Raw genomic sequence first — 72,089 nt, forward strand, 5'->3', positions numbered from 1 at the left:
AGTATGAACAAGATCATCACAGAGAATTTTACCTATTGGAAGAGAGAAAACAGGCCATAATACAACAATTACTATGGTAAATCCAATACCCCATTTCATTATCCAGGCTTTTGCTTTAATCAATTTTGCTTCCGTGTACTCTTCGGTTGGAATATCACCTTTGTCCTTTTCAACTGTCGAAATCGCCCTTGTGGTCTCCCAGTCATAGTTTTGAGGTGACAATAGGCTAGATATGGCATGAATAACTCCACCTGAAAGTATAGAGACAAGATTTCCAGCAAGCATAGGTGCATTTTTACCCGTAGTATCCAAGTTAACCTTGCCATATTCGATCTTTGCGACCGAGACCCATGTAACAACTCCAAGAACACATCCAATGGTAGTTCCGAGAATAGCTCCTTTCGAATTTGCTTTACTCCACAAGAGCATGAAAGCAATGGGAATAACTGCTGAGCCAATCAACACTCCCATGGCAAGATACATCCATCCCAATGACACTCCTGCCTTGTTAAGAACTATTGCCAGCAACCCCATGAAACATCCAAACACTAGAATAACAGCTCTTGATACTTTTAGGATGCTCTTTCCACTCGCATTAGGATTTACATAAGTTCGGTAGATATCGTACGTGCACAAGGATGATACACTTATTAACTCAGATGAACCAGCAGATGTTACCGCCCTGTTCATAATCAAAGGACTCATAGTTAGTTTAATGAGATAAGTTTTTGGTTTTCCGTCCGTGTTTGTTTGAATTGATTCTCTTCCTCTTTAACTTACATAAAAAGCATGACAAGGAGAAGAACAGATCCTCCTTTTCCCATCAAAGCTATAGCAGTGGCAGGTGGCACGAGCCCACGACTAGCCTCGTCTGCCGTTATTGGTAGATCAAGGGCAAGTGCCCCAAGGCCAAGTGAGGTTGCTAAAGAGAATGGAACTGCAAACCAGACCAACCCTCCCACCAAATATCCCTTATGAGTTGATGAAGGCCTTGCAGCAATTGCACTCATCCAATATCCCTGAAATTTGCACCATGACCAAAATTACACCTCTTAAAAGTTGGAACCCGAAGGAGATAACTTAACACCGTCAAACGAAAAAAACTCACGTTGTCGACAAAAACAGTACCGAAGTTTCCTACGATATTAATAATCCCAAAAACGAGCCCTCCTGAACTCAACATTGTTGCATAGGAGCCTTTGAAGTTCCCAGAAACAGGGCCACAAGATTGTCCATCATGGGAAATTGGTTCCTGGCATATTCTGGACTTGCTTGCTACCTCCATTAAACGATCAAATACAACACTCGGGCTACCAAGTTGGCTACTTGATACATAAACAAGGAACACGAATATGACTAGAATCACATGAACTGCAACATAAAAGAAAACATTCCAACATCAATAGGGAGAAGAACATTAGGGAGTCTTCACAAGAAATTACAATGGATTACGATTACCTATTACAGAATGTATATAGCTAGCCAAGAAAGTGGCCTTTAATCCTCCAGCCAATGTATATACAATAACTCCGAGCGGTATCAAAAAGCTTGCGGCAAAAATGTTCACTCCAGTGAGCGCGTTAACCACGGCTGAACCGCCGAGGAGCAACATGGCTGTTACTATGATGTTTGTCATGAAGCAGAAAATGAGGAAGACTATATGTGCAGGAGTTCCCCAACTGATAAAATAGCACACGGAGTTGCTGGTAAATAAGAGCTGTGACCAAAGGAGCTGAATAAAAGCTTTATAAAACAACATGTTGATGAAACTTCCCAACTTACCGAGCTCTTACAATTTCACAAACGGTGTGGGCATTTGGGGCCTTTCTTTTGATCTCTATAGCCATTATTCCAAATAGAAGAACCTGAATCATTTGTAGATGTACTCATTTTCCCAGTAAACTTTGAAACATAACGTTGACTGATAATCATTTTGTCTTGTTTTATTATTTATTTATTTATTTATTATTATTATTTCTTTTAATATCATCGAAACTTGAGATTGGTCTTTTGTGGAGTGAAAAACCAGATATAGAAATAGGTAGAAATCAAATTTAGGCCTCAAGATCTTATTTGGTAACGATTTAAATTTTGAAAATTAAGCTTATAAAGTCGATTAATTTATAAGTTTTTTTGATTTGTTATACACTTTCTACTATTGTTTTTAAGACATCAAGTTAAGTTTTAAAAACTGGACAAATAGCTTTTAAAATTTTGGTTTTGTTTTTAGAATTTGATAAGGAAATAAAATGTTTTTTCAAATAAAGGTGAAAATAACAATTGAAAAACTAAGAGAAAACAAACATAAATTTTAAAACAGAAAATTAAAAACAAAATGGTCATCAATGGATTCCTAAGGCCCCGTTTGGACAAGGCGGAGGAACTTTGCAACCCATATAGGGAAAGAAGCAAAGCCAAAATGCCAAAGTGAGCAAAGCAACGAGACTGATAGGGAGAGCAGGAGGAGCTATTTCATCCCCATTTTTTTTCCAAAATTTACATCTTTCTTAAGTACAATGGTTGAATTCTAGTCAAATTTCAAAAATAAAAATAAGTTTTTAAAAGCTACTTTTTTTTAATGAAGAAATTTGTAGGTGGAAATAGTGTTTATGAGTTTAGTTTTCAAAAACAAAAACAAAAAACCAAATGTTTACCAAACGGAGCCTAAATAATTGTGTTTTTTTTTAATATTTTAAACTTTAGATAATTTTAATTATGTCTCAACCTTTCGCTTTGTTAGTTAATCCTTGGTGTGAGCTTTAATAATTAAATATTGAATCGACGTATTCGCTTGGATTGATGCATGATGGTTTGACAAAATATGGTATAAAGATGAATCACAATAAAATAAGAATACGTCGTAAAAATCGGCAGACAATTGAAATCATCAAATGGAACTTTTTAGTTTGTCCACCTATATTTTTATTCAACTAGTTACACTATTATATCATTTAATGTGTCATATCAAAATCTCTTGACAAAGTTTAGAGACATAATTAAATTTAAATAATTTTTTATTCTAAAGTTGAAATATTAAATAGACACAATTGTGGTTTATAAGTTAGAAATTGGGTGGTAAACTTGCCTGAATTGTAGCCCCACTGGCATACCAAAATGGCCCACTAACCCCATACTCCCAAGCAACATTGGAGCTTTGTAAAATGGTAGCAGCCCATGTCCACTCCAAAAGCAAACAAACAAACCATTCATTGTCAGCCAAGCCAAACCACCCCAAAATTCAAACCACAAACTTTAGGAATCTACAGAGTTATTTACCTGAGACACAATCACACTAGCAATTAGCCCTGTTTTCACACTCCTCCCTGCTGTGTTGAACCATTCCGACGTCTGCCGACTTCCTATGTACCGATTCTCCAGCCATACCTAAACCATCCCACAACAAAAGTTATGAAAACAAACATCTCTTAACTTTAATATATAACAATTTAGTTTCAATTGTTTTTTATATCATAATCAAAATGTTTAGATCGAAAGTACCGGATCCGAATATATTTTTTAACCGAACAATTAGAATTCTAAGAAGAAGAGTGAGGAGGCTAACCAGGAAAGATGTGAAGACAGCAAAAAAGGCACCAAAACCAAGAATAACAGAATAACCTATGCCTTGATCAAGAACAGCCTTGTCGTTAAAGAAGCTGCTCTGTCGAACGCAGCCACCCACTGCCTCCCGGTAGTACTCGGCCGCGAAGTCAAACGGAGGGCACTTGAGGGCAGAAGAAGCCATGGCTGGAAAAAGCTTGACAACTACTGCTAATTAATGGCTTTAAACTCTCTAGCAGCTGAAGTGGACCAAACCTTGAAAGAAAAAGGAAGAGAAGTGAGAAAAGTCTTTGGACAATGTACTATTGAGATTTTGAAATATCTCTTTTTCTTTTTTCTTTTTCATTTATTTTTATAACGTGTTCGTGTTCAGATTAAAAGATTCTAAAATTGAACAGTTTTTTTTCTTACTCGAATTCAGAATAAACGTTCTGAATTCGAAACATGGATTCAGAGTAGAAGATCATGTATTCGAAACAATTTTCCTGGATCTGATGAATTTACAATTGGCTAATGATTTTTTTTATCTGAGTTGACGTACTTGATGCAGATTCTTTTGGACTACTTGCAAGATGCAGCTTCGTCAAACATTGCAGAGAATCTTTTACAAGTGGGACAAATCATAATAGGGATCTTTTCTCTACACCAATTGAATATTATACTTTATAAGGGAAATTTTGCATTTAAATCTTGAATTTTTTTGGAGGAAATTAATCATAATAATGGTATTTTTTTTTTCTTTTAACAATATATGAACTGACTAACAATTAACAAAGCTTCTAACTATTGGAATTTGGTGCAAATTTGAATCGCAAAAGGATCCAATAAATGATAAACCAAGCTGGCTGCCAATCAAATATGTAATGAAATTTAATTGTTTCATTTCTAAATTTAGTGGCAACAGATCATAAGATTCATAACTAGATGAATCTGGTTGTTGTACAATCATTGATTTTTTTTAAGGAAAAAAAAATACATTTTAGATTAATGTCAGCTTTATTTTATGTTTAAATTAGAAAAACTAGTTACAATTATAGTATTAAATTTTCGTTGACATGTCGATATTTCTATCGATATTTTCACATTCCTATAGGTTCGATCTGTAAATTGATATTTTCATTATATCGTAAAAACATCCATGAAACATAAAGTAAAATATTATTAATGTAAATATAATACAAATAATAAACATTTTAACTTGTTTAAAAGTCATAAAAGGTTCATTTATTAATTTGTATATTTTTATAGTTTTATAACTTTTTTCAGAAATGTCGATCGAAATTCAAATTTTACTAATAGTTCTATCGAAATTTCTATAAAATTAAGACCTCGATTTTTTTGTCAACGTTCATATTTTAAATATTGATTATCGTATTAGATAAATTAATATTAAGTAATTTAATTATATGAACCAAAATAGATTTATCATTCTAATTATTTTGGGTTGACGTGCAAGATTTTGCACTTAAATTTAAATTAAATTAAGCAGGTGGGGGTGATTAGTATCTTTTCTGACGTCAATTGAATGTTTTAAGTGAAAAGTTTACTTTTGATTTATAACCAAAAAATCTTTGGAGGTTAAATTACAATTTGGTGGGTTTAATCTGAAGTTTTGTGCTAAACGTGTCTAATAAGTCTTTAAATTTTCAATTTCATGATAAAAAAGGTCTCTGAATGTTTAATAGGTTCTTAAACTTTCAATTTTATATCCAATAAACTTTCGTATTTTCAATTTTGTGTTTAATAGGTCGTTGACCAATTTGATATTTAGATCAATTAAATTTTAAAAATTTTGAAGAAATCAAGGATTTATAAGACACAAAATTGAAAGTTCAAAAACCTATCAGAAAATTTTAGAAGTTTAGAAATTTATTAGTTATTAGATACAAAATAAAAAATTTAGAGAAATAAGACTTAGTTTGGGATTGTCATAACTTTTTAAATAATTGTTGGCAATTGTATTTCTAGAAAAATCAGATGTTAAATGAACTAAATTGGTGTTTGATAAATTTCAACTTAAACTTGAAAGGATAGGTTATAGTGTTTGGTAAATAAATAAAAAAAATTTGTTTTAGATATAATAACTAAAATAGATTTCTAAATAACTTTTTTTTATTTTTGAAAAATTATTTTAAATAATAAAATTGCTAAAAATATTTACAACTAATACTCAAGAACATAAAAGACTATCACTATTACAGTAGTGTTAGGTCATTGCATTAAAACTAGGATATGGAAAGTAGAAAATGTTAATTAGCTATGGAAGGAAATTTGGATGTCAAGAGAATAAGATTATAGAAGATTCAAATTAATAATAATTTTTTTTTAGTCATGCATTGCATGTAGCTCTTGATTCATGTTCTCTCACAAAAACTTCTTATATTGAGATCAAATCATATCAATTGAATATGGTTTTGGTTGTCAATTTTTGCAATAGAAAACCTAAGTATGAGGATACAGGTATGCTAACAGTTACTTGATATAGCAATTGCCTTTATCTTCAGCTTGGCTTGCTTGAGAATTATTCTTTCTTCCATACTTACATATAGACTAAACAAAATTCAGTTAAGATTTAAAAGAACTTGATAAATTTGGCAAGAAATTATGCATCATTCCATTAATTGAGGTGTTAATTATTTTTTGTGAACTGCAACATATTTGTTGATATATTGGGCTGAGTTTGCTCTTAATTGATTCGATGGTGATTGATGTGGTATGTGTTGAAAGAGCTAGCTCATGTAATTTATCAGTTTATTCCACAAATTCAATTTTTACATTTGGTATGAGAATTGGACAATTTTATTTAATTGTTATACTTAACCATGATATTCAATATATATTTGAATATTTCATGAGTAACAAATTATTTATGACAAGTGCGATAAGAAATAATAATATTATTGTTAACTATTGTTAATGAGATACTATTTTGATCAATTTTGAGTAAGTCTAATTATCATGTTAGCATGGATGAAATAATGTTCCATGTGTTATATTTGACAAAGTTTATGTGTGATAATGTCATAAATTGTCATATGTTATGTTTGGCCATTAATTCCATGAAATAGAAAAGTGTTGTTATTACTTTTAATTGAGTATGATCCCATATCACCTAGCTTGTTCGTAGTATGACAATATGCAAAATTTATTATTTAAGATATTGTCTAAACTATAAAATATGAGATATTTTGTAAGGATTTTATACGAGTATATAAGTGAGAACAATTATCTTCATTAATACGAGACCTTTTGGAATCAAATCAATAAACAAAACCACGAGGGCTATATCAAAAGTAAACAAAATATCATACTATTGTGAAAATATTTTGAGAGTTGTTGTCCCAAATAAGTGGTATTAGAGTCATACCTCTAGTTTAGTCGTGTTGATATAATCCGTAAGTGTCGAACAAAGATGTAGTGGAACCTCGAAAGCAGTCGTGGTGTGATCCTGAAGGAACTCGTTTTGAAGAGATTCTTGAGTGGAAGCGGATCTTCCAAATTTCATTAATTATAGAAAACATAATTTACAGTATACATACAATAGATATGCATTTACAATAAACTACATTATGCCTTTTACAAGAAAAAGGGTTCAAGATACATTACCCTTAAAAGAACCTTTCTTCGTGAAACTCCCTCGAACAATCATGAGCCTCAAACAGAAACAACAACTGTTGAAGACCTTCTTCAAGATATCTCAAACAGTAATAGGGACACTACCACAAAGGGCCTTTGGTGTTATCGGGATGAGAACCCAGGAGTGGTGGGCTCTGACTATTTTGGTTAGGAGAGAGAGTTTGGGTGTGAAGGAAGAATATTGAGGAAGCTCTCAAGAAATCAGAGAACTTTTCTGTAGAACTCTCGATCATTTAACAAATCATCAATCGTAGAGGAAGAAGAAGAGAACCACTTTTCTTTTATTTCTCTTGCCATAAAATCAATAACCACCCACTAAGGTGGTTGAAGATAAAAGGTGGGAAGTTATTATTCAAACAATAATAACATAATATAAATATCATATTATATTCATATTAAATTATATGTTATATCAAATATAATATATAACCTACAGTCTTAATATTGTATCACATACAATATAAACTATAGTTTCTTTTGTCTATTTTATGGCATTTAATATAAATCATATTTATATTAAATTTAACAACTATGAATCATATTCATAGAAAATATATTTGAATCTCATTCAAATATTTATTTCCTCCCATTAAACTATAATATATCAAATACATTATGACAATTATATAATATATAATTGAAACAATTTAATTATATCATATATAATTAAATCCATCTTATTAATTTGAACAATTCAAATTAACCCAAAAATTGATTCTCAGGTAAATCCTTTTGAGCTACCAAGGGGACCTTATAGACTTGTAACTTGAAGCTCCAACGGTATATGCATAATTAATTAAACTCTTTAATTACATTATCCATCATCTGTTAACTATCAGACACTCCACTAAAAACCGACAGCTGCACTCTCGTACTACAGATATATTTCTATGTTTATTGGATATAACCAATCAACAGTATGATGACCTTTCATAAATTGCTCATAAGTACAATTGAGCCAAATTACCATTTTGCTCCTGTAATTATATCTAACTCTTTAAGTACCACTGATTCCTCTAATGAACAATAGATTATAATCATACTATGACTAAACCCCTCTCGAGCCAAGAGAGAGTGTGGCACCACATTGTTCAAGACTTGAAATCAACCCTTAAAGGAGCAATTTATCTGTTTACCCCTACTTCGAGGAAGGAGTGAATTCCTTCTTGTGTAGTTGTATTCCCAGCTCCTCAATCAGACGAATTCCCAAAATGATAGGCTTATTGAGTCGGCGATCTGGTCATTCTCACCCATACAAATTAAAGAACTGCCTTCATTGGTAGGATTTCACAACTCATTCAGGATTCAGGTCATGTTACCTATGATCATTCTGGTGAAATGTAAGTCTCTATTATGAATGACGTTATATAATGAGACTAAACATTTCATGGTCCGATCTTATACAAATTCCTTTGTATAGAATATCCCCGTTCGCATGTCTAATACATAATGATCAGGATCAGATCATTTGTAACACTTTACAACAATTGTAACACCTACAAAGCGGGCCATACTCGTAGTGTCACCAGGATAAGGTATCCAGCCTTATCCATATACTACAACCCATTTAGGTTATCACTTAATCATGATCCATCTGTATGTCTCCACATACATGTTTAAGTTACAATGATAACCTTGGATGTTAGTTTATTGGTTTGTGGTTAATGCAACTAAAATATCACATATTTTATAGATAAAGTGAATAAAATATCATATATTATTAATCACATAAAGAGTTTGTTCATATAATGTTTACAAACTATAGAACCTTATGAGATTTAAGGCATTAACCAACAAATCCATGGTTGAACTATATCAGATAGGCAGTATGTTCTAGTGAAAAGAAGTTAACTTAGATAAGAGTTAGATGGATGGATGGCTACTTTAAGGGAGGCTTAGTTGGTCATTTGTTCAAGGAGAAGATTGTTAGGAATACGACCAAAGTCCCACATTGGATAAATAAGATTGTGAGTACATAGGTGTACATATATATATAATTTCAATTGGTTGAAAGTCTTTATTGAGCATGTCTATGATCTTGAAAAGACAAAATAAAGATTGATGATTTATGATTGTCATATGATTTAGCAACTTATGAAGAGACATTGTGAATTAAACATAGAGGATCTTCAATTTATGAAAGGAAACAAACTAGTTAGGTTTAAATGAATCTTCAAATATTTTGATGCATATTCTCATATGACTAAAATATTCGAAATAGCCACTATAAACCCTTGATAGCATTTGTATAATACATTGCATGGATGTAAATAAATATTTACTCAAGTTGTTTTAGCTGATATGTGAATATTTGTTAATATCCTTTAATATTATGTTTATTCAAATTTATTTGAGTTGATTGTGTGATTATCCATTTGTATGTTGATGATATACTGATCTTTGATACAAACATAGATGTAAGTAATAATACTAAGTTATTTATGTCCTCACAATTTGAAATGAAATATTTAGGTAAGGATGAAGTGATACTTGATGTTAAGGTAAGGAAAACTAGAGGATTTTCTTTATATCAATCATACATTGAAAAATGAAATTTGATTGCTTTGATCATGCTCCTGTAAGAACACCTTATGATCCTAGTGTGAATCTTACGGAAGATAGTCTTTCTCGATCTGAATATGCAAAGATTATAGGAAGTGTTATGTTTTTTTGAACTATAATAGACCTATGATTAAAGATCATTTGATTGCTCTTCGTCGTTTATTAAGGTATCTTAATGGCACAACAGATTATTATTTGCATTTTAATATTTTCCGATCCTGTCATATTAGAAGGTTAGTGCATGCAAATTGGGTAACTTAGAATGACGAAGTAAGCTTTACTAGTGAATGTGTTCTTATTTGGTAGAGGGGCTATTTCATGGAAGTCTACAAAACAAACTTGTATAGTAAGGTCCGCCATGGAGTTGTGAAATAATTACTGAAAGGAGGATTATTTCATTGTAAGGTTTGAAAGAAATTTTGTAGATCCTAAGTATGGGACTCAAACCATTATAATGGTCCATAGCCTTTTATCTGGGTGGTCTATTACGATAGACTTAATGGTCTATAGGCTTCATTGGGTGGTCCTAGTACGAACTTGATGGACAAAACTAAAACCTTTAAAAATTTCATAACCCTTCCTTTAGGTGGTTCTGGTATGGACTTGATGGATAATTGTAAGATCTCCATAGCTCAAATTTTGAGTGGTTTGTCTTTGACAGACTTGATGATGTTGGTCCTCGTATGGACTACATGTGAAGTCTTCATAGCTCAGTTTTTGAGTGGTCTATTGTGATAGACTTGATGAAACAATTAACGCGATTGTAAATGTGTGACTGCCTTCTATGAAAAAGTTTAAAGGTATTTTTCTAGAGCTTTCACGTTGATTATGTGTATGACCTTAAATAGCACACTTTTATCCCAGAATCGATGGAAATTTAAGGAGTAAAACGTGTTGTGGAGGTCTCAACCATAGTTATTGAAAGTTTAAGAGGCAACCCACTCTCTCTAACAAAGTTGTTGCCCTACTTCACTATGCATCAATTCAAATCATTAAGATATTGATGTTTAAGTTTATCCTTCTATCTTTACTCATAAAATAGGTTTTATAAAATGTCCTTTTGTCTTGTTTGTCATATTAGTCATTCGTGTGAGATTGTTGGGAATGACTTTTTGGGACTTTGGCCTATAGCAAAAGATCAATAGTCTTGTAACCGTTTATTTAAATTAATTCTAAGAATTAATTAGTGAAAAATTAATTCTTCAATTACTTCTAAAAAGTTTTTTTATTTAATTCTTCAATTAATTCTAAAAACGATTTTTATTCTTCAATTATTTTTCCTTTAACAAGGGTTCTTAGTTTTTTAAAAAAGAGGCTTCCTCATACCTGGAGTAGTATGTTATAAAGCTATTATTGTTGCTTATTGCTCTCGAGCCTACTACAATCTTTCTCTTCTCTATTCTTACAATCAATCTGTTTGCGAAAACCTTTTCTCCAAACCTGTTTTCCAAAAACCATTTTCTCTAAAACAGGGGTAGAGGTTGCGAGAGGTATCCAGTGTGCCATCAGCGTTTTGTATTTGAATTGGCTGACTTATTCGTGAGCGGGAATAAATGTCGCACAATCGCTAAGGGAAGCTTCAGAAAGTACGATTGTGACAAAAGATTTCACTTTTTCTTTTTCCTCATGTTTTCCTCTCTAGATCTATTATTTTTCGAGCAATTTTTCATCGATTCTACTCGTTCTCCGACGAGTGCACGTTAAAGATCGGAAGTTGTGTTAACTTTGGAGAGCAATCGACTTTGGCGATTTATCACCGAGGCTACGTTGATCTTGCTTTCAAGGCAGTGGGTTTATCCACGACACAACGATTGACATTCAGTTCCAACATTTTGTAGTCTTTTTTGACAACATCATTTAAAATTTACAACTAAGAAAATTGGCTTCATTTGATAACTATTTTGTTTTTAGTTTTCTTATTTTGAAAATTGTGCTTGTTTCCTCACAATTATTATTATTATTTTCTTTAATGAATTTGCCCCTTCTAAAATAACATTTGAATTTTTAGCTAAATTGTTAATTTTAAAAAATATGTTTAAAAGTAGATAATAAAACAAATCTAGAGAGGAAATAATATTTATAAACTTAATTAAAAGCTTGAACTTTTCTGAAAATCTCTACATCCATCGGTTATTTGTGAAAAAAAAAACACAAATAACTAAGTACAGAAACTAATAACAAATGAGCTTAATTTAAAAGTTACCTATATAGTTTTTTTTTTCTTTTTAGAAAATACATTTTTGGTCTCTAGGTTTTGGGTCTAATTTCTATTTAGTTCTTAGGTTTCAAAATGTTACATATTTAATCCTTAAGTTTTAAATTTAGTTTCAATTTAGTCTCTAGGTTTCAAAGTGTTACAATTTTACCTTTGAAATTTGAGTTTTGCTTCAAATTAGTTTTATTTTTCAATATTTACATTTTTAACCTCGATTATCCACTAAATATTCATTTTTCGTGTTAGTATTAATTTATGCTAATAAATTAAAAATCATTAAAAGAATTATAATTAATTAAGTTTCGCTGTATTTTTTTTTTATCATTTTTAGAATTAAATTTAAAATTTCACTTCAAAATAATCAATAGAAATTAACATCAATAATTGAAAGTGAGTATTCAATGAAAAATGGGATTAAAAATGTAAAATCTTGAAATCTAAGACCAAATTAAAACAAAACTCAAAACTTTAAGGATCAAATGTGCAACATTTTAAAATCGACCATATCGAAACTAAAATCAAAACTAAATATAAAAAAAAGTATCTTTTGTTGTGAAATTGAAGAGCACAATGGGAACACGGATATAGAGAAAATATAATATAAAATAAATAACTAAAAACATAAAATAACTAAAATTATAAAATTGGATAATATGTAAATTAGTAGAATTTTAAAGTGGAATTCCACTAAATGCCACTATTTATAGGCAAAGTGGCAAGTAGGATGTGGACTTATATGGTCACCAAGCATGAATAATTACAAGGCACATGGACAACATGAAGGGTGACACATGGCTTTAGGACACTAAGCAATGAACACCTATTTATTATTATAATATTCATAATACTCCCCCTTAGATGTCCATATATATATATATATGAAATATGTCTCATTACAACCTTACTAGGAAAAACCCAATGGGAAAAACCCTAGTGAAGGAAAAAAAAGTACATATTTCATATAATACATATTCCTATATTTACTTCCCCTCACGAAAACATCACTTAAGATCTTTGAGTCGCTGCATTCCAATGTTGTGCACCATTTTTTCAAAAGTTACGGTTGGTAATGCCTTTGTAAATAAGTCTGCCAGGTTATCTTTCGAACAAATTTGTTGACTGTTGTACAATGATGTCGCCAGTTTCTTTAAGATCATGAGTGTAGAAAAGTTTCGGGGAAATATGCTTTGTTCTATCTCTTTTAATATATGCTCCCTTGATTTGGGCTATGCAAGCTGTTTGTATTCATATAATATTGTTGGAATATTTTTTTTAGAAGACGAGCCACATGTTTCACGAATGTGCCGAGTCATTGACCTTAACCATACACATTCTCGACCAGCCTCGTGAATTGCAAGAATTTCAGCATGATTTGATGAAGTGGTCGTTATAGTTTATTTCACCGATCGCTATGATATAGCAATTCCTCCATATATGAACAGATAACCTGTTTGAGATCTAGCTTTGTATGAACTAGATAAATATCCCGAATCTGCATAACCAACTAGATCAAAATTTTATTTATTTGAATAAAATAGACCCATATCAATTGTTCATCAGAGATAACATAGTATATGCTTAATTCCGTTCCAATGTCTTTTTGTAGGAGAAAAACTATATCTAGCTAATAAATTTACTGAAAATGCAATATTTAGTCTTGTATTATTAGCAAGATACATAAGTGCACCAATTGCACTAAGATATGGTACTTTAGGACCAAGAAGTTCTTCATTATCTTCTCGAGGTCGAAATATATCTTTCTTTATATCCAATGAACGAACTTCTATTGGAATATTTAATGGATGTGCTTTGTCCATATAAAATCTTTTCAAAATTTTTCTTGTATAAGTTAACTGATGAATAAATATTTCATCTGCTAATTGCTCAATTTGCAAACCAAGACAAAATTTTGTTTTTTTTTGAGATCTTTTATCTCAAATTCTTTCTTAAGATATTTTATTGTCTTTAAAAACTTTTCAGGAGATCTAATTATATTCAAGTCATCAACATATACAGTTATAATAGCAAATCATGATTGTCATTTCTTTATAAAAACACACGGACATATTGGATTATTTTGATATCCTTATTTTTATAAATATCCACTCAGGCGATTGTACAACATTCGTCCTGATTGTTTCAATCCATATAGTAATCTCTGTAATTTCATTGAATACCATTCCCGAGAATTTGATGTATATGTTTCAGGTACCTTAAATCCTTATGAGATTCTCATATAAATATCATTATCAAGAGATCCATATAAATATGTTGTGACTATATGCATAAGATGCATATCCAGACTTTTATACACAGTCAAGCCAATTAAATATCTTAGTGTAATTGCACCCACCATCGGAGAATATGTCTCCTCATAATAAATACTAAGTCTTTGTGAAAAAACTTGTGCAACTAGTCTTGCTTTATATCTTATGACCTTGTTATTTTCATTTTTTTCCTTACAAATACTCATTTGTATTTGTTACGCAAATTTTGTTACTACTATGCATGTCCATGCAATCAACTTATTGTGACATAGATTTTATGTGATGATATAAATATGGATATGCATAGCGATATATGATGGTATGTGATACTACTTCTAGATATGCGTTAATTAACAATGTTCTTGTAGTATGTTGTGCGTTGTCACAAGTTTCCTTGCATTGAAACCAAGTATAAGTTCACTGCAAGTTTCTCGGTGTGATCCGAGGTCGAACACATGGACTGTTTGAGATTATTGCATTATGCTTGTGATACATACGACCAGAGGTTTTCAATTAATAAAAGTTATTGTGTACAAGAATATAAACATGCAATAAAGTAAAGTAAAGCGGTAAAGATGCGATAATAAAATAAATTGCGTTAAAGTAAATCTAATCTAAGATGATACAAAATACAGGTTTCATGATACAAGATACTGAGGTCAAGGCTGACTGTGAAGATATAAAAAAATCGTGTTATGTGGTGGCAAGTCTTATGTGTGAAACAGAATAAGAAAAGATAATTAATATAAACATTGCAAGTTCCTTAATTGCGTTAAAGGTATAAATACGGTTCCGTTTTTCCTTGACGTACACCTCTTGGTGATCGGTTGCACTCCCACATCTCTGTGGCGAAACAGGGACAAACGTAATGAACGCAAGGTTGCTTCCATCTCTGGAAGTACTTCTTGCTTTAGTTAACACATTCTTCTAACATTCTCTCGACAGATCAGAATGGCATCTTCACTTCTGCTCTCACAGGTGAAGATGTCGTCTAGCATGCTTTAGCTAAACGTTCTTATTTCTTTAGCACAGAGTAAGTTACTTGTTTAATTCATATTAATTACCAAAGGATTAAGAAGACTTTATGAAGAAAGCGATAAATGGAGGAACGGAAATAGACAGAGAAGGGGATATGAAATCGATCGAGACATTCAATATTTCTATTCAGCGTCTAATACATGATTTGTGAATGAAGAGATTAAGAAGATGAAATACAGTGATGAATAGAGTTAGAAACAAATACAAATAAACGTCAACGTCTTGGCACCGATCTGGATGGAGATTTGCTTGGCAATGTGGATGGATCGTGCGGACGATTGAGCTTCCCTCTCAGGCTTGCTCAACCGGTAACAGGGATATGAGTATAGAGTTTCGCGGCAGGGATCTGGCAGAATAGCACTGAGACTCACCTCTCGGCCTTGTCTCTTTTCTTCTTGGATTTCTTCCGATCAGTACTCAGCTCAACCTCTCTTTCAGTAATTCGGCATCAATTAGCCCCCGTATCAATTATACCCGTATCAAATATATCTTCTCTGAATTCTATGGGGGTATTTATAGGTGAAAAGCTTTGACTCTTGACTTATGGACCCCACTTCTTGTTATGGAAATTCCAAAGATGGAGGAATAAATATTCCTTCTGTTATGCAATCAGACCATCAAATATGCACAACGGTTAGTTGTACACGTGTCACAATCCTCCGCCTTTGCATTGCTCGGTTGCATCTTTTGATCGGTTGCTTGCATGCGGTGTTGGTTTTATTACCACATGCAGTTGAAATTCAGCTCGGGATCGACTGTCGCATTGCACCGTCATTGCATTAATCATCTCTTCATTGTTGATTGACAGGCGCAATGTAACAGAGATGCGTTATTCAGTTTCTCGTTGAGTCTTGATCGCAAGCGGTGACTTGGTTTCCTGCAAAATAGAGTAAAAATATCCTCTTCTACCATCTTGACGATGTTAGTGGGTGTAATTGTGTTAATTCATAATTATTGTATTTCTGAGCTAATTTTCATACAATCAACGTATATTACTTCTCTTTTGACCACAATATCTAGATAAGGCAGCATAAATAACTTGTATTTCTACAAGTTATCAGTATCCCACTGGTTTAACACCTTCTGGTGTTCGAACTACTGGTCCAAAAACCTGACTTTTTGAAAGTGAGTTTAATTCTGCCTCGATTGTTTCTTTCCACTGAAGTCAATTTTTTCTATGTCGACATTCTTTAACAGATTTCGATTCAAGATCCTCAATTTTAGATATAATATCAAGAGCAATATTATACGCAAAAATGTTGTCAATAATTATATTAGTACGATTCTATCTTTTTCCTAACATGACATAGTTTATCGAAATCTCATTATTATCTTTAGGTATTTTACCTTCCTCACTAGTCATGTCGAGGATTTTTTCATGGGTATTTACATCCTCAACCAAGTCTTTTTCACTATTAATTCTTTTTCGTCTTTGAAGATTTTTATCTTTGGAACCCACTGATCTACCACGTTTCTGGCTGAAGGAACTCGTTTACAAGAGATCCATGAGCGGAAGCGGATCGTCCAAATTCCATTATGATTGAAAAAGTAATTTACAGCATGAAGGAAATCTAAACATAGAGATCCAGTGAGCGGAAATGGATCGTTCCAAATTTCATTGTTAAAAACCTCAAACAATTATAGTCTAAACGAAAACGATTATGCATCAATTATAAATTACAGCATGCTTCTTTAAAAGAATGAACAAGGGATAGAGTATGCAAACCTTTGAAGAACCTTTCTTCAAGTATCCCTCCATCGTTTAGCAACTTGTTCAATAGCACGAACTTGAACGCAACGATCAGAACTCGACCCCAACAAACGACTAGATGAACCTCAATCACAATCGAGTTCAACTCGATCCTCGAACCTCGAACGGAACTAGAACACCACCATAAGAGTTACCTTGGTATTCTCAATGTGAGAATCCAGGAGTTGTGGACTCTGTGTGATTTTGGATAGAGGAATGAATGTGGTAGACGATCGAGTAAGTGAGAGATGGATGAAGTCTATCGTACAGACTAGATACTCGATCGTTTAGTAAGAAGCCTATCGTATAGACTTACTACTTGATCGTGTAGTTTCGAGTAACTATCATATAGTAAACTCGATACTTGACCGTTTAGGCCATGAGACACTATCGTTTAGTAAGACACTTTTACTCGATAGTTAATTCTTTTGTCAAATGACACAAAATGAATCATCATTTGATTTTGGAAAATCATTTTCCTTTTATCTCATAGTTACCGTGTATAACCTCCCACTCAAGTTGGTTATTAAAGAAAAATATTAATTAATTATCACATAATTAATATATTATAAATAAATATGATAACCAATTTATCATATTATATTTATAACCTATAGTTTTAATATTTCATCATATGAAACATATAAACCATAGTTCTTTTTCTATGTTATGGTATTTAATGTAAATCCTATTTATATTAATTCCTCCAATTAATGTATCTAATACATAAAACCAATTATTTCACATATAATTAAATTAGTTTAATTATATCACATATAATCAAATTTCCTCTTGTTAATTTGAACACTTCAAACTAACCCAAAATATGATTCTCAACTTGAACCCATTAAGCTATCAAAAGGACCTTATGGACTTGTAGCTTGAAGCTCCAACAGTACGTGAATAATTGACTAAACTCTTTAATCACGAGATCCACCATCCCCATCCGTTAACTGTTGGTCACTCCACTAAAGACCGACAGCTGCATTCTTCGCACTACAAATATATTTTTGTGTCCATTGGATATAACCAGTTAACAGTGCGATGACTCTTCACAAATCGCTCGTAAGTACAATTGGACCAATTTACCGTTTTGCCCCTATAATTACATCTAACTCATTAAATGCCATAGATTCTTTTAATGAACAATAAGTCATAGTCCTATTATGACCGAGTCCTCTCTTCCCAAGAGAGGGTGTAGCTGAAGGAACTCTTATACAAGAGTACCTCTAAGTGGAAGCAAATCTTTCCAAAAACATTGTAACAGAATTACCACATTTACATTCAAACAAACAAATATGCATCCAACTACTAAATTACCGGCGTGCTTAGAGATAAACCAACACGAGAACATGAGAACTTACCAGTTGAAGACTCTCTTTAACAGAAATCTCACTCTCTCCATGAACGGACCCTCTCGTTCTCGCTGGAACGACAAGCTATTGTTCAACAATACTCCGGTCGTCTACCACACGAACAGACGAAGAATGGGGACGACACCAACACTTGGAACCCTTAATTTTCTCGAAGTGAGAATCCAAAGAGTGGGCTCTGTTCGGATTCGGTAGAGGGGAGGAGGAAAAGAGATCGTATACAACGATTAAGCAAGTGGGAGAAAGGTGAAGTCTATCGTATAGACAAAGTGCTTAATCGTTTAGGTGAGGTACATGATCGTGTAGGAAAAGGTAAGCGACCGTTTATACGATTATTTAGTAAAATCTCGGCGCTAAGCGATCGTTTAGTAAAACATAGATGATCGTTCAGTAGATGTGTGCACGCGTGTAAGCGATCATCTAGTAAAAGTGAGCTATCGTATAGTCTCTCAATTCATTAAGCGATAGAATGTAAACACACTGTGAGCTATTAACCGTGTTATTTGCAAAATGAAAACAATTTTCATTTTATTCTTTAGTTACGAAAACTGAATGGAACTTCCCACTAACGCATGGTTACGGAGAAAACAACGGCCAATTATCCAATAATTGTCCAATTAAAAAATAATAAATATAATCATATTATATTCATTAACCTATACTTTAATGTCATATATCAACCATAGTGTTTTCTCCTCCACTAGATATAAATCATATTTATATCCAATTTCCTCCAATTAATGTATCTCATACATAAAGTCAATCATATCATATATAATTAACCAGTTCAATCATATCATATATAATCGAACTCCCTCTTGTCAATCTATTTACTTACCCTGCTTTGGGGAAGGAGTGAATTCCATCTTGTGTAATTGAGTTACCAGCTCCCAAATCAGACGAATCCCCAAAATGGTAGGTTTGAGTCGGCGACTGGCCACTCGCACCCATGCAAATCAAAAGACCACCCTCAAAGGCAAGGAGTTCCCAATTTACTTAGGATTGAGGTCATATTACTTATGGTCATCCTAGTGAAGTGAAGTCTTTGTCATGAACTTCGTTATATAACGATACGTTAACACTTCGTGGTCAGGTCTTATACAAACTCTTTGTATAGAACGCCCCTACTCACATGTCCCTACACAAACGACCAGGATCAGACCATCTGTAGCAAAAGTCACAACATTTGTAACTATTCTACAAAGCGGGCCGCATCGTATCATTACCAGAATAAGGTTTCCCTCCTATATTTATATACTACAGACCATTTTGGTTATCACTTAAGACATGATTCACTTGTATGTCACCACATACATGCTTAAGTTACATAATGAAAACCACGGATTTTATTGGTTTGTGGTAAAGCAAATAAAACATCAAATGTGCAAAGTCAAGTAGTGAAGAAAATATCATATATTATACATCATAAGCATTCGTACAAAATGTGTTTACAAACTATAGGACACGAGACTTTAGGGCATCATCCCTAATAGTGGCCATTATGTTCAAGACCCGGAATCAGCCCTTAAGGGAGCAATTTATCCCCTACTTCGGGGAAGGAGTGAATTCCGTCTTGTGTAGCTGAGCTTCCAGCTCCCCAATCAGACGAATTCCCAAAATGGTATGCTTGTTGAGTTGGCAATTGGCCGCTCTCACCCATACAAATCAAAGGACCACCCTCATGAGCAGGAGTTCTCAACTCACTTAGGAATAAAGTCATGTCACCTATAGTCATCCTAGTGAAATGTAAGTTTCAATTATCAACGGTGTTATATAAAGAGACTAATCATCTTGTGGTCCGGTCTTATACAAACTCTTTGTATAGGATACCTCACCGTATGCCTCCACATGAATAGTCAGGATCAGACCATTTGTAGCACTTTACAACACTTGTAACATCTATAAATTGGGCTGTATCCATAGTGTCACAAGGATAAGGTTTCCTCCTTTATCCTTATACTACAAACCATTTAGGTTATTACTTAGGACATGATCCACTTGTATGTCTCCACATACATGCTTAAGTTACATAAAATAACGTCGGATCTTAATTTATTGGATTGAGTAAATGCTTATAAAATAACACTTATTTTATTAATAATAATATGTTTACAAAGTTTTTACAAACTACAAGACCACTAGGAGAATTAGGACACCAATCCCAACAATCTCCCACTTGTCCTAATGCCTCGAAAAACTAATGTACAATACAAAACAGTACAATATACAATAAACTAGGGCATACTCTATACCCCGGTATCATCTCCCACTTGCCCTAGACAAGGTGTCACATATCCTGTAGACTCAGACTCTCCAAATGACCCTCGAACACTTTAGCTGTGAGAGCTTTTGTAAATGGATCAACGACGTTGTGCTCCAATGCGATCTTGATAATGATCACATCTCCTTCTGTCTCTTATACACATCTAGATGTGTATAAGAGACAGGGCCCACACCCACACTCAGGCAATTCACGAAGGATTCCCCATTGGCCACTAGTGATTCTCTTTCACTCACAATGACGTGAACTAAAAAAAGAGTATATTATATTTCAAACTTTTATTGGCAGGTCGATATTTCTGTATATTCATAGTTTCTATATTAATATAAAGATTAAATTGATATTTTAATAAGAAAATGAGTATAGCTTAACTAACATAAAACTCTCGACTTCGATAATGAAAGTTCGTTTCTATCACTTCACAAATTGTTAAGAAAAAAAAATATTTCTATTATATCATGTAAAAATTTATTAAACATACGAATTAAGCAATAAATGTCATTGAATATTATATAAATTATAGACATTTTAATCTTGCTAAAAATGTGTATAATATTTATTTATTAATCTAAATATTTATTATTATTTTTTGTTTTTATATTTTTTTTTCCAAAATTTTTGTCCGTATCGACATTTTATTGATAATTCTATGAAGTTGAGAACTTGGCATTTTCGTTGACAATGACGCTTTAAATTTTGTCCCTATCAAGAAATTATTCATTTTTTATTTAAGTAATGCATATATGTGACAATCGAATAAGCAAAAATTATCCTATTTCTTTTTTAGTTCAATAATGGCATGAATAGAAGTTTGAGTCATTAACTAACCTTTAAAATGATAATTAGTACGATTGCTTATATAATCATAGAATTTTCATATATATAAATACATAAATATATAAATATACTAAGAAAATCGGAATATGAATGAGTAATCTCTATCACCATTCTACTAATAAGGAAAATTTTAATCTCACAAATTCTCTGTTTTCTGTCTACATGAAATTTTTTTACTAGTTATGGTTAAGGGCGAGTTCCATAAAAGAATAACAATATTAATAATTAATGTCTTATTTATTAATTTAGTTCAAACTCTAATTGGTAAATTATCGAAGTGAACGAGGATCGAAAGTGTCTTATCTATTCGGCTACTCGAATTAGCAGAGTATCTCATCTCATTAGTACCATAGAACTCGTGTAAAATATTCCGTTTTGATAAAATTTCAATCTTTATGATGAACAAGACAACCAACCTCTGGGATTTCTCACCTTTAGGCCACTATCGTAGCTGAAGCAAAGACATGGCGACGAGCTAAATTAACTGAAAAGACACAGATTTATATTTATTTTCATTTTCTTAAAAACCCATTTTAATTATTTATCCTAAAAGAATAATTATGATGGCTCATGTCTATGCATACTTTGAACATATAATATAAAAAGGTGGAATTGGAAAATGATTGAAGAAGCATCAGTGTTGAGTGGGTTAGTGGTTCCAAGTGGTGGATCATCGGGATATATTCCTTGGCTTAGTCGGACTCCCAATCTTATCTTTCGCATTTCTTCAACAACAATTTCTGGTGCTTGTTCTTGGGATTCGAAGAAGCTTGATTTTCCCAGGTTTTTGCTTCTTATTTTAACCTTTATGTTCTCTATAGTTAGGATTTTGATGGGTTTCATTTTCATTGAGCAACCTGAATTTGTTTTTAGATGTTGTTTAAGATAGTGGTATCGATCAATTCATATAAACTTTCGTCAATTTGATTACGTTTTTGGTACTTCATGAACATATTCGACTCAGAATCAGTGGTAATTTAGAACCCATGGGAGGAGAAGTTCCAATTATTTGAGATTGAATGATTGTATATGTAACCTTTTGGACTCTCGTTCCTTGAGCTACTACATTAGAAGTTCAGCTTATAATGTAAATAATGATCAGTCTCTCATTGCAAGACCCAATTGTATGTGACAGAGTGCAAATCTATTCTCTGTTTACTTTTCTTTTTGTACGGTGTATCCGATCTTGGTCTACAAAAGTTTAGCTGTTTTGTTTTCTGAAAACTATGCACTTAATCATGAGCAATGAAGGATTTGATATAACTGAAGAAGTTAGGATCGTTTTATTCTCAAATCTTAATTGTCCCATGGTGGTATTGTAATATCAAATTGTGGGTATTTTATCAACTAGGCTTAACTATCTGAATGTTTTTTTTTTGCCCAATTGATTTTTTGGGGTACAGGAGAAAGAGGACAAACAAGAAGTTGATTTCAGAAAACTTTACATGTAAAATGGGGAACGTCAAAGAGAAAGGAACCACAAAAGATACTACTATCTCAGGGAATATGATTTTTGAGCCTATACTAGAAGATGGTGTTTTTCGATTTGATTGTTCTGCAAATGATAGAGCTGCGGCTTATCCAAGTTTTTCTTTTCTAAAATCCAAGGACAGAGACACACCAATTTCTAGCCAGAAGCTTCCGACATATATTCCTGTTTTTGAGTGTCTCCTTGGTCAGCAGATTGTTAAACTTGAGGTCCGTTTTGTATTAATATTGTTGTTTGTCTTTTGGTGTATCGCAGTTATGGTTTATATTCATGAAAGGTTGCTGCATTGTTATTGTAGTTGTTATGTTTATATTGTCATCTAGCATACACATCGAGTCTTGAAATCCATCGAGAGTAATTTGGCAAATTTGACTTCTACAGCTTCCTGCTGGTACCTCCCTTTATGGAACTGGGGAAGTTAGTGGACAACTCGAGCGGACGGGGAAAAGAGTAGGTTAAGAATTGGGTATACTTGATATTAGTTGGTTAATTCTTCTTGATTTTGGCAGTTCCCTCCTTTGTAGATTTTCACATGGAATACAGATGCTTATGGATATGGTTCTGGAACTACATCCTTGTACCAATCACATCCGTGGGTGTTAGCAATTCTTCCAAATGGAGAGGCACTTGGTGTTCTTGCTGACACATCCCTGCGTTGTGAGGTGGTTTAAAAACTGGTCTTGTTGTATATGGAAGTTGCAATTTTTGGATATCTCACTTGTTGTTGCCATTATAAAAGCTTATAGTTTTGTATTTTTGCAGATTGATCTGAGGGAAGATTCAGTAATACAATTTATTGCTCCTTCCTCATATCCTGTCATTACATTCGGTCCATTTTCCTCACCAGCAGCTGCTTTAAAGTCCTTCTCCAGGGCAGTTGGTAACCTTCTTTTCAAGTTTGAAGTTTTCTGTATTTTTGGATTACTTTAACTCATCAAACTAATATAGGATGTAAGAGATCTTTTAGGGGTTGCCCCCTCAAACTATAAATAAATAAAAGAAAATAAAATGAAAATTTACATATGAGTTTCCATTTCTACTTTATTTGTCGGGAGGAGTGAGTTCTTGATCAACGGAAATCAGTCTTTTTCCTTTAACAATTATAGCCTAACAAATGGAAATTAATATTAATTAGAGAGAAAATGATATTATAGGGGTTCAAACGTAGGACCTCTTGCTTGATAGCATGTTAGATCACCAATCAATAAAAAAAAAAAGGTGATGATTATGGTAAATTTAATGATATCCGTACTTCAACAGTGATCTACCTTTTTTTTTTTTTTTTTTTTTAGATTTTGTGAAAACATCCAGCCTTACTTAATGACTGCACATTGATCTGATCTGATTACTTACTGAGAGCCTACCCTTCTCTAAAATAGATACATTATATAAATCTAATGTTTAAGTATGGTCGTATAGGCATCTGGATTCAACCAGTAACTCCTTGTACTTCCGACGTTAATGATTACTAGGAATTGGAAGCATTAAAATCTAATATTTAATATCTTGCGATTTATGGTAACCTAACAAGTCTGTACTACTTGAATCAGTACCATATTTATGCCTTCAAGAACACTACCTTTTCTGTTAGAAAACTAATGACATAAGGCTTGGATTCCTGCGGGATCCTTAGTCCTATGTCTGTTTCATAATTAAAGAAATCGAAATGAAATTAAGGGTAGATTCTTGTCCTCCTAACCAAAAAAAAAAAAAAAAAGAAAACAAAACAAATAAAAATAAAAATAATAATAATAATAATAATAATTGCTATTATTATGTATAATTTTTGTTCAAAGAAGTTATTGCTCATTAGTTTGATTTTGATATTGAGTCATCATTATCTATAACTGGGATTTTAACTGTGCGGACGTGTGTGTTTAAAAACCCTCAGCTTCTGCTTTATGCCTTAACTGGTTACTTTCCCACTAGGCACTGTGTTTTTGCCCCCAAAATGGGCCTTAGGCTACCACCAATGCCGTTGGAGCTATGATTCTGCAGATAGAGTACTTGAGGTAGGGAGTAATTTTTATCTTGCACTGAGATTTGCCTGTTCAGGGACAATTGGTCTGAAAGACTCATTCTGAAAAACTAGATCTTCTATGGTTTTGTGCAGGACTAGTATCTATGTCAGCCCAACTACTGTTATATTTTAAGCAAATGTTCATGCCTTTTCCATTCTTGACTATGAAAAAAAGCAATATGCATAAGATTTATAGTTATAATTTAGTCTACTCCAGATCCTATAAGGAATAGTTCAGCTGAAAATTCGTTTCTTTTTCTTTAAACTACTTTTGCAGGTTTCAAGAACATTTCGAAAGAAAGATATACCCTGCGATGTTATATGGATGGATATAGACTACATGGATGGTTTCCGTTGTTTCACTTTTGACCCTGTATGTCATGATCTCCAACAAAGGCCACTGCATTTTACTTCTTATTTGAATCATCTTCAATGAGATTATACATCTAAATGGTTCTTCACATGCATCTCTTCCTTTTGGTGTTTTAACTTAATTATCATATGAATATCTTCTCTATACCCTCAGATGGAGGGTGTTTATGTCACTCTTTGGAATCTTTTGTATATTTGTATTTCATTTATTCAATCAAGTCTCTTATAAGAAAAAAAAAAAAAAAAAAAAAAAAAAAACGAAAAGAAAAGAACAATTGCAATGATCATAGATCTCTCATCATGTTTTCTAATTCCTTTATTCTTTTTTTCCCCTTAATTCTGGTGCTTTTACTGTGTCAAGAAAAGGAATGCACATATGCTTAGGGCAAATCATAGTCATTTGAAACTGTATGAAACATCTTCTTTTTGCTATTTCTTATCTGTATCTCTGTAGTACGTGTCTAGTAAAATAAACAGTTTGAAGCAAAGCCATGAAGTATTGTAGTGACATTATCTCAGGAGCGTTTTGCTGATCCAAAAACTCTGGTGGACGATCTTCACCAAATTGGTTTTAAAGCTATTTGGATGCTTGATCCTGGAATCAAACATGAAAAGGGTTATTTTGTCTATGACAGTGGTTCTGAAAAAGATGTCTGGGTCCAAAAAGCTGATGGAGAACCTTACGTAGGTTTGTGTCTTATTATTGACACTTAATCTGTGGCCTTTTAGTGGTATACTAAACACTTCTTAATTGTCTTAGGGGAGGTCTGGCCTGGGCCTTGTGTATTTCCTGAATTTACACAAGCTAAAGCTCGATCTTGGTGGGCAAATTTAGTTAAGGATTTTGTTTCTAATGGTGTTGATGGTATATGGAATGACATGAATGAACCAGCTATTTTTAAGGTAATTTTACCTGTAAATTCTTTTTAGTTTGTGCTTGTACTTTTGTCAGTACCTTACAGTTCATCACTTCTCTTTTCAGGCTGTAACAAAAACGATGCCTGAGAGCAACATTCACAGAGGTGATGAAGAATTTGGTGGTTGCCAGAATCATTCTTACTATCACAATGTATAATCCCTAGCATAATCTTAAGTCATTCTTATCATACTCTTTTCATAACAATTTTTTAGCTAGAATAAGATATACCCAATGCACTCCTAAATGTGACCAAAACTCTGATTCCAAGCTAAAAACAGCGCAAGTGCAAATGCTTGTAGTGGCAAATTTAATGTTTGTTTAGCTATATTTGGATACTATTTTACAGCACTGGTCTCCTACTTCAGGTGTATGGAATGTTGATGGCTAGATCAACATATGAAGGGATGAAAATGGCTAACAGTGAAAGGCGTCCTTTTGTTCTCACTAGAGCTGGTTTTATTGGTAGCCAAAAGTATGCTGCTACGTGGACAGGTGACAACATTTCAAGCTGGGAGCATCTTCACATGAGCATCTCCATGATACTTCAGTTGGTAAGTACATCTTTTTTAAATAAAAAGAGAGAAGGAGAAGAAGCAAAAATATGAAAAACATGCTCCTGATGTTCGTCTGAGAAAATGGTATTTCAGCTTAACAATGTACTATTATTCTTCTGGTGGTTTCACGTACTGGTTTCAAGCATTCCGAATGAATTTTCTTTGTAAGATGGACCATATAGGATATATCAAGCAATCTAATATTGGATGGCAATCTCAACTTCATGTGCTAGGAGTCTAGTCGTAACATTTTTATTAAGATCAGTGGTTGAGAGAATCTTAAATGCTTTCATTTTTCACTAAGGTCTTAAGAATATATGGCTTCAATTTAGATTTTATTGTGTTCTCATTCCTAGTTCTTCAGGGACTCAGTGGTCAACCACTATCTGGACCTGATATTGGTGGCTTTGCTGGAAATGCAACACCTAGGCTTTTCGGAAGGTGGATGGGAATTGGTGCAATGTTTCCTTTCTGCCGTGGACATTCTGAAACCCGCACTGCTGACCATGAACCATGGTCATTTGGAGAAGAGGTTTTCCCTAACCTAAATATATTATATTTACTTTGTTGGTCATCATTTCAGGGTTTGTAATATACACAAGGATAATTTTTTTTCAAGAAGGTTGTGGGTTAAATGACTTGAACCTCACTTCATAAAATGAATAATTAATGTACACTGCACAAACATGATAGAGATTAAAGAGAGCCAGTAAGCTAGAGCTGGGTCTGAGCATATAAATTTATCTGCCACTGCAAGTCCTTTGTGTATGCATCTTCTTGATATGCTAACTGCAGATGTATGTATTGCCTATTCTTCCACTGCGGCAAGTAGTTTTTGCTGCTAGCATGAGGTAGTAGAATTGTTGCGTCCTAAAAGACTAAAATGATGGCATGTAATTTTAAGATTATTTGCTGAATTATATTTCATCTAACTCCAATTGTCCCGTCTTAGTTAATGCCGTTCATGTTAAAGGATTAAGAATGATGAATCCTTTGTTGTCATGGATTATATGCTTGTACCTTTTGGCTATTGCTAATAGTCTAGATTGTCGTGGGTTTATGTCTGTACCTATTGCTAATGGTTTAAATTGTTGCTTTATGGATTATTTATGATATCTCCAAATAATTTGAACTTTAGCTTTGATCATTTTTTAGTGTGAAGAGGTTTGCCGCCTAGCATTGAAGAGACGCTATCGCCTATTACCTCATATATACACTCTTTTCTATATAGCTCATACAACGGGTGTTCCTGTAGCAACTCCTGTTTTTTTTGCTGGTGGATTCCCTTACTCATCTAACTTTGATATGTTTTCTTTCTGGTTGTAACATTTTTTTTTACTTCTATTTAACACTTTTGCAGATCCAAAAGATCCCAACTTGAGGAAAATTGAGAATTCTTTTCTTCTCGGTTCGATTTTGATCTATTCAAGGTTCTTATTTCATTTATAAAATATTGGTTTCTGGGTGTTCAGTAGTGGGGCCGGTAGAGTATCGATCAAATTATTGTTTTACTAACGCTGGTTCTTGAGCAGCACTTTTCCCAACCAAAGAATTGATAATTCAAATTTGACACTGCCCAAGGGAATTTGGTCGAGATTTGATTTTGATGACTCGCATCCGGTAATTTCTGCTTGCTGATTTAATTACTTTGTTACTGGCTTTCTTTCATTATCTTTTTTCACATGTATTGGACCATTGCAGGATCTACCAGCCTTATTTTTGCAAGGTGGATCAATTGTTCCATTAGGTCCTGCGCACCAGCATACTGGAGAAGCAAAACCATCTGATGACATATCTCTTCTTGTGGCTTTGGATGAAAATGGTGATGACATCATCTTATTCACATTTTCTTGGGATAGACCATGAAATGATGTATATTGTTCCTTGTCTACCACACAAATACTTATACTTTTATCATACTCTTTTCTTGACTAGTTGGAGAGAGAATTGTGAATGCTCTCAACTTTACTTTCTGACTGCGTAAAGACTTGAGAGTCATTCATTTTCTTTCACTTAAAAAGTGTAGACTGACCCAGTAGTCAGGACCATTTATTAACTGAAGCCCACCTTAGGAGAGCCCTTAATTCTTTATCTAAAAAGTATGAAGGTGTTTCGTATATAATTTAGATAAATTGTATTAATTTCTCTGGGTTATCGACCATGGTGCGTCACAAGTTAACAGTTTTCTGGCAACTCTTTTCTTGTGCAAGTTTAATAAATTTTAATCTTATTTACAGGAAAGGCTGAAGGTGTTCTATTCGAAGATGATGGCGATGGATATGGTTTCAGTTTAGGTGCATACCTATTGACACGTTATGTTGCAGAGCTAAAATCTTCAGTTGTTACTGTTCAAGTTTCTAGAACTGAAGGATCGTGGACAAGGCCGAAACGGCGGCTGCACGTTCAAATATTACTGGGTGGAGGAGCAAAGGTACGTTTTTGTTTTGTTAGAGGATTTTAATCGAGGCCGTTAGTGTTGGGAATGGGATAAAAAGGGTAAGACAACACCACATGCCTTGTGTGACAGATGGGCCGTAGCTTCATTTTGTGCTCCACAACCTAACAATAAATCTGCATTTGCTTTTATTTCCAAAGCTCTTCCGAGCGCTCTACTATATTCATATTGTAATTCTCTATGCCTCCAGATTGATGCTTGGGGCACAGATGGAGAAGTTTTGCAAGTGACATTTCCCTCTGAGCAAGAAGTGGCTGACCTGGTAGCCACCAGCGAGAAGGAATGTCGTCATCGATTAGGTATTGATTGCGTCTCCTTTATTGTTCTCTTCTAACTTATGTTTCAACATAGCATTTCCTAAGAGGAAACAAATTTTAGTCAATAAATGAAATATTCAAAAATGGAGAAAACACCCTAAACTCAGCCCAGGAGTTACATAACTTATCTAATTGGTCACGATGCTTGTAAGATCGTGCTTACTAAAGAATTAGACATAATGCTTCAAGAGGAAGAAACAGGAATCACCAATTACAAATGAGAATCTAGCTATATGTTCTATTGTTGTTTTATTTTTTATTCTCAGTTATATTATTTTGTCCTACCAACAAATCATTAAACCATCATGAATTGACCTTACGGTCAAAGGAAAAAATGTAAACTTAGATAGTTTTAAAGCCATAGTTCCAACTATGGTAACCACCACTCTGGCTCCCTAGAATGTTTAATTAGTATTGAATTTTCTGATCCTAAATGTTGTAAGATCTAAGTATTTGTCTTGTTGGAATAGCCAGAGTGCACCGAAGCTAGATTGAACAACTCAGTTGTTTTTGGATAAGAATAATTCAATTGTCAAGGGAAAATGATTCAGTAATTTTATATACCATGAAATTATGACACATTTTCCTCTATATTCCTCCTTTTCTGTTGAGGCTCAATACACTCAGTTTAACCTTTAAAAGTTGTTCTACTACCATTTTTCTAGAACCATAATATTTCTTTGCTTCTCTAACTTCAGCTTGCATTGCACATGAGAACTGTCTTCTTTCTTATGTTTGTAAATTTAAGAGTTGTTATAATTCTATAGTTAGGGTTTTCCATTCTTGTAAATATTTTGTGATATTTTCCTTTCCTATGCTTTGTACACTTGTATATATTCATATCTTTGATGAATGAATAGAGCATTCTGATTTTTTCTCAAACCTAAGAGTTTTACCTAGTATTAGAGCCCTCTAAACAAATTTAGGGTTTTGTGAACCTTAGGGTTTGAGAATTTAGAACCCGTTTGTGATACGTTTAGGGTTTTGTGGAGAGGTGAGTTTACACTTTTACTCACAGTCGCCGTCTTCGGTTCGTTCGCCGTCGTTAGCCGCCGCTGCCGAGAAAAAAAAAGCTGTTTTTTTTTCAACACCGCCCAGTCCAACGAGGAGCCTAGCTACCGATCTACAAAACCCCCAAAGTCTGGTTGCCATCTGACCAGTGTGTGAGGCTCACGCGCCGCTTGTTCCAGCCTGCTGTCTGTCCACGCGCCGGCGCGTGTAGGTGTGTGCGCCGTCGTTTTTCGTCCGTCTTCTGTGGGTTTCCTCGGTGTTGTTGGCTCTTCTTGGTGGTGTGTTTGTTTGGGATATATAGATATACTCACTACTTGTAAAGACATTTCTTCGGTAATTTAGGGTTTTGATTCTCTGCTGTCCGGTGTCTATTTTTTGAGGTAATGGCTGATAAGAAACCAGTAATGTCTGAGATTGTTCCTATGGTGTCAAAAGTAACTGAACACAAGTTGAATGGATCCAACTACTATTCATGGAGATCAAATCCATGAGGTGGTGTTTACTATTATTATCATAAACCTAACAATATGAAACGTGAATGCAGAAGATTGCTGAATAAGGGTCAGAGGATGTCATCACCCTCTGCACATGTCGCCTCTACTCCTGATAATCTTGACAAGTCAATTACGATTTCTGCAGAGGAGTTTGCTAAATTTCAGCAGTATCAAGAGTCATTGAGGGCATCATCTTCTACTCTCATTATGACCATCGCAGAGATAGGTAACATTTTTAAATACCTTCTTTCCTCCACATCAAAATGGGTCATTGATTATGGCGCTACAGACCATATGATAGGTAACCCCAGTTTATTCTCTAACCTTTGTACATCTACCTCTTCACCTAATGTCACTATAGCTGATGGAACCTCCACTTCTGTTTTAAGATCAGGAACCATCCATCTCACTGAATCAATTTCTTTGTCATCAGTTTTAAATTTACCAAATTTCTCGTTTAATTTGATTTCGGTCAGTAAACTCACTCGTGATCTTCATTTTGTGTCTCCTTTTTTCCTGGTTATTGCTTATTTCAGGATCTTACGACGAAACAGACTATTGGTAAAGGGCGGGAATTTGGAGGTCTTTACATCTTTGAACCACAAACACCTACGGCCATCACATGCTCTAGCATGTCGTCTCCCTTTGAAGAGCATTGTCGTTTGGGTTATCCGTCTATTTCTATGTTGAAGAGCCTTCGTCCACAACTTCAATATTTGTCTTCTTTAGATTGTGAGACATGTCAATTTGCTAAATTTCATCGTTTGAGTTCGTATCCTCGAGTCAATAAACGAGCTAGTACTCCTTTTGAATTAGTCCATTCTGATGTTTGGGGTCGATGTCCCGTTAGGTCCAAATGAGGGTTTAGGTATTTTGTTACATTTGCCGATGACTATTCTCGTGTTACGTGGTTATATTTAATGAAAAGTCGTTCTGAGTTACTTTCTCATTTTCGTAACTTCCATACTGAAATTCAAACTCAATTTAGTGGTACTCTTAAAATCCTACGGAGTGATAATGCTGAGGAATATTTCTCTCATACACTCAAGTCTTATTTAGATGCCCATGGCATTCTTCATCAATCTTCTTGTGTTGATACTCCATCTCAAAATGGGGTTGTAGAACGAAAGAATCGTCATCTCCTTGAAACAGCCAGAGCTTTGATGTTTCAGATGCATGTTCCAAAATCCTTTTGGGCAGATGCTGTTTCCACAGCTTGTTTCTTAATAAATCGCATGCCTTCTTCCATTCTTAAGGGTGAGATACCTTTTCGTACTTTATGCCCCAAGCAACATTTGTTTCCCACTCCACCCAAAATATTTGGTTGTACCTGCTTTGTTCGGGATGTTCGGGTCAGCATACCAAGCTGGATCCAAAGTCCTTAAAATGTATTTTCCTTGGTTGTTCCCGTGTCCAAAAGGCGTATCGGTGTTATTGTCCTAGTCTAAATAAATATTTAGTCTCTCCTGATATCACGTTTTTTGAACATACCCCATTTTTTTCATCACCGTCTTTCTCTTCGAATAAGAGTCAGGGGGAGCATAAGGAATTAGAGGATGATTTCCTTGTCTATACAGTTATTTCTCCTTCCGATCCTCTTCCTGATTCATATCTACCTGTGGCTACCTCTACTCTTCCTCCCATCGTTAAGGTCTATACTCGACGACAACCTCCTTCAGTTCCATGCCCTGTACCAGAGTCTTCTTTGTCATTGGATCCAGAAACGGGTGATGATCTTCCTATTGCTCTTCGTAAAGGTAAACGTACATGTGCTCTTCCTATTTCCTCTTTTGTTTCATATAACCATTTGTCGCCTTCCACATGTTCATTCATTGCATCCTTAGAGTCTATATCCATCCCAAAAACTGTTCATGAGGCTTTGTCTCATCCTGGTTGGTGTGCCGCAACGGTGGAGGAGATGACTCCTTAGATGATAATTGTACTTGGGATTTAGTTTCTCTCCCTGCAGGAAAGAAGGCTATCGGTTGCAAATGGGTGTTTGCAGTTAAAGTCAATCTTGATGGTCCTGTTGCTTGGTTAAAAGCGCGCCTCGTAGCGAAAGGCTACACTCAAACTTATGGCGTTGACTATGCTGATACTTTTTCTCCTGTAGCAAAAATGGCATCCGTGAGATTGTTTATTTCATTAGCTTCAATCAATCATTGGCCTTTACATTAGCTTGATGTTAAAAATGCATTTCTTCATAGTGATCTTCAAGAAGAGGTGTATATGGAGCAACCACCAGGGTTTGTTGCTCAGGGGGAGAATGGAACGGTGTGTCACCTTCGTAAATCCTTGTATGGATTAAAGCAGAGCCCACGAGCTTGGTTTGGTAAATTTAGTCAAGTGATTGAAAGTTTTGAAATGCGGAAGAGCAGGTCAGATCATTCAGTCTTTTTTAAGAGATCTGAGGGTGGTGTCATCTTGTTAGTCGTATATGTGGATGATATTGTGATTACTGGTGATGATGCTTTAGGGATCCAGTCTCTAAAGACCTTTCTTCATAGTCAATTCCATACAAAATATTTGGGCATGTTGAAATACTTCTTAGGAATTGAGGTAATAAGAAGCAAGAAGGGAATTCTATTATCACAGAGAAAATATGTACTTGACTTGTTGACTGAAACAGGAAAGCTAGGGGCTAAGCCATGTAGTACCCCAATGATGCCCAACTTACAGCTCACAAAAGATGGAGAATTGCTAAAAGATCCTGAAAGATATAGGAGGTTAGTGGGAAAACTTAATTATCTTACAGTGACTCGACCCGACATAGCCTATTTAGTAAGTATTGTGAGTTAGTACATGTCATGCCCTACAGTTGATCATTGGGCTGCATTGGAATAGATTCTTTGTTATTTGAAGGCTACTCCTGGGCATGGTTTATTATATAAGGATTATGGTCATACTAATATTGAATGTTTTCTCAGATGCCGATTGGGCAGGATCTAAAGAAAACAGAAGATCAATCTCAGGGTATTGTATTTTTGTTGGTGGTAATTTGATTTCTTGGAAGAGTAAGAAGCAAAATGTGGTGTCACGTTCAAGTGCAGAATCAGAATATAGAGCAATGGCACAATCTGTTTGTGAATTGACTTGGATATATGAACTTCTTGTTGAGTTGGGATTTGAAATCACTACACCGACAAAGTTGTGGTGTGATAATCAAGCAGCACTTCATATTGCGTCTAGTCCAGTATTTCATGAAAGGACTAAACATATTGAAGTTGATTGCCATTTTGTACGTGAGAAAATTCAACAAGGGTCGGTATCTACAAGATATGTGAAGACTGGAGAACAATTAGGAGATATCTTCATGAAAGCATTGGATGGAAGATGTATAGATTATCTATGTGACAAGTTGGGCATGATTAACATATATGCTCCAACTTGAGGGGGAGTGTTATAATTCTATAGTTAGGGTTTTCCATTCTTGTAAATATTTTGTGATATTTTCCTTTTCTATGCTTTGTACACTTGTATATATTCATATCTTTGGTGAATGAATAGAGCATTCTGATTCTTTCTCAAACCTAAGAGTTTTAACAGAGTTTAACTCCTTAAGATGGAAACTTCTCAGTTTTTTCAGGACAACTTTTCTGCTAACCTTGTTGACAGTGAACTATTAATGGATTCTTGAGTTTCATTTATCTTCATTGTTACTTATGATTTCTTATTCAATAATTTCCTTGTAGAAAGTGCTAAGACTTTGCAAGATGTTGAAGAGGTTTCTGAACATAAAGGTGTATCACTTTCAAAGACTCCTATTGAACTGAAAGGTGCTCATTGGTCTGTTAAAGTAGTTCCCTGGATTGGTGGTAGAATAATTTCTATGACACACCTTCCATCAGGTAACAACTTATGATTATTGTAATATTTAGTAATTCAGATACAACCAATATTACTCTTTCTTTTCGTTTTCTGCGTTTTTGCCCTTTGTCCTTTTACCTTTGCTTTTAATGATGTCATAATTGGGAACTGTTTTGCAACTCTTGCTATGTTATGCCCTGCACCCCTCTACCGATGAAAATTAGATGAAAGAATAGAGTAGAATTAGATGAAAGAATAAAGTAGATGAATTGAAGATAGCTTAATGAAAACTTGCCCAGAACTGGTAGCGTCAAGGAATTGAGAAGCCTCGAATATTTATGCTCTCCCTCTAGCTAAGAATAGCTGGTTGTTTCCACCTGCAGAGATGTATAAGTTCCATCCCCAAGCTACTCTAATTCTTATCTCGTCTCTTCAACTCCTTTAACTAAACATTGTTTTCCCTTAATTCTATCCATCTTTTATTCACTAATTTCCTCAGCTACACCCTTGCATATCAGCTTATCACCATCCATTTCCAGCGCCTAGAAATAGAATATGTAAGCCTTAGTGGAGAGATTCTAGCATGGCCGTTTCTAATAACGAAAGTTGGCAAATAATTACATGATTCTGAAGATCATTGCTTATGTGCTCCAATAATGATGATTTTGCCTTTAACATTTTACTAGTTTAGTTATGTTGTTACATACAAGTTAAAAACATCTTTCGTTTATGCCAACTTTCATTTGCTTATTTCAAATTTATCATATATATCTTAATCTGAGCATAACTGAATTGGTTAAGACATTATATTTTTACTAAAAGTTCAGGAGCACTCCTTGAACTTAAATTTACCATTAAGAAAATGTTAATTTAACCTTGTCAAGGGACCTTATAGGATAGGTTGATATCATTTTTTCTTTGTGCAGGGATACAATGGCTCCAAAGCAAGATTGAAATCAATGGTTATGAAGAGTTCAGTGGCACGGAGTACCGATCTGCTGGATGTACTGAGGAATATAGTATCATTGAGTAAATTCCCAACCTATGCTTGAATAACCTTAATACATCATTCTAAATGTTAACTCGTATCACATATATTTTTCTTGACGAGTGAAATAGTTAATAAATATTTGTTAAATTTTATGGAGAGTATTCATTTATAGAATTCAAACTAATACATTCTCAAAAGTAGAATAGGAAATTACTCCCAAATCAACCAATAAAGATGAACAAAATTCAACCATCAGAGCTACATAAATGTTCAAGTTGGTGTAGAAATCCCAAAAATGGCAGCAAATTTGTTGTATTACTCATTTTCTTTCAGTCAAAACTTTGAGCATGCAGGGGATGAGGAATCTCTTGAACTTGAAGGTGATATTGATGGAGGGTTAGTTCTAAGACGAAAAATATACATTCCAAAGGAAGATGCTAAAGTACTTAAGATTAACTCCAGCATTGTTGCTGTCAAAGTAGGTGCTGGTTCTGGTGGATTCTCAAGGTTTGCTCTGAATATTACTCTCTATTGCTACTACTCTATCCTCAACTTGGTGAGAGATTTTCATTCATCACTGAAAACGTGGATGTTTGGAGCAGTACGAGTTTGAAAGTTGAAGAGATAGGTTTAGTTGCCTAAATTATATATGTTTCTTTGTTTTCTGCAGGTTGGTCTGCTTAAGGGTTCATCCGATGTTTAACCTTTTACATCCCACAAAATCTTTTGTTACATTCACATCCATTGATGGATCCGTGCATGAAATCTGGCCAGAGTCAGGGGAGCAGTATTTGGAGGGAGATCTTTTACCTAATGGTAATAATCATTTTCTTTCACTTATCAGTCTATATATATATATATATATTTGGTTAAATAACAAAGTTTAGTCCCTAAATGTCGATTGTGTTTAATAAGTTTCTCAACTTTCAACAATTTTGTTTTTAATAATTTGACCTATTCACTACTTTTTAGAAGTCAAGATCCTATTAGACACAAAATTCAATTTCATATCCAAGACGTGGGATATCATTGAGAAATAAGAATCCATGTTATCAAAGGATTTCCTACCATTATTTTTAGTATGTAATGATTCAATCATCCACTTTGGTATCTTTTTGAATAAAAATGGTGATATTGTTCCTTTATTGATCAATAATTTTGATTTTTCGGGAAGTATCATGATCATCCAATAAGAAGAGTTTCAATTTTTTCAAATGAACGATTTGAATAGGTTTTTGAACTTTAAAAAATGTTTACCGTTAAATTTAAATTTGGTCCCTGTGTTCAAGGTTGTGACTATCTATTTAATCTTGGTACTTTAAAAAGTTTCTAATAGGTTGAACTTTTAGAGTTTTATCTCCGTATGTCTAATAGTTCCTAACTTAACTCCATATGTCATCAAATCCTATCCCAAATTAGCCTCACATAACTCTTAGATAATGATATTGTCAATATGTCACATAAACATTAAACTAACACATACACGTAATTATTAAACTGTTACAAAAACATAAACATTAAAGTTCAAGGACCAAACTCAAGAAGGTTATCAAGGATCAATCTTAGCTGCAAGAAATATGTTTTTTTCCCCTTAAGTCTGATATCTTGCTTGCTAAAGTAAAGTGAATTTCTTACTAAAATGAGCATTCCAGGTGAATGGAAGCTAGTTGATAAATGTCTGGGATTGGCATTAGTCAACAAATTTAACATTAAGGAGGTTAACAAATGTCTCATTCACTGGGGAACCGGAACAGTCAACCTCGAGCTATGGTCGGAACAGAGACCGGTGTCTAAGGAATCGCCGCTTGAAATATCGCACAGTTACGAGGTGATCTAAATCCCATAGATTATTTGAATGTAGAATTGCATTTAAGAATATGCCAAATAAGTTTAAAGCTATTGAGCTTTAACCCCTTTGTGGTGTTCTTAATTAATGTTCCTATTCTGAGTCCATGATTTGTTCTAACAAATCATTTTGCTGTTACCTGAACCACTAAACAGCCTAACTGGGAACAGTTTCTTAAATAAAGGTTGCATAGATTTGCAGCTACCCATCTCTCTTGCTTTCTTTGGTTCTGGTTGGCTTGGCTTTAGCAGTTGGAATAATAATAATAAATAAATAAATAAGGGTTAAAACACCATTCTAACCTCTAAATTTTGGATTTCATTTCATTTTAGTCAATGTACTTTCAAAATTGTCCTTGCTATTAAGTTATTGTTGATTTCTTTAAAAAGAATAAAGTTCTCTATCAACATTTTCTTTATAAATTTTAAAAATATTTTCACATAACGTCTTTTCTTGCATAAGTCTTTTTAGTATTACACAATTTCAATAAAAATTAGTTAAAACAGGCATAACTCAACCGACATATCTATACATTTGCGATCAAGAAATCTATAGTGCAAATCTCCTTACCCCTCTATTGTATTGAAAATTTTCTATGAAAATTAATTTAGATGGCTAAATTTAAGTTTAATGGAAGTACAAGAACTAAATTCATTTATGGAAAGTATATTGAGTAAAAATCAAAATATTAAAATATTGTTTAACAAAAAAAACTTTAATTTGAGTGTACTTTTAAATAAGAAAATTTTTTACTGTTAGAATGTTAAACTAATTACAGAAATTAAAAAAAATATATTGATAGATACTAATAGATTTCTATCTATATAAAAAAAATATTAAAATTTTGTTATTTCGTGTTAATAATTTTTCTTATTTTTATATTTTTGAAATTTTCCCTTTAAACAAAGTACTTTTACCAAAAAGCATAAGGTACTCTTGCACAACATACTTTCGAACTAGTGCTTTTGCCAAAAAGCTTAAAGCACCCTATGTTGTGTTCTTAATCAATGTTATGATGTTGTGTTGGACAAAAACTGTGTGCTTACTTATGAAGTAAAATTATTTTTTATTCTTTAAGTAGTATTTTTATGTTACTTCAAATATAATGATTTGAATGGAGACAAGAGAGTATTTGTTCTTGTCACAAAAACCATTCTAATTGTAGGTTAAAAAAAATACTTTTAAGTCTCTCAATTTTAATAGAAGTGATAATTTAATTCATAAAATTAATTTGTAACGACTTGGTCATTGTTTTTCAAAATGGATAACAATTAAGACTCCGTTTAGCAACTATTTCGTTTTTTGTTTTTGTTTTTCAAAATTAAGTTTATTTCATTCATATTTCTCACAATGATTTGCATATTTATTAAATATAATGGTTAAATTCTTACCAAATTCTAAAAACAAAAACAACTTTTTGAAAGCTATTTTTTTAGTTCTCAAATTTTGGCTTGGTTTTTTAAACCATGGGTGAAAAGTAGATAACAAATAAAGAAATTTGGAGGTGAAAGTAGTGTCCATGAGTTTAATTTTCAAAAACAAAAAACAAAATGATTACCAAACATGGTCTTAATCTTTCAATCTTAACATTTAACAACTTAGTTCATATTGTAATAAATTTTATTAAAATTAAGTATCAATCTTTGTTATATAATAATTAGTCATAATTTGTTGTTTATAAACAAGTTTAATTCTTAATTAGTTTATCAATTTACATGCGTAAAAAAATTCACTAATCTTAATAATATTTTTCACAGAGGGATCAAATCGGTACAAATTTTAAAGCTAAACTATGAGTTATTAAAATTCAAAGGCTAAATTGTTACAATTATAAAAATATAGGGACTAAATTATTATAAATTAAAATTTAGGGACTAAATTGTTATTTCTATAAAAGTTTAAGGGGTAAGGTATTTTTTTAATATCGTGGTTCAAACTCATGTAGAAAAGTTGATGTGCACTAAACGGTTGAGTTGCAAGTTTTCTTTTTCGGTTAAAATATCATTTTGGTCTCTATATATTGAAGTTTGTCCAATTTTATTCTCTGTGTTTCAATTGTCTAATTTTAGTCTCTATATTTTTAATAAATTTTGAATTTAGTCCCTGATGCTAGTTTATTGTTCACTTCTAAAAAGCTTTTTGTTATTTTGTAGCATTTTACTCATATTATATTTTCTGGCATGAAAAATAATAGTATTATTTAGTCAATTTTGAGGAATTAAACTTAAAATTTATTGAAAGTATGAAGAATAAAATTGAAAATTGCAAATATAGGAACTAAGATTGAACAAACTCAAAAGTATAAGGACTGAAATGTAATTTAACCTTTCTTTTTATTTTATAAGATTACCTACTTTATGCTTTGCTTCTTTTTAAGGCGTAACAACGTTTTAATATTTGTTTTTAAAATAAAAATAGACGTTGTAAAAAGAATTAAGTAGAGATGTCTACTTACTCAACAGAGACCCACTCCAAACAGGGTGGGGATTCCCCGTTTAGGTGGGGAGTGGGGGAGGGGAAAATCCCCCAAAAGCTAAATGGGGACGGGGACAGGAAATACATTCCCCATCCTTGTTCTCACCCCTGCCCTCGCCCCGTCCCCTGTCATACAAATAGATATCCGTTCAAGGTTAAATTACAACACTCTATTACAAATAAAATAGGTTTCAAGAAACCTAACCTTTGAAAAACCTTTTTTCAAGTACTTTCTCTTACGAGCCACGAACAGAACTCCTTCTTCGTGGATCTCTTTCTTCACGCATGGACACTGTCAATCGAGAACCCTCTGTATTCTCCTTTGGGATTCAAAGACTCAAATAGGAGTTGTGGGTTTTGCTTGAGTCATAGGAAGAGGGAAGGAGATGAAGAGGATGAGAGGAAAGTTTTGTTTAGAGAACCTTCCTCTTTCAGATAAAACTTCTCTATTTTTGAATTCTTGGAAGAAGATGATCTCTCGACTTCTTTTATCACAAGTTAGTTATTGAGAGAATAATGGGAGGGAGTTATAACTCCTTCCCCTTTTATTAATTTCAAAAAAATTAATAAAATAGAATATATAGTAACTACTTTATTATATATACACTATATGTTATATCAAATATAACATATAGCCTATAGTTTTATATTGCATCAAATACAACATAAACTATAGATTTTATTCTCTCTTAATTATACATGATATTTAATATAAATCACATTTATATTAAATCCATTTATATGAATCTCATCCATATAAATGATATTTGGATCATATCCAAATATTTTATTCCTCTCAATTTATATTTACATTTAATTACATGAATCTCATTCATATAATTGGTATTTGAATCATATCCGAATGTCTCTCATAATGTATCAAATACATTATAATTAGTTATATCATTTATAATTAATTTCCTCAATTAACTTGAACATTTCAAATTAATCCAAAGATTAAATCCCTGTTTAGCTACCGTGGGGACCTTATGGACCTGTAGATTGAAACTCTAACGATATTCGGATAATTAATTAAACTGTCGGTCACTCTACTAAAGACCGACAATTGAAATCTTTGCACTACAAATAAATTTCTGTATCTATTGGATATAACTAATCAACAGTGCGATGACCCTTTACAAATTGCTCATAAGTACAGTTGGGCCAAAATACCGATTTGTCCCTATAGTTACATCTAATTCCTTAAGTACCACTGATTCCCCTAATGAACAATAAGTCATAGTCTCACTATGACCAAGTTCTCTTGGGCCAGGAGAGAGTGTGACCATTATGTTCAAGATCCGGAATCAGCCCTTAAGGAAGCAATTTATCTACTTGCCCCATGCATCGGGGAAGGAGTGAATTTCATCTTGTGTAGCTGAGTTCCCAACTCCTTAGTCAAACGAATCCCCAAAATGGTAGGCTTGTTGAGTTGACAATCTGGCCACTCTCATCCATATAAATTAAATGATCGCCTTCATGAGCAAGAGTTCACAACTCACTCAGGATTCAAGTCATGTCACCTATGGTCATCCTAGTGAAATATAATTCTCTATTATTAACAGCGTTATATAAAGAGACTAATCATTTCGTGGTCCGGTCTTATACAAACTCCTTGTATAGGATACCTCCGCTCGCATGTCTCCACATGAATGATCAGGATCAGATCATTTGTAGCACTTTACAATACTTATAACACCTACAAAGCGGGTCGTATCCACAGTGTCACCAGGATAAGGTACCCAACTTTATCCATCTACTACAGACCATTTAGGTTATCATTTAAACAAGATCCCCTTGTATGTCTACATACTTGTTTAAATTACATGAAATAACCTCGGATCTTAGTTTATTGGATTGAGTATACTTATAAAATAACACTTATTTTATTAACAACAATATGTTTATACAGAATTTACAAACTACGAGATTACAAGGAGATTTAGGACACAATTCTCAACAATCTCCCACTTGTCCTAAAGCTTAGGGAGACTAATGTACAATAAAAATAAAGTACAAAATATAATAAACTAGGGCATACACTATATCCCAGTAACAATATGTATGTATGTATGTACGTATTTAGAAAAAATATATTAAAAATCTAATCAGGACGGGGTGGGGATACCTTCCCCATCCTTGCCCTATCTCCGGTTCGGTGCCCTTAAAGAGGTCCTCGGTTTGACCCCATCCCAAATTCCAATTGAAATGAAATCTTTAGGATAAATCAACCCAAACCGTGCTTGCATTTTTCATTGCACCCTAAAAAAAGGAACCTTTCCTCTCCCCAGCCATTTGCCATTTCAGGTTAAGAAGATGTGAAAGCGACGAAGAATGGAGACGAGAACGATACTTTCATTTAAGATAATAACGAATAGAAAAAAATTAATGGCTGGCCCCACGTGGAATTTTTTCAACCATACTTTTTGCTAATACCGACTTAAGCATTAGAGATTTTGTGACAAGCACCACTCCAGTGTTTTCTTTTCTTGTCTTGCAGGTCGTCTTTCTTCTTCAGAATAGTAATTTTATCGTTGAAGATACGTGAAGGTCAAGTAAATTTTCTTGTTTGAATTTTGATACTTTTAAATAAAGGAGAACTAGAAACCCTGTTTTGGGTACTTTTTATGCACCTTTTTGGAAAGTGTGAAATATTTTAAATACAAATATTTATTTGATGCTATTTTCTTTCCAAATCATACTCCTATTTACCATAAACTTTGCATTATTAATTACTGTTTTAATATAATTAAACTTCATATCTTTTAGAGATTTGATTCTCCCATTTCACATATTATAAAATAAAATAAAATACATAAATGGTTGAATGAATATTTTTTTGTAAACATTAGATATGAAGTTTAAAAATAATTAAAGAGATAAAAATGAAGTGAAATATTTTCATTTATTATTTTAAAATTTAATCGTATCCCTTCATTAATAGAATAAATTTCTAAATTTCTCTTCCTTCAATTAAGTTTCAATGTTTCTCTTACGGAGAATAAAACTTTAAATTTTTATTAAGAAGACTTTGAGCTTTCTAATAAAATGAAGTATGAGGAAAGAAAAATGAAATATGTATATTTATCATGTGCAATGTGCAAGAAAGAGAAGTGAGTTAGAAAGATAAATATGTAATTATTGTGTGAAGAAATTTGTATTTGTTAAAAGATGTGTATTAATGGTTTTAATTTAAAAAAAATAAAAATAAAAAATAAAATAGGAATGATATATTTACTAATTCTTTATTAACAAAATTTTATTTAAAAAAAAGAAAAAAACAAAGGATATGAAGAGAGGACAAAATGTGAATTTGATGAATGATTTAAGGGAAAAAGGGAATGTAAAGTTAAAAGCATGAATAGTAAGCACAAGTACATGGTTGGGTGTGAATGTAAGGATAAAATAATCATCATTTTAAAAGTTGAGGGCAAAGAGAGAAGTTAAAAATTCACCCCTCGTAACCCTTTTAATGTGAGTTAGTTATATTATTGGCGAAAAGAATTATACAAATTAGACTCGTATCTTCAATCATGTTTGCAAAAATAGCAAAAAAAAAAAAAGAAAAAAAAGAATTAGCCCAACCCAATTACGTAATGTTGATTGTTGTAGATACACTCTTAATACACCTAAAATGTTGATTGCTATTAGATATACTATTGATATAACCCTATTTTATTTCAAGTATTTGTTGATTGATGATAAATACACTCAAGTATTACATCTGATATATTGCTGATACGATTAAAATATTTAATAATCTTACTCATTGATATCTAATTGTACATTGATGGATTAAAGATTGAATATGTTTGATTATTGATATTTGATACACAAATGATTGTTTTAAATATGTTCATTTTAGTCTCTAAATCTTGAATATTGTTCTATTTTGATATCTAAACTTTCAAAAATATTCATTTTAGTCCCCAAACTTTTAAAAATTGCTTATTTTTGTCCTGATATATTAAGATTTTGTCAAATCTTTAACAAAATGATGAGGTAACTTGTATTCTTGGATGACTAGGCTACCAAATAAGTTAGCTATACTAAAAAAATCTAGAGTTTCAATTTTGAATGTGGCAAAGCAAAAGAATTTAAAAGATATTTTTAGTTCAAAACTTTGGTCGTTCGGTATTTTGGTGTTTTAGTTTTTAACATTTTACTTTATCTTTATCTTGTTCAATACATCTAGAGCCTAGTCATCCGAAAGTACAAGTTCCTTCAAATTTTTATTGAAGAGTTAACATAATTTTAATAGTAGGGACTAAAATAAACATTTTTTTTTAAAGTTTAGGGACTAAAATGAATGTTTTTTAAAATTGAAGGACCAAAATATAACCAAATTCAAAGTCTAGGGATTAAAATAGGATTAAAAAAAAAGGAAATCGGAGAGTGAAGATTTATTTTTGTTTATTTTTTTTAGGAGAGGGAGAGAGATAAGGAAGATACGAAAAAAATCAGAATATTCAAAATAATAAATAAAATTTAAAAGTTTCGTTATATTTGCAAATTGCAAAGGTAAAAAATCCCAGACAAAATTATAAATATGCTAATCACTTTTGCAATTCAATACACTTTTTTTTTAATATAATATAGATATGGATAACAATAGAGATGTCTACGAGATGGAGACGGAAAAGGCTTCATCGTTCCCACCTCTTATTTCAATCCTCATTCTCGCATAATTCTCTGTGCAAATAGGGGTAGGAATTCTGTGCAGGAAAAAAAATTACATTTTTTAACAATTTTTAAATTTACTCCCAAAATTTATATATTAAATGAGTCATTTTCAATAATTTTTTTTCCAAAGAAAACACTATAAAATTTCTTAATAATAATAATAATAATATTTTATTAACAAAGATATAATTAAAATATTAAATCTCATCTATTTCTAAAAATTAAAATTTAAATATTAAGTCTAATCTTTAATTTAAATATTATAATGTTCATGAGCTGAAAATAATAAAATCTTAAATATGAGGGCATCCATATCTTAAAAATGTATTCAAGTATGAAAAAACTAGATGAAAATTAGAAATAACTAATTGTTGAAGGTATGGTTTTTGTAATTAATATATCAATAAATAATATTTCATGTGTAAAAAGATATAATTAGAATGTGTACTAACCATTATTTTAAAAAGTTAAAATTTAAATACTATAGCCACATAAGTCTTCAACTTAATATATATTTCATAAACAAACTTAATGTAATATATATAAAATTATAGTATTTTTTTTTTAAGAATCAAGTGAACTTGCTTATGAATGTGTGGGTGTATAAGAATACATATATGTGTATTTGCAAATAATTAATTAATTGAGTGGGGGCGAGGGTCGGGGGTAAGGAATATATTTCTGACTTTTAGCCATCGGAGAGAAAAGTTTTCCCACTTCCTCTTTCATTGGAGATTTCTAACCCATTCAAAGTCGATCTTTGCCAATTAAATGGACATCTCTAAATAATGACGTAACATTTATTTAAAAAAAAAAAAAGGTCATTTTCTCCCCCATCATATATAATTGTTTATTTAAGGAAATTTCCTCAAATGGGGCGATTGGTATCTTTTCTTGGCATTTGCCCATCATACAAAAGTTATTTAAAAATTTAAGAATATGGACGTTGTACTACACTGGTAAGATCAAAGAAGGTGGAGTTGGAAAGTGAATGAAGAAGCATCGGTATTGAGTGGCTTAGTAGCAGTGACAATTTTCAAATGGTGGATCATGGGGATATATTCCTTGGCTTGATCGGACTCTCAATAGGGGTGTTCATGGGTTGGGTTGAAAGACTTTTTAGACCCAACCCAATTATTCAGATTATAAATTTATTCAATCCAAATAATTCTTATTAAAAAATGAACCCAACCCAACCTAATCATGAAATATGTGTGTTGGGTTGGTTCGGGTTAATCGGGTCATTTGTTTAAAATTTTGTTCTAAAAAGAAACACAATGTAAATATGTAAAAGGCTTATTTAATTATTTTCATATATTGAATTAAGATGAACAACTCAATTTCAATTTAAATAGTGAAAATTTTCTTTCTAAAATGCAAATAAACTATTTTAAGAGTTGTTGAAGAATAAACTATTAAAAAATATTGAAATTAAATAAAATTAAAATCAATATATGTATAAATAATTGTGTTATAAGTAATAAAAAAATATATTTTAAAGGTAATAATAAATTTGGGTTGGTTTGGGGGGAAATTTGTACGGATGACTCAAAAATTGGGACCAAAATGTCAAATGACCCATTTTTAAAAAATAATATCAATTGACCCTCTGTTGACATCATTGTCATACCAAATTACGTAAATTGCTCTTACACCGGCTTCACGAGGTAAATCTCGCTCTTGGCTGATTAAACACTCTCGCTCTCGCTCTTGCTCTCGCTTGAAATTCCTTGGTTTGATGTGATTACTCGTTAGTGTATTGTTGATTTGACAAAATGTCACGACGGAAGCCTCAAATCAAATCAATAATACCTAAACACAATACAATGGTGATTTCTTTAAATTCTAAACTCCATTTCAAAGGTAATTACTTCTCTGGTTTTCGACGGTGTTTTGTTGAACGAAGATTTTTCGAATGGAGATTTCCAAAACGAGGCTTTCTCAGAAAGAAACAGCTTTTTCAGAAAGGTGAATTATTTTGAGTTTGTTTAATTATTTTTTATGTGTTATTTTTGGAAGGGTAGCATTACGAAATTTTGTATTGGGAGAGAGTAAGAAAGAGAAAGAGTAAAAGAGAGAGCGAGATTATGAGAGAGAGCGAGATTTTAAGAAAGAGCGATATGTTGAGCGAGAGCGAGATTTAGAGAGCGAGAGCGAGATTTTGAAAGAGAGCGAGAGTACACTTCAATTGCTTGTACAGCTTAATGACAAATGTTCTCTTGCTTTGTAGGATGACAGAAAAGTGTCTATTTATTCGATTTGGAGTTGCTTGGGATGAAAATAAAAGTTCGTATATTGGGGGACAATTGAAAAGAATCGTTGTGCCCCCTATAGTGCTTTATGAAGAACTTAAATCTCGCATTTACAGGACTATAAAAGTCAGTTCTTCAGAGTTTGATCTTATCCTAAAAGTTAAATATAATCTTGAATTTGAAGCCCCTCCACAATGCATAACGGATGATTCACTTCTTAAGCTTAGTAGACTTCAGATAGCTGTAACGTTGAAGTCGAAACAGGACGAAAGGGTTGGAATGGGGTTTAAAAATGTGAGTTATGATGATACGGCTATGGACAAATAATACGAGGAATCATATCAGTTTTATCGGGAAGAGGATGATATTCCATTGTCTACCAACACTGTACCATCAACATTCGATTATATGGATTGTGTTCCTTCAGTGGATGTGGATGTGAATAAACAACTAGCAGGATTGAATGAAATGGATCGTGATCATGGAATGTGCGTCGTTCTACAGCAACTTCAGTGGTTCCACCATCTGTGTCTTCAAGTCATAGGATAAAGTTGATTATGCCTGGCACCTCTTCATCTGGGACAGAGGACGTTGAAGTTGGTCAACTATTTTTGAGCAAAAAGGACTTGAAAATGAGATTGTCTATTATGTCCATCAACATAAATTTTGAATTTAAGATCAGAAAATCAACCAAATCTCTATTTACTGTCAAATGCATTGGGGAGACATGTAACTGGAGCCTTCATGCAGTCAAAATGGAAGGGTCTGATATATTCAAGATCACAAAGTACTGCAGTTCGCACACATGTTCCATAGAAATTTTGAATCACGACCATAGACAAACAACTGCTACGGTTGTTGGTCAACTCATCAAAGATAAGTTCATGGGCATAAGACGTATTTATAAACCTTGTCATATCGTTGAGGATATAAAGAGAGATTATGGCGTGAACATAAGTTATGATAAAGTGTGGCATGCAAGGGAAGCCGCATATGATCTCACTAAAGGTACTCTAGAATACTCATGTTCCATACTACATGCCTATGGAGAAGCGCTAAAAATAAAAAATCCGGGTATAATCTTTGAGATTGAACTTGAAGATGAGGTGCATTTCAAGTTTATGTTTATGGCATTAGGGCCTTGTATTAGAGGTTTTGTAAGCTGTCGGCCTTGTATTATTGTTGGTGGGTCGCATTTGAAAGAAAAATACAAAGGCACTATGTTGGTTGCGATTTCTATGGACGGGAACAATCAATTATACCCACTAGCATATACAATAGTGGATAATGAAACCGATCGATCATGAAAATGGTTTATGTCAAACTTGAAATGCAGTATCGGAGAATCTGATAATTTGGTGCTTGTGTCTGATCAGATGGTATCTATCATCAATGCTATTTGTGCATTTTTTTCTCACAACATTTCATGGATTATGCATATGGCATATAAAACAGAATCTGGTTACAAACTTTAAGGATAGCATGGTTGTTGGGATATTTAAAGATGCAGCAAGGGCTTTTCGCATGACAGAGTTCCAGACAAAATGGGACGAACTCCGCAGTTTTAGAGACGATGCTGTCACAAAATATTTAGAAGACACCGGTCTTCAAAGGTGGATACGAGTTTATCAAATAGAATGAAGATATGATAACATGACATCCAACAGTGCAAAGTGTTTCAATTCCTTAACTAAAGAGTATCGACTGATGCCCATAGTATGCTTGATTGAACATGTTAGAGGAATGCTCCAATCTTGGTTCTACGAACAGAGGAATTACTGGGCATCTCGAACGACATTGCACTCTGACTACTGGGAAACCCGATTGGCAAGTGAAGCTGATAAGGGCAGACGATATCGGGTGGAGCCTATTGATTGTTATCGGGTATACGTGCGAGATAATCGATTGGGCAGTATTGTCAATATTCACACGAAGGAATGCACGTGTAAGGAATTTGACTCACTTGGTATCCCATGTTCCCATACAATTTTTGCTACCAAGGAAAGAAATATATTCATTCACAGTCTTTGCAATCAATTTTATACAGTGGATTCTCTAATGACTGCGTATGCGGAGCCTATAAATCTACTTGGCCATATATCTGAATGGAAAAGACCTTCTGGATACGTAGAAAAGATTATCCTTCCTCTGAAGTTTGTGCCACAAGCTGGGCGACGGAGAGTGAGAAGAATACCATCCAGAGGAGAATTTTGCAGACAAATGAAGTGTGGTCAGTGTGGAAATTATGGACATAACGGCCAAAATTTTACTAAACCGCTTACAACTGTGCGACGTACCGAAAATGCCAGAGACCGAGACACAAACACCCCTCATCCAGTTTAGTTATAAATACCATTGATCATTTTTTCATACGTCATACTTGTAACATACTTCATACTTTTTTATACTTGTAACATACTTCATTGTTTTTCATACTTCATACTTGTAACACTTCATACTTCATATTTTCATCTTGTAAACAAAAAACAATAACAAGTTGGAGTATTTATATAATAGCAATATTCATACTCTCTCAATCTTCATACTCTCTCCATCATCATACTCTCTCAGTCTTCATACTTGTAATAAAAATGGATAACTTCATACTCTCTCAATCTTCATACTGAAAACAAAAAACAATAACTTCATACTCTATCAATCTTCATACTTATAACAAAAGTGAATAACAAATACTCTCTCAATCTTCATACGTGTAACAAAAAACAATGACTTCATACTATCTCAATCTTCATACTTGTAACCAAATGGATAACAAATACTCTCTCAATCTCGCTCTCTCTGAACATCTCGCTTTCTCTCACAATCTCGCTCTCTCTCAACATCTCGCTCTCTCAATCTTTGAATTTTGAACCTTGAACCATATAATGTTCTAAGCTCAATTATGCATGTTCTGATAAAATTTTGATATTGAACTTTGAACTTTGAACTTACATAAAAAATAGATGTTCAATTATAGAATGAAAGAGCAGTAGCTCCATTATACATAAAAAATGCATGTTCTGATAAAATTCTGATATTGAACTTTGAACTTTGAACTTTCATAAAAAATATATGTTCAATTATACAATGAATGTTTTTACATACATAAAAAATAAATTAATGTTTTTACATACATAAAAAATAAATGAATGTTTTTACATACAATAAAAAACACAATGTTCTATACAAATAAAAAATATGGAGTATTTACCCATAGCTGACATGCTAATTGCATTCTATATTCACTCATCTTCTCCTGAGTGATTACGGATGGATCAGCACCAGTCATCAGGTGTTCCTGTAGTTTTATTGCGAAGATGCCACAATCAAGCGACCCGTGTTGTATGTTGACGTTCTTAGGTCGCGAGATTTTTCAACGGATTGTGGATAGGTCTGGCTTTAATCGATCCACGTCATAGTAGTGAAGTAGGGATGGTACTGTGACCGTCAATGGCTCTAGCCAATTCACAAGTTTTGTCATTGATGTGTATGATGGAAGTGAATCGAACACGAATATGTGGCCTCTGTTAATGTCCATTGCAAGGACCATCCAGTGGCCACTGATATTTATCGCCGTGTAAACGAAATCCACATCTGCCTATTTGACATCGAATTTACTGGCGACGTAACGTGTCTTCATCTTCCCAAGCTAGGGCAGCCTCCAGAAGTAACTTATTCTTTATTCGTTTAAATACCCTTCCACGAGCATTGAGGTGACTTTGTCAAATAAAATGAGAAGTTAAGACCAGAAAACTTAACGAAATGAGAAGTTAAGAAACGAAATATCAAAATTTACCGTTACACGAATTGGCAAGATGGTGAACTTATGCATGCACATGTCGGGCCGGGTATAAAATTTATCTTTCATAAAATAAAATAAAGTATTTATGGTCCGCATGAAAAAATAATATGTCAGTAAAAGTACAAGATAGCCAACATGTAAAGACGTAAAAACTAGGACACTTACATCGCACTCGACTAACGAATTCGGGGTAATCAATTCCTTGAAGAATTGCTTGTCGAGTGGTTTGAAGAAGTTCTCTCGAACCTTATTGTCTGTATTGTCATCTGAGATCCAGCCCATCATTTCTGTCAGGATATTGTGTGGAACATCGTGTGCTACGTTATATGTGACGACCGATCTGGATACTGACGTAGCTACACCTAGGAAAGGATGTTTAGCCACACTTTTCTTCTTTACTTGGGCTAGGGTGTATATTTATCAACCGATTTTCTCTTACGACTAATTCTTCGAGATTCCTACATTAACAGATAACAAAACGTTACTCATCAAGAAATATAAAAATATAAACAAAGATTACTGATCAATAAATTACTCACCAGTGGAACTTCTTCTGTGGTCGTAACAATCCCAAAAGTGTCTGCCTCTGGGATGCCAGACATGTCAGCCTCTGTATGTGGCATGGTGAGTAAGGCAGACATGTCGGGCTCTGTTTGTGGGACGTTGACCTGTATAGGTTCGACGTCAATCGGTGATGTCGTGGCAGTGGTGGTATCGGGCTGTACAGGGGGGATGGGGATGGGAATGTCAGAGGCAGTCACAATCGTATCGGGATCCCGAGATGGGATGGGTGACCTGGTCGTCTCCTCATTCACCATAGAACCCTTCAATTAGTAAAGTAAAATGGTGAGTTCATGAACACGTAAAAGCTAAACACATAAAGACATAAAATGATGCAAACCTTACACATATACTGCAACAATGATAGGATGGCCGACAATTTCCCTTTCATGTTAGTCATGTTTTCCTTCATACTGGAGACACAACTATCTAAACCCGATATACAACCATCCAACCTCAATAGTGAGCTATCAATGGACCGCAGGTACGAATAAATAGACTCGTCTACATTGGCTCCCTCTCTGCGGTGGGCAGCACATTTAGGACACTCCTCATCCACGGGTCGCTCTGTACCGGAGTCCGCAAGAAAGACATCAACTTGGTTCAACTCGTTCTCCTCGCGTACGTCACCCATCATATCATGGAACATATCATCACTACGTGTGTATGTCCCTCCTTCCACCTTTCCATATTCAGCATCCTCGTGCTCATAATGCTCGGGTTCATCCTCTTCTTCCACCTTGACAACCTTATCATTGTCATCTCCACAATGGTCATCACCGTCACTTTCACTTTCAGGACTACCCCCCTCACTCGTCGACCTATTGCCATTTTCAGAACTATCATCATCCACACCTAGCTCAAATATAGGTCATCATTCCACTGGGATATCCCGAAACTCCCTTTCAGCATCTGACATCACGGTGCCCTCTTTAACTTTTATCTGCATTAACAACCCAGTAAACTGGTTAGTGTTAATTTAACAACCAGATAAACATATTATGCATAGAGTAAACGTACATTGTTAAACTCGAATATCTCTCTCTCGAGTACTTTGAAGGACACTGAGTGGGAGCATGACCATCGTAATATGCGGGGTAAAGCCATCTTGCTCCTTCGCTCTGCAATGTTCCCAGCTATCGATGAAGCTAGGATCTCGTACGTCCATACCTAAATAAAATTTAAAATATATTAAGAACAATAGTAATGTTACATCAAACAACACGATTATTATGTTAATCAAATTTACCTGGAACACTTGTGGAAATTCATGTAAGGAGTACTTCACAACGTAGTTTTTATTTGCTTTGACTCTCGTCTTGTATAGACTACTCTTATCATTCAAGGCAGTCTTTAGGGCATCCAATGTCCTCTCCCAAATAATGGTACCCCAATCAAGACTATTGTAATACTCCAAGTTTTGAACGTCCTTGAAACGTTTGAGGTCGACTTCATTTTTTTGTTTGGTTTTCCTCATCATTGTGACCTCAGTATAGTAAACTAGGCTGATTTTCACAGCATCATCATCATTTTCAAACTCTAAGTTCTTGTATTTTTCTTTAAGTTCACGGAGGTGTAAAGTGTCCTTCGTCACTCGATTACCAAAATACTTGATAGCAAGTTTATATGAGGACTGCTGGTTCCGATCAACTCGTGATGGGGATTACCACAAACCAGTCATCACTAAAAAGTCATCCTTCGAAAAGGTGACAACCTTCCCACAGACAGAGAATGACATTGAGTCTGATTTTGTCCTCTTCACTTCTCTAAGCAACATGTGATGGAAAATTGGGTTGTTGAACACCATATCAATGTCAACAAATCGCCCAAAAACTGTTCTCTTGAACATGGCCAACTGCATTGGCATGAGCTTCTCTTTGACAATCTTGTTTACATTAGCAATGTGGACCAAGCTGGTTACTTGACCGGGAAATCAGTCAGCTTCGGCTATTCTGAAACGTGTAGCCATCTTAAATCACTCCTGCATTTATTAAAAAATTCAATCAGTAAACTCCTTCGGAAAAAACATGTAAAACAACATTCTGTTTAAATCTCGCTAGATTCGCTCTCACTAGCATCGATCTCGCTAGAATCGCTCTCGCTGGCATCGCTTTCTCTGATATCGCTCTCTCCGGTGTCGCTCTCTTCGATGTCGCTTTCTCTGGTGTCGCTCTCCCTTATCTCCCTCACATTCTCTCTTTTTACTCGTCTTCAACCACATAACACATCGAAAACCAGAAAAACAAACAAAAAACACCATAGGTTCACTTATCTCGCTCACATTCACTCTCCCCGGTGTCACTCTACCGATTTCACTCTCACTTATCTTGCTCACAAACTCTTTCTACTCGTCTTCAACCACAGAACACATCGAAAACCAAAAAAACCATATTGAAAGATGTACCGATAAGATTCGATTTGTCGATGGCAGTAGAATCGTTTACAAGCCGGAAATAGTTTTTCCGTTTATGAGCGATACGAAGTCGTTAGCCTTGGAAAATTTGAATGAAGAATAGTTTAGTTTTGGTGGGTTCTCAGTAAAAAGGTAAAAAGACGAAGTAAGGACAATTTACGTAATTTGGTATGGCGATGATGTGAGCAGAGGGTCAATTGACATTATTTTTTAAAAATGGGTCATTTGACATTTTGGGCCCAATTTTTGGGTCATCCGTATAAATTTTCCTTGGTTCGGGTTGGTTTGGGTTATATTAGGTGAACCCTTGAACCAACCCAACCCATAAAATTTTCATTTATTTGAACCGAATCCAATCCAAATGAGTTGATAACCCAACCCAAACCGTGTGGATTGGGTTGGATTGATCGGTTTTTTCGGGTTATCGGATTTTTTGAACACCCCTAATTCTCAATCTTATATTTGGCATTTCTAAAACAAGAATTTCTGCTGCTTGGAAGGCGTCCTTTTGTTCTCACTAGGGCTGGTTTTATTGGTAGCCAAAAGTATGCTGCTACGTGGACAGGTGACAACATTTCAAACTGGGAGCATCTTCACATGAGTATCTCCATGATACTTCAGTTGGTAAATACATCTTTTTCAATTAAATAGAGAAAAGGAGAAAAAAACACAAATATGAAAAGCATGCTCCCGATGTTCCTCTAAGATGGAGTGATGGACCATATAGGATTTATCAAGCAATCCAATATTGGATGGCAATCTCAACTTCATGTCAATGGAGGCTAGTCGTAACAATCTTATTAAGATCAATGGCAGAGAGAATCTTAAATGCTTTCACTTTTCACTAAGGTCTTAAGAATGAGTTATGATTATGGCTTCAATTTAGATTTTATTGTGTTCTCATTCCTAGTTCTTCAGGGACTCAGTGGTAAACCACTATCTGGACCTGATATTGGTGGCTATGTTGGAAATGCAACACCTAGGCTTTTCGAAAGGTGGACGGGGATTGGTGCAATGTTTCCTCTCTGCCGTGGACATTCTGAAGCCAGCACTGCTGACCATGAACCATGGTCATTTGGAGAAGAGGTTTCCCTAAACTTAAATATATTATATTTTCTTTGTTGGTCATCATTTCAGGGTCTGTTATATACACGAGGATCATTTTGTTTCCAAGAAGATTGCGAGTTAAATGACTTTGAACCTCACTTCAGAAATGAATAATTAATGTACAAGGCACAAACATGATACAACAGAGCCAGTAAGGAAGAGCTGGGTTTGTGTATGTATCTTCTTCTTGATATGCTAATTGAAGATGTCTGTGTTGCCTATTCTTCCATTGAGGCATGTAGTTTTTGCTGCTAGTATATGAGGTTGTAGAATTGTTGTGTAAAGACTAAAGTGATGGCATGTACTTTTAAGATTATTTTCTAAATTACTATTTCATCTAACTCCAATGGCACCTTCTTAGTAAATGCCGTTCATACTAGAGGATTAAGAGTGATGAATACCTTTGCTGTCATGGATTATATGCTTGTAAAGGTACCTATTGGCTATTGCTAACAGTTTAAATTGCCATGGGTTATACGTCTGTATCTATTGCTTATGGTTTAAATTGTTATGGGTTTATGGATCATTTCTCATATCCTCAAATCAAATAATTTGAACTTTAGCTTTGATCATTCGTTTAGTGTGAAGAAGTTTGCCACCTAGCATTGAAGAGACGCTACCGCCTATTACCTCACATGTACACTCTTTTCTATATGGCTCATACAACGAGTGTTCCTGTTGCAACTCCTGTTTTTTCCTTGCTTGTCCAACTTTGATAACTTTTTTTTCTGGTTGTAACATTTTTTTTACTTCTTTTTAATTATTTTGCAGATCCAAAAGATCCCAACTTGGGGAAACTGGAAAATTCTTTCATTTATAAAATATTGGTTTCTGGTGTTCAATAGTGGGGCTGGTAGAGTATCAATCCAATAATTGTTTTGCTAACACTGGTTCTTGAGCAGCACTCTTCCCACGCTGCCTAAAGGAATTTTGTTGAGATTTGATTTTGGTGACTCACATCCGGTAATTTCTGCTTGCTGATTTAATTGCATTGTTACTGCCTTTCTATGTCATCTTTTCTCACGTGCATTGGACCATTGCAGGATCTACCAGCCTTATTTTTGCAAGGTGGATCAATTGTTCCTTTAGGTCCTGCACACCAGCATACTGCAGAAGCCAATCTATCTGATCACATATCTCTTCTTGTGGCTTTGGATGGAAATGGTGATGGCATCATCTTATTCCCATTTTCTTGGGATAGACCATGAAGTGACGTATATTTTTCCTTGTCTACCACACGAATACTTATATTCTTATCCTACTCTTTTCTTCACTAGTTGGAAAGATAATTGTGAATCCTTTTCTGGCTGTGTAAAGACTAAAGAGTCTATTAGATGATATAATATTCAATTTATCTCCACCCATCAACTTAAGCTTTTGAGTCAATCGGTAATTTAACATAGTAGCAATGTATGAGATCTTGTGTTCAAATCTTTACAATGTTGTTTCGCTCCAAATAATTTTGATTTTTACTTATTGAGTCTTCTACATATTTCAAGCTTACAAGTGAGAGGAGAGTGAATTTACCTTCACACATCAACTTAAATTTTTTGGTAGAATTTAACGGAGTCATTCATTTTCCTTCGCTCAAAAGGTGCAGACTGACCTAGTAATCAAGACCATTTATTAACTGAAGCCCACCTAAGGAAAGCCTTTCATTCTTTACATCTAAAATGTATGAAGGTTTTTTTCTTTATAATTTAGATAAATTGTATTAATTTCTCAGGGTTTTTATGGATGGCAAGTTTACATTTTTCTGGCAACTCTTTTCTTGTTTAAGTTTAATAAATTTTAATATTATTTACAGGAAAGGCTAAAGGTGTTCTATTTGAAGATGATGGCGATGGATATGATTTCAGTTTAGGTGCGTACCTATTGACACATTATGTTGCAGAACTAGAATCTTCAGTTGTTACTGTTCAAGTTTCTAGAACTGAAGGATCATGGACAAGGCCAAAACGGCGGCTGCATGTTCAAATATTACTGGATGAAGGGGCAGAGGTACGTTTTTATTTTGTTAGAGGATTTTAATTGAGGCCATAAGTGTTGGGATACAAAGGGCAATACAGCACCACATGCCCTGGTGTGACAAATGGGCCGTAGCTTCTATTTGTGCTCCACAACCTAAAAGTAAATCTTCATTTGCTTTTGGATAAAGCTCTTACGAGCTCTCTACTCTATTCATATTGTAATTCTCTATGCCTCCAGATTGATTCTTGGGCAAAAATGGAGAAGTTTTGCAACTGAGATTTCCCTCTGAGCAAGAAGTGGCTGACCTGGTACCCATCAGCGAGAAGGAATATCATCATCAATTAGGTATTGTTTCTCCTGTATTGTTCTCCTCAAACTTATGCTTCAACATAGTTACATAGCATTTCTATATGGGAAACAAATTTTAGTCAATCCCAGTCGATCTAATTTCTATGATCAGCAACGTTGTGCTCCGGCACGATCTTCGTGACTATCTTTAATTCAGCAATGTATTCGATCAATTCCGTTGTAATCTAATTTCGTGACTCTCTACCGGGAAGTCTCGAATATTTATACTCTCCCTTTAGCTAGGAATAGCTGGTTATTTACTTACGGCCTAACCTACTTTCCACCTGCAGAGATGTATGTTATAGTATGTATTTATATTATTACGTATAGTTTTCCTTTGTTGTAATTTTACATGCCCTAGATTTCTTACTTGCTTATATATATGTATCATTATTTTGAATAAATGATAAGAGTATATTCTCCAAAAGTATAGAGTACAATGTGTATTGTTCCATCCCCAAGCTACTCTAATGCTTATCTCATCTCTTCAAATCCTTTAACTAAACATTATTTTTCCTTGATTTTGTCCATCTTTTATTCATAAATTTCCTCCGCTACACCCTTGCATATCAGCTAATTCCACGAATCTGGATCGCCTCCGCTAAACACTGGCATTTCCACTTTCTTGAATTTACACTGATCGCTTGACGATTCTTCTCCCCCTGATTTAACCGAATTATTCATCCCATTCGTATTATTGCTATTCGATCCTTCCGTCATTGCACTCCTCGATCCGTCTTTCTCTTCTATTGCTTTCATTTTTCCCTTCGCCATATCCGCTACGTACGAAATGAACATTTTCTGATGCTTCTCTGCTTGTAATCCCAATCAATCGATACTCTTGGTTAACGATGCCAAGTTCTCCTCAATTGTTGGTAGTTTTTGCATCTAGACTCTAAGACCAGAAATCTCTTGATCTAACAACTTCAATTTCTCCTCGAATCGTTTTTGAGCCATTCGTGCCCAGGTGAACGCTCTGATACCAATTTGATAGAAACCAAATCGTTTAGAAGAATTTTATTGATAATTCGTTGAGCTACATGATCGTCTACTCGATCTAATAAACGATCTATTACACAATTAGCTACTCGATGAAAGGATCGGGCTATCCGCTACACAATCGTTGCTATTCTCTACATGATCGCTGCTACTTACTAGCGATCATTGATATTCACTACACGATCGTTGTTACTTCACTATACGATCGTCTACTCGATGAGCTAGACGATAAGCAACGCGTTTACAAATCTCCCTACAATCAAACTCCGACTTTAGCTTGCTCCCACATGCAAGAGTTCAGCTTCCCCTCCTCCAAAATGTTTTCATTACAAAAGTTTCCCTCATTTCCCCTCCCCTATACTTTTAAACAAAAACCTTCTCCTAACCAAATTGAAGTTCACTAGTTGTGGTCCCCAACCCCCTAATTGCTGTAACTTCCTCTTTTCTCAAATTACCCTTATTCTTCCCTCTTTTGATATTGTAATACAATCGGAGGCCTAACACTAATCACCATCCATTTCCAGCACCTAGAAATCGAATACGTAAATCTTAGTGGAGGGATCCTAGCATGGCTGTTTCTAATGACGAAAGTTGGCAAATAATTACGTGATTCCGAAGATCATTGTTTACGTTATAGCTTTGCTATGTTCTCAAAATGATGATGTTGCCCATAACATTTACTTTTAGAGCATAATTGAATTGGTAAAGACATTATATTTGTGACTTAAAAAAAGTTTACTATTAAGAAAATATTATTTTAACTGTGTCAACAAATGTAATAGGATAGGTTGATATCATTTTGTCTGTGAGTGTAGCGATACAATGGCTCCATAGCAAGATTGAAATCAATGGTTATGAAGTGTTCAGTGGTACGGAGTACCCATCTGCTGGATGTACTGAGGAATATAATATCATTGAGTAAATTCCCAACCTATGCTTGAATAACCTCAACATTCCTAACCTATGCTTGAATAACCTCAACACTTCATTTCTTTATGAATATTAAATCGTATAATAGATGTCTGTGTTTCTTGACAAGTGAAATAGTTAATAAATATTTGTTTACTTGTATGGGGAGTATTCAGTATTCATTTGTAGAATTCAATAAATTGAACTGTATACTTAAGTAGTTCAACTAATACATTCTCAAAATAAAATATAGGAAATTACTCCCAACTCCCAAGTCAACTAATAAAGGTAAACAAAATTTGTTCATCAAATTTGAAACACACAAGGTCAAGCTACATAAATGTTCAAGTTGGTGTAGAAAATGCCCAAAATTGGCAGAAATTTTATTGTACAACTCATTTTCTTTCAGTCGAAACTTTGAGCATGCAGGGGATGAGGAATCTCTTGAACTTGAAGATGATGTCGATGGAGGGTTAGCTCTAAGAAGAAAAATATACATTCCCAAGGAAGATGCTAAAGTACTTAAGATTAACTCTAGCATTGTAACTGTCAAAGTAGGTGCTGGTTCTGGTGGATTCTCAAGGTTTGCCCCAAATATTACTATATGCTACTACTTTATTCTCAACTTGAGAGATTTTCATTCAGCACTGGAAAATGTTTGGAGGAGTACAAGTTTGAAAAGTGGAAGAGATCTGTTTAGTTGCCTAATTATATAATGTTTCTTTGTTTTTTGCAGGTTGGCCTGTTTAAAGAATCCATCCGATGTTCAATCTTTTACATCCCACAGAATCTTTTGTTTCATTCACATCCACCGACAGATCTGTGCATGAAATCTGGCCTGAGTCAGGGAAGCAGTATTTGGAGGGAGATCTTTTACCTAATAGTAATAATCATATTCTTTCACTTATCAGTCTATAAGTTTTTCAATTTTCAACAGTTTTGTTTTTAATAATCTGACTCATTCACTGTTTTCTAAAAGTCAAGATCTTATCAGACAACATTCAACATATCCAATTGTCTTGAACGTGGAATATTGTCGAGAAATAGAAATATGTGTTGTCAAAGGATTTCCAACGAGTGTTTCTAGTGTTGAATGAGTCAATCAACCGCTTTAGTATCTTATTGAACAAAAATGTTGATATTGAAACCCTCCATTGATGATTATTGGAAAATATTATGATCATTCAATAAGAAGATTTCAACTTTTCCAAATTAATGATTTGAATAAGTCTTTGAACTTCAGAAAATGTACTGTTAAATTTAAATTTGGACCTTGAACTTGCAAGGTTTTATCTATATGATCTTGGTACTTTAAAAGTTTCAAGTATGTTATTGAATTTTTAAAGTTGTATCTATTAATCTCTTACTTAAAAGATTATGATACGCTCATGAACATTCAACTATGTTTAATAGTTCCATAGCCTTAACTTGATATGTCATCAAATGTCTGATCCCATCCCAAATTAGCCTGTCACATAATTCTTAACAGATGATATCGTTCATATGTCACATAAACATTAAATGGACACATACACATAATCATTGAACTGTCACATAAACATAAGTTCAAGGCTCAATCTTAGCTGCAAGAAATATGTTTTTATGTTTTTTCTTAAGCTTGATCTCTTGCTTGCTAAAGTAAAGGCAATTTATCACTAAAATTAACATTCCAGGTGAGTGGAAGCTAGTTGATAAATGTCTCATTCACTGGGTTACCGGAACAGTCAACCTCGAGCTATGGTCGGAACAGAGACCGGTGTCTAAGGAATCGCCGCTCCAAATCTCGCATAGTTACGAGGTGATCTAAATCCCATTGATTGTTTGAATGAAGAACTGCATTTATGAATATGCCAAATAAGTTTAAAGCTGTTGAGCTTTAACCCTGTTTTGTGTTCTTAATCAATGTTCCTTATCCTGAGTCCATGATTTGTTCTAATAAATTATTTTGCAGTTACCTGAACCACTAAACAGCCTAACTGGAAACAGTTTCTTGGATAAAGGTTGCATAGATTTGCTACTAACCCATCTCTCTTCTTTGTTTGTTTCTGGTTGGCTTGGCTTTAGCAGATGGAATAAAAAAAATTAGGTAAAAATATCATTTTAATCCCTATATTGAGTATCATTTCATTTTAGAATTTTAAAATTAGTTTTCATGATTTTCTATTTTTTAAGATCTCTATTAACATTTTTTTTTATACAGTTTAAAAATATATTCCTACTACGTCTTTTCTTGCATAAATATTTTTATTATTATTTAATCAATTTTGATAAAAATTAACTTTATTGAAAATATAATAGCTAAATTCAAGAATTATAGAAAGTACATGAGCTAAAATGAAATGGAACACAAAATACAAATAATCAAAATAGGGGAATTTTCAAAAATAGAAAAAACTATTTACACAAAATAACAAAATTTAATCTTATTTGATAAAGACTTATAGAAGTCTATCGGTGTTTATCCGTTATAGAAGTAACAGAAGTTTATCATTGATACTATGTGATAAACACTGATAGAAATCTATTAGTGTCTATCAGTGTTTTTTTTCTTTTCTTTTTTTTTTATTTGCTATTTTTGTAAATAGTTTTGACATTTTTTCTACATGTGAAAATTTTTCATCAAAATATTATTTTATCCAAAATTTCAATTCTATAGAAGTAAAAATTTAATTAATGGACTTAGTTGGTAATAATTCAGTCGTTATACTTTCAAATTTTCTAATAATTTAGTTTTTGAACTTTAACATATAACAATTTAGTCCATATTGTAATACATCAAATCAAAATTAACTATCAATTTTTATTATATAATAATTTAATCTTTATAATTTATTAAACAAATGTGATTCTTAATCAATTCATCAATTTACACGTGTAAAAAATTTCATCAAATTCTAATAGTTACTTTTTATAATAACGATGAAATGCGACATAAATTGTAAAGTATATAAACTTAAGAAATTGCTTATTATAGTTTAAAGGTGAATTGTTATCATTATAAAATATAATAGGGACTGAATTATTAGAAATTAAAATTTATGGATTAAAATGTTATTTATTTTTAATTTTTTTAACGCGTATTATGGTTCAACTCATGTAGAAAAAAAAGTTAATGTGCAGTGAACGTTTGAGTTGCAAGTTTTCTTTTTCTTTTTATTTTATAATATTACTTACTGTAATGCTTTTGCCTCTTTTTAGGGCGGTGGCAGAGCAGGTAAAGTAATGTCTTTAGCAATGTTTTAATATTTTTTTAAAATAAAAATAAACGTTGCAAAAAGGAATTATGGTTGAACTCATGATAAAAATATATATATATTATGGACCATGGTAGTTACAATGTGAAGAATAAATAATGTGAAGAAACTTTATGAAAAAGGCAAATTTGACACTTTTTGATGGGTCAAATATGTACTCATTCAACCAATAAAAATAGGTTTATTTATATAAGAAAAGGCTAAAGATCTGTTTCGTAATCATCTATTTTTTTAAAAAAAATTAAGTTTATAGACATTATTTTTATTTCTAAATTTTTTTCATTCATTATCATAGTTAAAAAACCAAGCCAAATTTTAAAAAAAAATTAAAAAAAAGTAGTTTTTAAAAACTTATTTTTCTTTTCAAAATTTAGATAAGAATTCAACAATTATACTTAATAAAGATGCAAATCATTGTAAGAAAGTGAAGAAAATAGATTTAATTTTCAAAAACTAAAAATTAAAAACAAAATGGTTACCAAAGAGACCTAAATAAATTCACTTTAAATGTTGGGATTAATATACTTTCAAGAAAAAAAAAATCATGAAATATAAAGAAAACATGTACCAAAAAATGGAAGAATTGTACAAAAGGCCTCAAATAAGAGGTCCAAATGAATTTTGGTCTCACTTTTGAAAATAAATGAAAGGTGGTCTTTTGCTTATATCATCCACCCGTAAAATTGCCAGTTTAACCCCTATGGCCTTTTCTCTTCTCCTCCGATTTCAAGATTTTTTCTTTTTCTTTTTTCACATTTCCTCCCCCCCTCTTCTTCTTCTTCTTCCTCTTCGCCTTCTTCTTCCTCTTTTATTTGCCCTTCTTTTTCTTCTTCTTTTTGTGTTTTTTTTAAGGAAGAGAGAAGTAAGATCGAGATGGAGGAGAGTGAATTAGAACGAGAGAAAGAAGCAAGAGTGAGACCAAGAAACAAGAGGAAGAAGTGAGAGAGAATTCAAATGAAGGAAAAAACGCAAAAGAAAAAACAACAAAATTGATGAGAAAAAGCCAGAGGAAGAATTCAAAAGAATGGAAAAAAAATCAAGGAAAAAATGATGAAGAGCAACGTAAATTAGGGAGCGAGATGAAGGAACAAGAAGAACGAGATGAAGGAATAAGAGGAAAGAGAGAGAAATCTAGTTTGCATCTGGTCTCGTGCATATTTTGGGGTTAAAATAGTACTTTTGCAGGCGGCTGACATCATCAGAAAATCAATTTTCGAATATTTTTTAAAGGTGGGTCAAATTTCTTGTGGGCTCAAAATTTGACTCATTCATACAAATTATCCCCTAAAAATTGGAAACTTTTTTTTTCTTAAGCACACTTTTAAATAAAAGAGAACTAGAAACCTTGTTTTGGGTACTTTTTTGTGCACCGTTTTGAAAGTGTGAATTTCTTTTCTAAGATATTTATTTGATGCTATTCCCTTTTCACATCATGCCACTTCCATTTTATTAATTAATATTTTATTGTTATTGGACTCCACATCTTTTCTTGGATTGTATTTATGCTAAGTTTACCAAATCGTAATGAAAATTTATGTAATCGTAATGAAATTTCATTGATGGATTAATTGTAATGAGCTTGAATCGCAAATGCAATTGAATTGATCTCGAATCGTATTTATTTAAAATTATGAATTTTGTTAAATTTACTGTTATCATTACCTCTACCTCTACCTCTTAGGGTCAAGTGGTAATGGTAACTGTAAATATGTCAAAATTGATAAATTTTCAGTTGTAACAGTAATAATAATGGTAGTCTTAATGGTAATGATAAAACGTAATTCTCAGGCGCAATTGGAGTAAGTACTTTTTATTCATTGACCAAATTGCGTTATTTCATTACAGATTTGAATGTGAGACCCATATGTTAGTACAAATGCAGAACATAAGTAAACAAAACCAAAAGCAATCAATGAGACTCACTTTTTTCATTCCATTGATCTATTACGTTTTCAGTAGGTAAACGTGGCCTTAAGTTGGTTTATAATGAATGAAAATAGTATATATGCTACCGTTGTTTTTTTTTAAAAAAAAAAATGGACCTCAAAGATGATTAAAAGAATGAGTTACCTAGTTGTTTTATTGATTTTTCTTTCCTAACAAATCTCTCGTCATAAAATATATTTCAATATAGATATTTAAAAACTTAAGAGAGAATGAATTCAAGTTTGAGAGTTACTTAATATACTTGCTGGGGTTAATGCCTTAAATCTCAGTGGGTCTTGTAATTTGTAATTGGAAAGTATAAATAATTTATTTATTTAAAAAAATCTGAAGTATTTTATTTGACATTTAGTAGCATTAACTCACAAAACCAATAAACTAAGATCCAAGGTTGTCTTCTGTAGCTTGGGCATGTATGTGGAGACATACAAGTAGATCATGTCCAAGCGATAACCTAAACGGTATGTAGCAGATGGATAAGGTTGAGTACTTTATCCTGGTAACACTACAAATACCACCCCCTTTGTAGTTGTTACAATTGTTGTAAAGTGTTACAAATGATTTGATCTTGATCATTCATATGAAGACATGTGAGTGGAGATGTTCTATATAAAGAGTTTGTATAAGACCGGACCACGAAATAAATAGTCTCACTATATAACACCATTGATAGAAGAGACTTATATTTCATCAGGATGACAATAGGTGACTTGACTTGAATTCTAAGTGAGTTGTAAACTTCTGCCTATGAAGGCAGTCATTTGATTTGTATGGGTGAGAATGGTCAGTTCGCCAGCTCAATATGCCTACTATTTTGGGAATTCGTCTAATTGGGAACTGGGAACACAACTACACAAGAAGGAATTAACTCTTTCTCTATAGTTAGAGAAAGTAGAGAAATTGTTCTCTTAAAGATTGATTCATGGGCTTAAACAATATGGCGCCACACCCTCTCTTGGTCTTAGAGGGGTTTGGTCATAGTTGAACTATGACTTATTATTCATTAGGGGATAAATGGTACTTAATGAGTTAGATGTGACTATAAAGGCAAAATGGTCATTTTGATCCAGCTGTACTTACGAGCAATTTGTGAAGGGTCATCGCACCGTTGATCGATTATATCCAATTGACACAAAAGTATATCTATAGTGCAAAAAGTGCAACTATCGATTTTTAGTGGAGTAACCGACCGTTAATGGAAGTTGGATAATTTAATTAATTATCCAAATACCATTAGAGCTTCAAACTATAGACCCATAAGATCCCCTAGGTAGATCAACTAGGATTATTGAGAACCAAATTAATTTTGGATTAATTTAAATTGTTCAAATTAATTGAGAAAATTAATTATATATGATATAATTAATATTATGTATTTGATACATTATAATATAAAGTTTATTTTGAGACAAAACAAATATTTGAATATGATTCAAATATTACTTATATGAATTGGATTCATATAATTATTTAATATGAATTTGATTTATACTAAATACCATAGATTATTGAGAGTTTTTCAAACTATATGTTATATTATATTTGATATAATATAAACTATATGTTATGTATATTTGATATAATATACAATTATATATGATAAGATAGTTATTATATATTTTTTATTATTATTATTATTATTATTAACTAAATTAAAATATGTTNAAATTATATTTTAATTTGAATTAAAGGGAGGGAATTATGAAAACAACTTCCCTCTCCTATAATCTCTCAATTAATCGTGTGAGTGGGTAGTTATAGGTTCTCGATCATTTTTTTCTTCCAAAAACACACATGGTCTGTGTTGATCAATTGATACTGTTCTCCCAAAAATTCTCTCTACATAAAAATACTCTCTCCCCCTCTTCCAAAATTAACACAAAACCTATAAACTCTTGTGAATTTTCAACCAAAAAAGAATACCAAGATATCTATTATGGTGGTGTCCAAATACAGATTTGGAATTTCTTTTATGTTCTCGGAGTTGCTGTATTTTGTTGAGATCGTGATTCAAGAAGGTTTGCTGACCAACTGGAATGTGAAGATTTAGTGGCTTCAAGAGTTAGTGAGACTAAAACTCTAATTTTCTCCTCTTCTATATTTTCTAAAGCATGTAGTATAAATTTTTGTTAGAATGCATATTTTTCTTCTTTGTATTTTTCATATTATGTAAAAATCAAATTTGGGACACGGTCTTTCTTCTGCATCAATTTTCACAAACCTTCAGTACTATCATCTATCATATTTGGAGCAAACACAATCTTTGAGTCCATGAAGTTAACTACCTTACGGCTTCTCTGGTGGTTAGTCAAGTTGTGCAATTTGAGGTTTTATTTATTTATTTTTTATTTTTTTTGTGATGTTCTTAATGGCTTAAGGCTTCTATTGAAAGGAGTTGAACATGCTCACATGTTTGGGGAGATTTTTCCTCTGTTGTGTATATCTTTCCTATGTATTAAGTTTCTTTTTTTTCTTTTTTGTTCTTCTCTTGATTCCTTTGGTTGTATTTGTGTTTTGGTTGTGCTTTAATCTCGGGTTGTGGAGTTTTCTTCGATTCATTGCAATTCAATACCATTGCAAAAGAAAAAAAAAATTAATATCTATCTTAAATTTAATGTCTTAAATGTTCTTTTCGATTATTAAATATGAAAAGAAATAGCTTATTGAGTAACGAGGAAGATATGACTAAGCAAAATTAAAAACGATCACAAAAAAATTGAACAAGAGACTTTCTCTGAACTGTCTCTTTTCATTACAATTTTACATCAACAGAACAAGAAATTAGAGAGAAAACAGAATTGAGGGAGACGGTAAAAGCCAAATAAGCAAATTATAGGATAAAAGTTGTTCTTTAAAGTCTCGTTCGTTTGAGTGTCTACACTTTAATTAAATCTAAAAATTAGTCCTAATTACTTTGACATTAATTTGTATCAAACTTAGTTAAATAATAATAATAGTAATACTTTCTTCATTCTTAAAAAGACAAAATATGAATGTACATTACCAATGACGAATCTAGGATTTTATATAAAGGGTGTGATTAGTTCAATTAAAAACAAAAATACTTTTTTGTCTAATACAATAGTTAATTGTCAAGTATTTTTAATATTTTATGAGATTTTTCAATACTAAATTGAAAATTTATATATCTATTAAATATTTTTAAGGGACTTATATTAGAGTTAAAATTAAAAGTTTAATTTAGATATTTATTAGTCATGATTTTAAAAGTTAAGAATTAACATTATATTAACTTAAATGTAATTTTAAAATAATAGTAAAGTAAATAACAAAGTAAAATTTTTTAACGTAAAAATGATGTTTATATCCTTAATTTTTAAAAACTAAAATTCAATAATCGAATAGTTATCAAACAAGCCTAAAATTTTAAAAATATTTGTATATAAACATGAACCTATGTGAAAAAAAAAATTGGTTAAAAAAAAGAAGAAAAAAAATCAACTATCTCCCAAATGGCTTGAACTTCGATCACCAAATTATAGAGAACACCACATAACCACTAAAACAACTCTTTTATATGTGTTTTAGGCTGTCTCTTATACACATCTAGATGTGTATAAGAGACAGCACTATATAACACCATTGATAACGACACGATGTGAGGGGTATGTGTCTTTGATCCTTTTATAGATCCATCCTCGTACGCTACTATAAATCTAAAATTGAGAATAAAGACTAAATTTAAATTTGAGACTAAATAAACTAAATTTGAGCTCGAGAGTAAAAACGAATACATAACTAAAACTGTATCCCAATCTCATTTTAAGACCAAATTTAAGAATGATTTTAAAACTTTCAAATTTTAATTATAGCTCAAATAATCTATACTAATCTCACAAATACCTTTTCATTATTTTAAAGATCAATACCAATCTCACGTCCTCATTCAATTAAATAAACAAATAACAAATTAATCAACATATATAACTCATCAAAGTAAAGCATATATTACCATCTTAAATTTATGCTTCCCTCACAAATGTCAAACTAAAAATGATAATAAAATGATTATTAAATTATCGATTGACTATCAAATTTAATTATATCAATAATTATCCTAACTCTTTTTTCATCCACAGTGGAGTATGAATTTGTATCTCATTTCTTAGTTTTGATCATCATTTTCTAAATAAACAAAATTTTAAAAATTTGATTATTAAAAAAAAAGGTTAAAATATTCTTCCCAAAAGGGAACTTAAAGACCTTGAATAGGGAATAGTTCACCAACTCAAACCAATAACAACTGCTCTTCTTTGAACCCACAAATTTTCACTTTTCCTTTACTTTCACCAATATATATATATATATATATTAATTAATTAATTAGGTGATAATTATTTTATCTTTTATTTTTATTTTAAAAAATTAAATTCTTAAATGTTACTCCTATTTCTAAATTTCTTTATTTCTTTATTTCTTCATTTATTATATAATTTTCATCGATGATTTAAAAAATCAAGCTTAATTTTAAAAATAAAAAAAAAATATTTAAAAAAAAATATTTTTATTCTTAAAATTGGACTAAAAATTCATCTAAATCGAGTAAAAAAAAGTAAATGTTATAAACTTAATTTTTAAAAATAAAAACTTAAAACAAAATCTTTGGGTCTAAATTCTTCGTATTATCTTTCTATTAATATATTAAACAAGAACGCAATATTCAAAAAAAAAAAAAAAAAAAAAAATCACTTCCTGGCTGTAACCGACGGACGATCATGACTCTGCAGCACCATTCATTCTCGGCAGCACGTGGACGGCGACAACCTCCGTTCCCGGCGGCGTCGCCTCAACCCACAACCGCGGCGGCGACGCTACCACATCCACCACGACGATTTCCCCTCTACTACCACCGCAAACGACGCAGACTCTGCCGCCGCCGGCCGCCATCTGCACCGCCCCTTTCAACCGATTCGACGCCATTACCTCCTCCCAGAAATCCGTTTCTGAATCATACCTTCTCAAACTTCCACTAACTTCATCCACCACATACATCTCTTCCTCATCCATGGCCGCCGCCGGCCCTCTCCATCCTCCGATCATCCCTTCCGGCATCTCCTCCCACTCACCCCTTTCCAAATCATAAACCAACCCTTCTTTCGGCGCATCCCCTTTCACATTCACCATACAGAGCTTCCCTTTCCATCCCACAGCATCAATGGCGTCTCTACTAAATCTCCCATCCTTAAGCCCACACACCTTCTCCCAACCACCACCACCGTTGGGTTTCAAATCCCATCTCTCAACAGATCGAGCTACATCAGTGGAGAAGAAGGATCCAATCCCACTAGCGACATAAACAGAGCCACGGAGAGCGCCGGCAGCGCACCAACGGCGAGGGGTAGGGAGAGGAGGGGCGAAACGCCAGGAATTGGAAAAGGGGGAGAAGAGGAGAGGGCGAGGGAGGGCGGGGAGGAGGTTGTGGGTGGTGGCGGCGAGGAGGAGGAGGTGGCCGGAGACGGTGAGGGATTGAACAGGGAGGTGGCGGGAGAGGAAAGAAGGGTGGTGGATCAAGAGATGGGAATTGGGAGGAGGAGGGAGAGGGGTCCATTTTGAAGAGATTGGATCGAAATTGAAGAAATCGAGGGAATTAGAGGAGGAAGAAAGAAGGGCGTATAGGGAGGAGAAAGGGGGAAAAGAAGGGGAATAGAGGAGGCCCGCCATGAACGGCAGACGGAGAAGAGGAGAGAAGGGGGGAGATGGGAGAGGCAGAATTGGGCGACGTGATCGGGGAGGCCAGGGAGGAGCGGCGAAAGGGGGTGGTGGCGGTGGAGAGCCAGTTTATTGCGCTTGGAGGAGGGGGGAGAGGGGAGTCGGCGGTGGCGGGGACCATAGAGAAGGGCGGAGGAGGAGGGGATTGGAGAATACGATGGCGGGGGCGGGGCGGAGGCGGAGGCGGGGTTCATTTCTGAAATTGGGTTAGAATGATTTCATGAATTAGACGGCGTAAAGTCATTATTCGGCAGATACCAAAAGCCAACGCTTCCTTTTCCAATGACTCAATATATATTGCCTTATATTTAATGCTCCCACAATTCCCTTTCTATTTCCTTTTTTCCACAATATATATATTTATATGAACTCATGATTATAACTACAAAATAGTCCCTAATCTTTTAGAATTTTCTTTTACTTTTGTCCTTAAATCTCTTGAAATTCTCTAATTTACACTAAGGTATCAAATTTAAAAGTAAAAACATGGAGCGTTAAAAATACTCCAAGGCCAGTCAACTCAATTTATATCTATATTTAGAGAGAGTCAGCATAGACTATTCAACTTAGAGGAGTATTTTTGGGCGCTTAGTTATGGATGATAAATATCCCTATTTGAGTTGCAAATCTGGTAGAAAATAGTAAATATGGTAACAAAAAAAAAAAAGATGATGAATAGGTATTTAACGACCTGGGTTTATGAGGAGTACATGAATAAACCGATATCACATTCAAATGAGAAGGATCTTGAGAACATGAAAGTATGGTTAAGAAAGATTTAAAATAATAGAAAGTTACTACCTATATCAACAAGGTATACCTTCTTTTTCGATGACTCAATCATAAGAACTTTAAATAGGACAAATTTCACTTCTAAAAAACATTCATGACACCAATTACTATTTCACAGTTGATAGTTTGATTTCTCACCTATGTTATTATTGATTTAAAAAAAAATACGATTTCTTCCTTAATTGAATTCTGTTCATGTCAATATATCTAGAGGTGTTTATTGTCTATATAAAAATAGAAAGGGCAAAGGGGATTTTTTCTTACTAAATAAATGATTTAAGTTTTTTCCTTATCTCCTTTCAACAAGTACATACAAAGTTTGACTTTATGCCTTCGTCATAATTTTCTTTTATAATGAAATTTCTATATTACATTAAGAAGAAAAAAGTGATATGGCTCATTTTTTATCTAATGCATTTTGATCTTAATGACTAAAAATGTTTTAAAAAATTTCAATATTATATTTGACTTTTCATAAACGTTTTAAAATGTTGGACAAAAAGTCGACATGTCTGAATGTCATTCTTATCGACTTAATCCCAACAACATCATTGTCATTATCACATCAAATTTTCATCCAATATTCTAAATATTTTCTGTCCGAATGCTAGTTTTGAAACATCTTTTATTCATGTAAGGTAATATTGTAACTTTGTAAAAACATGAGTAACTTTTTTAGAACAACAAACGTCTTTTCTTTTTTCTTTTTTTTTCTTTGTAATTTACCCTCTAAAAATATATATAGTATCTTAGGGTATGCGGGCTCAAAGGGTACAAGGTAAGACGATTTACACCTTATTTAATACAAAAAATCTTTAAATTTACTATTAGCTTCACGACTAAAAACCACCGATCCCACGATTTACTAACTCCTAAGATTGTGAATCCCACAAACGAAAGTATTCTATCAACTAAACAACTTCATTCATTATCCAAAACGACGTTTAATATTTGAGTGGGAAAGGATGGACTTTGAATAGGGAAAGGCACGGGAAGAGAAGGCTTTGGTTAGATTGCAATCGCAATATTGAATTAATGTAAAGTGAGGAAGAGA

General features: G+C 33.3%; 3 protein-coding genes and 1 pseudogene across 4 annotated transcripts in view; 2 read left to right on the top strand and 2 right to left on the bottom strand.

Moving 5' to 3' along the window:
• LOC120069003 (urea-proton symporter DUR3) overlaps window positions 1-4,100 on the bottom strand; it is a 4,776-nt gene extending 676 nt beyond the window's left edge. The window contains exons 1-9 of one of the 2 annotated variants that reach the window (XM_039020655.1): window positions 3,973-4,100; window positions 3,563-3,816; window positions 3,277-3,384; window positions 3,086-3,181; window positions 1,783-1,865; window positions 1,459-1,679; window positions 1,109-1,371; window positions 781-1,019; window positions 33-682 (exon numbers count right to left, since the gene is read on the bottom strand). In XM_039020655.1, the coding sequence (XP_038876583.1) occupies window positions 33-682; window positions 781-1,019; window positions 1,109-1,371; window positions 1,459-1,679; window positions 1,783-1,865; window positions 3,086-3,181; window positions 3,277-3,384; window positions 3,563-3,745 (1,843 nt within the window). In that variant the 5' untranslated portion in view covers window positions 3,746-3,816; window positions 3,973-4,100. Of the gene's footprint in view, window positions 1-32; window positions 683-780; window positions 1,020-1,108; window positions 1,372-1,458; window positions 1,680-1,782; window positions 1,866-3,085; window positions 3,182-3,276; window positions 3,385-3,562; window positions 3,875-3,972 lie in introns of those variants that run through there. The other variant, XM_039020656.1, reaches the window with a different exon arrangement.
• A 17,773-nt stretch (window positions 4,101-21,873) lies between these two features.
• LOC120068997 (alpha-glucosidase 2) lies at window positions 21,874-37,999 on the top strand. The gene is made up of 23 exons (XM_039020641.1): window positions 21,874-22,303; window positions 22,924-23,218; window positions 23,391-23,459; window positions 23,534-23,671; window positions 23,772-23,889; window positions 24,939-25,021; window positions 25,307-25,402; window positions 25,921-26,089; window positions 26,162-26,304; window positions 26,384-26,470; window positions 26,686-26,871; window positions 27,239-27,406; window positions 28,030-28,150; window positions 28,235-28,304; window positions 28,407-28,494; window positions 28,576-28,696; window positions 29,112-29,305; window positions 29,520-29,628; window positions 34,844-34,999; window positions 35,885-35,987; window positions 36,283-36,456; window positions 36,620-36,765; window positions 37,602-37,999. Exons 1-23 carry the CDS (start codon window positions 22,140-22,142, stop codon window positions 37,784-37,786), a joined length of 3,183 nt encoding a protein of 1,060 aa, XP_038876569.1. The 5' UTR covers window positions 21,874-22,139; the 3' UTR covers window positions 37,787-37,999.
• Window positions 38,000-53,992: 15,993 nt separating this feature from the next.
• LOC120069010 lies at window positions 53,993-61,282 on the top strand (annotated as a pseudogene).
• Window positions 61,283-69,068: 7,786 nt separating this feature from the next.
• Window positions 69,069-70,568, bottom strand: LOC120069033 (F-box/kelch-repeat protein SKIP25). Its single transcript, XM_039020691.1, is given in 2 exon segments — window positions 69,069-70,188; window positions 70,191-70,568. Coding segments are annotated over 2 exon segments (1,188 nt in total). The 5' UTR covers window positions 70,438-70,568; the 3' UTR covers window positions 69,069-69,247.
• Between the last annotated feature and the right edge of the window lie 1,521 nt (window positions 70,569-72,089).

Source organism: Benincasa hispida, unplaced genomic scaffold (genome assembly GCF_009727055.1).
Source record: "Benincasa hispida cultivar B227 unplaced genomic scaffold, ASM972705v1 Contig179, whole genome shotgun sequence".
Lineage (NCBI taxonomy): Eukaryota > Viridiplantae > Streptophyta > Magnoliopsida > Cucurbitales > Cucurbitaceae > Benincasa > Benincasa hispida.

Excerpts from the sequence above, each read along its gene's own strand:
- LOC120068997 (XM_039020641.1), top strand. The coding sequence starts at position 22,140 with ATGATTGAAGAAGCATCAGTGTTGAGTGGGTTAGTGGTTCCAAGTGGT. Across the intron at positions 23,460-23,533 it reads TCGAGCGGACGGGGAAAAGA|ATTTTCACATGGAATACAGA; the intron begins GTAGGTTAAGAA and ends CCTCCTTTGTAG. Across the intron at positions 35,000-35,884 it reads TATGACACACCTTCCATCAG|GGATACAATGGCTCCAAAGC; the intron begins GTAACAACTTAT and ends TTCTTTGTGCAG.